At 37.0% G+C, this 72,089-nt stretch overlaps 3 protein-coding genes across 3 annotated transcripts; 1 reads left to right on the plus strand and 2 right to left on the minus strand.

Annotated features, from left to right (window-relative positions):
* Nucleotides 1-32,733: 32,733 nt before the first annotated feature.
* LOC114542722 lies at nucleotides 32,734-33,658 on the minus strand. Its single transcript, XM_028562197.1, has 3 exons — nucleotides 33,573-33,658; nucleotides 33,321-33,424; nucleotides 32,734-33,217 (listed from the first exon to the last, which is right to left on the minus strand). The coding sequence occupies exons 1-3, from the start codon at nucleotides 33,655-33,657 to the stop codon at nucleotides 32,888-32,890; spliced, it is 519 nt and encodes a 172-aa protein (XP_028417998.1). The 5' UTR covers nucleotide 33,658; the 3' UTR covers nucleotides 32,734-32,887.
* Nucleotides 33,659-34,331: 673 nt separating this feature from the next.
* Nucleotides 34,332-36,497, minus strand: LOC114542723. Its single transcript, XM_028562198.1, has 4 exons — nucleotides 36,393-36,497; nucleotides 35,295-35,416; nucleotides 34,719-35,171; nucleotides 34,332-34,556 (listed from the first exon to the last, which is right to left on the minus strand). Exons 1-4 carry the CDS (start codon nucleotides 36,454-36,456, stop codon nucleotides 34,332-34,334), a joined length of 864 nt encoding a protein of 287 aa, XP_028417999.1. The 5' UTR covers nucleotides 36,457-36,497.
* A 108-nt stretch (nucleotides 36,498-36,605) lies between these two features.
* On the plus strand, nucleotides 36,606-40,171 carry LOC114542721. Its single transcript, XM_028562196.1, has 4 exons — nucleotides 36,606-37,052; nucleotides 37,568-37,645; nucleotides 38,002-38,095; nucleotides 38,154-40,171. Exons 1-4 carry the CDS (start codon nucleotides 36,690-36,692, stop codon nucleotides 40,169-40,171), a joined length of 2,553 nt encoding a protein of 850 aa, XP_028417997.1. The 5' UTR covers nucleotides 36,606-36,689.
* The last annotated feature ends 31,918 nt before the right edge of the window (nucleotides 40,172-72,089 follow it).

Consider the following 72,089-nt stretch of genomic DNA (forward strand, 5'->3'; position numbering starts at 1 on the left):
TAGTCGAGTGGCGAGGAGGATGGTCTCCCAAGTGTTAAATCGATGGTTCGAATCCTACCATAACTGTTTTTCATTATGAACTTCTTGAAAGGAATAAAGTAAATTAAATAACCATGGCTGTTCAGTACAAGATCTTGCATTCTAGTGGCTAAGTCAATTGTCTCCCAAGTGTTAATCGATGATTCGAATCCTACCATAACCTTTTTTCATTATGAACTTCGTGAAAGGATAAAGAAAACTAAATAACCATGGTCATCCAGCACAAGACCTTGCGGTCTAGTGGTGAAGACGATGGTCTCCCAAGTGTAAATCGATGGGACGAATCCTACCATAACCGTTTTTCATTATGAACTTCGTTAAAAGGATAAAGTAAATTAAATAACCATAACCGTTCAGCACAAGATCTTGCTGTCTAGTGGCGAGGGCGATGGTCTCCCAAGTGGTAAATCGTAGGTTCGAATCCTACCATAACCGTTTTTCATTATGAACTTCGTGGAAAGGGTAAAGTAAACTAAATAACCATGGTCATCCAGCACAAGACCTTGCGGTCTAGAGGCGAAGACGATGGTCTCCCAAGTGTTAAATCGATGGTTCGAATCGTACCATAACCGTTTTCATTATGAACTTCGTAAAAGGATAAAGTAAACTAAATAACCATGGCCATCCAGCACAAGATATTGCAGTCTAGTGGCGAGGACAATGGTCTCAGAAGTGGTAAATCGATAGTTCGAATCCTACCATAACCATTTTTTATTATGAACTTCGTGAAAGGATAAAGTAGACTAAATAACCAGGGTCATCCAGCACAAGACCTTGCGGTCTAGTGGCGAAGACGATGGTCTCCCAAGTGTTAAATCGATGGTTCGAATCGTACCATAACCGTTTTCATTATGAACTTCGTAAAAGGATAAGTAAACTAAATAACCATGGCCATCCAGCACAAGATCTTGCGTCTAGTGGCGAGGACAATGGTCTCCATAAGTGGTAAATCGATGGTTCGAATCCTACCATAACCGTTTTTCATTATGAACTTCGTGCGAACGGTAAAATAGATCAAATAAACATAGCCGTTCACCCGAAGAACTTGTGGTCTTGTGGCAAAGACAATTTTCTCCCAAGTGTTAAATCGATGGTTCAAATACTACCATAACCGTTTTCATTATGAACTTCGTGAAAGGATAAAGTAAATTAAATAACCATAACTGTTCAGCAGAAGACCTTGTGGTCTAGTGGCGAAAACAATGGTCTCCAAAGTGTTAAATCGATGGTTCGAATCCTACGATAACAGTTTTTCATTATGAACTTCTTGAAAACGATAAAGTAGATAAAATAAACATAGCCGTTCCCCCGAAAAACTTGTGGTCTAGTGACTAAGAAATTTTCTCCCAAGTGTTAAATCGATGTTTCGGATCCTGCCAAAACCATTTTTTATTATGAACTTCGTGAAAGGCTAAAGAAAACTAAATAACCATGGTCATCCAGCACAAGACCTTGCGGTCTAGTGGTGAAGACGATGGTCTCCCAAGTGTTAAATCGATGGGACGAATCCTACCATAACCGTTTTTCATTATGAACTTCGTGAAAAGGATAAAGTAAATTAAATAACCATAACCGTGCAGCACAAGACCTTGTGGCCTAGTGGCGAAGACAATGGTCTCCCAAGTGTTAAATCGATGTTTCGAATCCTGCCAAAAGCTTTCTTTTTTTTATTATGAACTTCGTAAAAGGAGAAAGTAAACTAAATAACCATGGCCATCCAGCACAAGACCTTGTAGTCGAGTGGCGAGGAGGATGGTCTCCCAAGTGTAAATCGATGGTTCGAATCCTACCATAACTGTTTTTCATTATGAACTTCGTGAAAGGAATAAAGTAAATTAAATAACCATGGCTGTTCAGCACAAGATCTTGCATTCTAGTGGCTAAGTCAATTGTCTCCCAAGTGTTAAATCGATGATTCGAATCCTACCATAACCTTTTTTCATTATGAACTTCGTGAAAAGGATAAAGCAAATTAAATAACCATAACCGCTCAGCAAAAGATCTTGCACCTACTGGCGAAGACAATCGTCTCCCAAGTAGTAAATCGATGGTTAGAATCCTGCCATGACTTTTCATTATGAACTTCGTGAAAAGAATAAAGTAAATTAAATAACCATCGCCGTTCAGCACAAGACCTTGCAGTCTAATGGCTAATACAACTGTCTTTTAAGTGGTAAATCGATGTTTCGAATCCTGCCAAAACCATTTTTTATTATGAACTTCGTAAAAGGGTAAAGTAAACTAAATTACCATGGCCGTCAAGTACAAGACCTTGTGGTCTAGTGGCGAAGACGATGGTCTCCCAAGTGTTAAATAAATGGCTCGAATCCTACCATAACCGTTTTCATTATGAACTTCGTGAAAAGGATAAATAAATTAAATAACCATAACCGTTCATCAAAGACCTTGCAGCCTAATGGTTAAGACAACTGTCTCTTAAGTGGTAAATCGATGTTTCGAATCCTGCTAAAACTATTTTTATTATGAAACTTCGTGAAAGGATAAAGTAGACTAAATAACCAGGGTCATCCAGCACAAGACCTTGCGGTCTAGTGGCGAAGACGATGGTCTCCCAAGTGTTAAATCGATGGTTCGAATCGTACCATAACCGTTTTCATTATGAACTTCGTAAAAGGATAAAGTAAACTAAATAACCATGGCCATCCAGCACAAGATCTTGCGTCTAGTGGCGAGGACAATGGTCTCATAAGTGGTAAATCGATGGTTCGAATCCAACCATAACCGTTTTTCATTATGAACTTCGTGAGAACGGTAAAATAGATCAAATAAACATAGCCGTTCACCCGAAGAACTTGTGGTCTTGTGGCAAAGACAATTTTCTCCCAAGTGTTAAATCGATGTTTCGAATCCCGCCAAAACTATTTTTTATTATGAACTTCGTGAAAGGATAAAGTAGACTAAATAACCAGGGTCATCCAGCACAAGACCTTGCGGTCTAGTGGCGAAGACGATGGTCTCCCAAGTGTTAAATCGATGGTTCGAATCCTACCACTACCGTTTTTCATTATGAACTTCGTGAAAACGATAAAGTAAATTAAATAACCATAACCGTTCAGCACAAGATCTGGTGATCTAGTGGCGAAAACAATGGTCTCCCAAGTGTTTAATCGATGGTTCGAACCCTACCTTAACCTTTTCTCATTATGAACTTCGTGAAAACGATAAAGTAGATCAAATAAACATAGCCGTTCCCCCGAAGAACTTGTGGTCTAGTAACTAAGAAAATTTTCCCCCAAGTGTTAAATCGATGTTTCGGATCCTGCCAAAACTATTTTTTATTATGAACTTCGTGAAAGGATAAAGTAGACTAAATTACCAGGGTCATCCAGCACAAGACCTTGCGTTCTAGTGGCGAAGACATTGGTCTCCCAAGTGTTAAATCGATGGTTCGAATCCTACCATAACCGTTTTCATTATGAACTTCGTAAAAGGATAAAGTAAACTAAATAACCATGGCCATCCAGCACAAGATCTTGCGTCTAGTGGCGAGGACAATGGTCTCATAAGTGGTAAATCGATGGTTCGAATCCTACCATAACCGTTTTTCATTATGAACTTCGTAAGAACGGTAAAATAGATCAAATAAACATAGCCGTTCCCCCGAAGAACTTGTGGTCTTGTGGCAAAGACAATTTTCTCCCAAGTGTTAAATCGATGTTTCGAATCCCGCCAAAACTATTTTTTATTATGAACTTCGTGAAAGGATAAAGTAGACTAAATAACCAGGGTCATCCAGCACAAGACCTTGCGGTCTAGTGGCGAAGACGATGGTCTCCCAAGTGTTAAATCGATGGTTCGAATCCGACCATAACCGTTTTCATTATGAACTTCGTAAAAGGATAAAGTAAACTAAATAACCATGGCCATCCAGCACAAGATCTTGCGTCTAGTGGCGAGGACAATGGTCTCATAAGTGGTAAATCGATGGTTCGAATCCTACCATAACCGTTTTTCATTATGAACTTCGTGAGAACGGTAAAATAGATCAAATAAACATAGCCGTTCACCCAAAGAACTTGTGGTCTTGTGGCAAAGACAATTTTCTCCCAAGTGTTAAATCGATGTTTCGAATCCCGCCAAAACTATTTTTTATTATGAACTTCGTGAAAGGATAAAGTAGACTAAATAACCAGGGTCATCCAGCACAAGACCTTGCGGTCTAGTGGCGAAGACGATGGTCTCCCAAGTGTTAAATCGATGGTTCGAATCCTACCATAACCGTTTTTCATTATGAACTTCGTGAAAAGGATAAAGTAAGTTAAATAACCATAACCGTTCAGCACAAGATCTGGTGGTCTAGCGGCGAAAACAATGGTCTCCCAAGTGTTAAATCGATGGTTCGAACCCTACCTTAACCTTTTCTCATTATGAACTTCGTGAAAACGATAAAGTAGATCAAATAAACATAGCCGTTCCCCCGAAGAACTTGTGGTCTAGTGGCTAAGAAAATTTTCCCCCAAGTGTTAAATCGATGTTTCGGATCCTGCCAAAACCATTTTTTATTATGAACTTCGTGAAGAGATAAAGTAAACTAAATAACCATGGTCATCCAGCACAAGACCTTGCGGTCTAGAGGCGAAGACGATGGTCTCCCAAGTGTTAAATCGATGGTTCGAATCGTACCATAACCGTTTTCATTATGAACTTCGTAAAAGGATAAAGTAAACTAAATAACCATGGCCATCCAGCACAAGATCTTGCAGTCTAGTGGCGAGGACAATGGTCTCAGAAGTGGTAAATCGATAGTTCGAATCCTACCATAACCATTTTTTATTATGAACTTCGTAAAGGATAAAGTAGACTAAATAACCAGGGTCATCCAGCACAAGACCTTGCGGTCTAGTGGCGAAGACGATGGTCTCCCAAGTGTTAAATCGATGGTTCGAATCGTACCATAACCGTTTTCATTATGAACTTCGTAAAAGGATAAAGTAAACTAAATAACCATGGCCATCCAGCACAAGATCTTGCGTCTAGTGGCGAGGACAATGGTCTCATAAGTGGTAAATCGATGGTTCGAATCCTACCATAACCGTTTTTCATTATGAACTTCGTACGAACGGTAAAATAGATCAAATAAACATAGCCGTTCACCCCAAGAACTTGTGGTCTTGTGGCAAAGACAATTTTCTCCCAAGTGTTAAATCGATGGTTCAAATACTACCATAACCGTTTTCATTATGAACTTCGTGAAAAGGATAAAGTAAATAAATAACCATAACTGTTCAGCAGAAGACCTTGTGGTCTAGTGGCGAAAACAATGGTCTCCAAAGTGTTAAATCGATGGTTCGAATCCTACGATAACAGTTTTTCATTATGAACTTCTTGAAAACGATAAAGTAGATAAAATAAACATAGCCGTTCCCCCGAAAACTTGTGGTCTAGTGACTAAGAAATTTTCTCCCAAGTGTTAAATCGATGTTTCGGATCCTGCCAAAACCATTTTTATTATGAACTTCGTGAAAGGATAAAGAAAACTAAATAACCATGGTCATCCAGCACAAGACCTTGCGGTCTAGTGGAAGACGATGGTCTCCCAAGTGTTAAATCGATGGGACGAATCCTACCATAACCGTTTTTCATTATGAACTTCGTGAAAAGGATAAAGTAAATTAAATAACCATAACCGTGCAGCACAAGACCTTGTGGCCTAGTGGCGAAGACAATGGTCTCCCAAGTGTTAAATCGATGTTTCGAATCCTGCCAAAAGCTTTCTTTTTTTATTATGAACTTCGTAAAAGGAGAAAGTAAACTAAATAACCATAGCCATCCAGCACAAGACCTTGTAGTCGAGTGGCGAAGGAGGATGGTCTCCCAAGTGTTAAATCGATGGTTCGAATCCTACGATAACAGTTTTTCATTATGAACTTCTTGAAAAGATAAAGTAGATAAAATAAACAAAGCCGTTCCCCCGAAGAACTTGTGGTCTAGTGACTAAGAAAATTTTCTCCCAAGTGTTAAATCGATGTTTCGAATCCTGCCAAATACTTTCTTTTTTTATTATGAACTTCGTAAAAGGAGAAAGTAAACTAAATAACCATGGCCATCCAGCACAAGACCTTGTAGTCGAGTGGCGAGGAGGATGGTCTCCCAAGTGTTAAATCGATGGTTCGAATCCTACCATAACTGTTTTTCATTATGAACTTCTTGAAAGGAATAAAGTAAATTAAATAACCATGGCTGTTCAGTACAAGATCTTGCATTCTAGTGGCTAAGTCAATTGTCTCCCAAGTGTTAAATCGATGATTCGAATCCTACCATAACCTTTTTTCATTATGAACTTCGTGAAAGGATAAAGAAAACTAAATAACCATGGTCATCCAGCACAAGACCTTGCGGTCTAGTGGTGAAGACGATGGTCTCCCAAGTGTTAAATCGATGGGACGAATCCTACCATAACCGTTTTTCATTATGAACTTCGTTAAAAGGATAAAGTAAATTAAATAACCATAACCGTTCAGCACAAGATCTTGCTGTCTAGTGGCGAGGGCGATGGTCTCCCAAGTGGTAAATCGTAGGTTCGAATCCTACCATAACCGTTTTTCATTATGAACTTCGTGGAAAGGGTAAAGTAAACTAAATAACCATGGTCATCCAGCACAAGACCTTGCGGTCTAGAGGCGAAGACGATGGTCTCCCAAGTGTTAAATCGATGGTTCGAATCGTACCATAACCGTTTTCATTATGAACTTCGTAAAAGGATAAAGTAAACTAAATAACCATGGCCATCCAGCACAAGATCTTGCAGTCTAGTGGCGAGGACAATGGTCTCAGAAGTGGTAAATCGATAGTTCGAATCCTACCATAACCATTTTTTATTATGAACTTCGTGAAAGGATAAAGTAGACTAAATAACCAGGGTCATCCAGCACAAGACCTTGCGGTCTAGTGGCGAAGACGATGGTCTCCCAAGTGTTAAATCGATGGTTCGAATCGTACCATAACCGTTTTCATTATGAACTTCGTAAAAGGATAAAGTAAACTAAATAACCATGGCCATCCAGCACAAGATCTTGCGTCTAGTGGCGAGGACAATGGTCTCATAAGTGGTAAATCGATGGTTCGAATCCTACCATAACCGTTTTTCATTATGAACTTCGTGCGAACGGTAAAATAGATCAAATAAACATAGCCGTTCACCCGAAGAACTTGTGGTCTTGTGGCAAAGACAATTTTCTCCCAAGTGTTAAATCGATGGTTCAAATACTACCATAACCGTTTTCATTATGAACTTCGTGAAAAGGATAAAGTAAATTAAATAACCATAACTGTTCAGCAGAAGACCTTGTGGTCTAGTGGCGAAAACAATGGTCTCCAAAGTGTTAAATCGATGGTTCGAATCCTACGATAACAGTTTTTCATTATGAACTTCTTGAAAACGATAAAGTAGATAAAATAAACATAGCCGTTCCCCGAAAAACTTGTGGTCTAGTGACTAAGAAAATTTTCTCCCAAGTGTTAAATCGATGTTTCGGATCCTGCCAAAACCATTTTTTATTATGAACTTCGTGAAAGGATAAAGAAAACTAAATAACCATGGTCATCCAGCACAAGACCTTGCGGTCTAGTGGTGAAGACGATGGTCTCCCAAGTGTTAAATCGATGGGACGAATCCTACCATAACCGTTTTTCATTATGAACTTCGTGAAAAGGATAAAGTAAATTAAATAACCATAACCGTGCAGCACAAGACCTTGTGGCCTAGTGGCGAAGACAATGGTCTCCCAAGTGTTAAATCGATGTTTCGAATCCTGCCAAAAGCTTTCTTTTTTTTATTATGAACTTCGTAAAAGGAGAAAGTAAACTAAATAACCATGGCCATCCAGCACAAGACCTTGTAGTCGAGTGGCGAGGAGGATGGTCTCCCAAGTGGTAAATCGATGGTTCGAATCCTACCATAACTGTTTTTCATTATGAACTTCGTGAAAGGAATAAAGTAAATTAAATAACCATGGCTGTTCAGCACAAGATCTTGCATTCTAGTGGCTAAGTCAATTGTCTCCCAAGTGTTAAATCGATGATTCGAATCCTACCATAACCTTTTTTCATTATGAACTTCGTGAAAAGGATAAAGCAAATTAAATAACCATAACCGCTCAGCAAAAGATCTTGCAGCCTACTGGCGAAGACAATCGTCTCCCAAGTAGTAAATCGATGGTTAGAATCCTGCCATGACTTTTTCATTATGAACTTCGTGAAAAGAATAAAGTAAATTAAATAACCATCGCCGTTCAGCACAAGACCTTGCAGTCTAATGGCTAATACAACTGTCTTTTAAGTGGTAAATCGATGTTTCGAATCCTGCCAAAACCATTTTTTATTATGAACTTCGTAAAAGGGTAAAGTAAACTAAATTACCATGGCCGTCAAGTACAAGACCTTGTGGTCTAGTGGCGAAGACGATGGTCTCCCAAGTGTTAAATAAATGGCTCGAATCCTACCATAACCGTTTTCATTATGAACTTCGTGAAAAGGATAAATAAATTAAATAACCATAACCGTTCATCAAAAGACCTTGCAGCCTAATGGTTAAGACAACTGTCTCTTAAGTGGTAAATCGATGTTTCGAATCCTGCTAAAACTATTTTTATTATGAACTTCGTGAAAGGATAAAGTAGACTAAATAACCAGGGTCATCCAGCACAAGACCTTGCGGTCTAGTGGCGAAGACGATGGTCTCCCAAGTGTTAAATCGATGGTTCGAATCGTACCATAACCGTTTTCATTATGAACTTCGTAAAAGGATAAAGTAAACTAAATAACCATGGCCATCCAGCACAAGATCTTGCGTCTAGTGGCGAGGACAATGGTCTCATAAGTGGTAAATCGATGGTTCGAATCCTACCATAACCGTTTTTCATTATGAACTTCGTGAGAACGGTAAAATAGATCAAATAAACATAGCCGTTCACCCGAAGAACTTGTGGTCTTGTGGCAAAGACAATTTTCTCCCAAGTGTTAAATCGATGTTTCCGAATCCCGCCAAAACTATTTTTTATTATGAACTTCGTGAAAGGATAAAGTAGACTAAATAACCAGGGTCATCCAGCACAAGACCTTGCGGTCTAGTGGCGAAGACGATGGTCTCCCAAGTGTTAAATCGATGGTTCGAATCCTACCACTACCGTTTTTCATTATGAACTTCGTGAAAACGATAAAGTAAATTAAATAACCATAACCGTTCAGCACAAGATCTGGTGATCTAGTGGCGAAAACAATGGTCTCCCAAGTGTTTAATCGATGGTTCGAACCCTACCTTAACCTTTTCTCATTATGAACTTCGTGAAAACGATAAAGTAGATCAAATAAACATAGCCGTTCCCCCGAAGAACTTGTGGTCTAGTGGCTAAGAAAATTTTCCCCCAAGTGTTAAATCGATGTTTCGGATCCTGCCAAAACTATTTTTTATTATGAACTTCGTGAAAGGATAAAGTAGACTAAATAACCAGGGTCATCCAGCACAAGACCTTGCGTTCTAGTGGCGAAGACATTGGTCTCCCAAGTGTTAAATCGATGGTTCGAATCCTACCATAACCGTTTTCATTATGAACTTCGTAAAAGGATAAAGTAAACTAAATAACCATGGCCATCCAGCACAAGATCTTGCGTCTAGTGGCGAGGACAATGGTCTCATAAGTGGTAAATCGATGGTTCGAATCCTACCATAACCGTTTTTCATTATGAACTTCGTAAGAACGGTAAAATAGATCAAATAAACATAGCCGTTCCCCCGAAGAACTTGTGGTCTTGTGGCAAAGACAATTTTCTCCCAAGTGTTAAATCGATGTTTCGAATCCCGCCAAAACTATTTTTTATTATGAACTTCGTGAAAGGATAAAGTAGACTAAATAACCAGGGTCATCCAGCACAAGACCTTGCGGTCTAGTGGCGAAGACGATGGTCTCCCAAGTGTTAAATCGATGGTTCGAATCCGACCATAACCGTTTTCATTATGAACTTCGTAAAAGGATAAAGTAAACTAAATAACCATGGCCATCCAGCACAAGATCTTGCGTCTAGTGGCGAGGACAATGGTCTCATAAGTGGTAAATCGATGGTTCGAATCCTACCATAACCGTTTTTCATTATGAACTTCGTGAGAACGGTAAAATAGATCAAATAAACATAGCCGTTCACCCAAAGAACTTGTGGTCTTGTGGCAAAGACAATTTTCTCCCAAGTGTTAAATCGATGTTTCGAATCCCGCCAAAACTATTTTTTATTATGAACTTCGTGAAAGGATAAAGTAGACTAAATAACCAGGGTCATCCAGCACAAGACCTTGCGGTCTAGTGGCGAAGACGATGGTCTCCCAAGTGTTAAATCGATGGTTCGAATCCTACCATAACCGTTTTTCATTATGAACTTCGTGAAAAGGATAAAGTAAGTTAAATAACCATAACCGTTCAGCACAAGATCTGGTGGTCTAGCGGCGAAAACAATGGTCTCCCAAGTGTTAAATCGATGGTTCGAACCCTACATTAACCTTTTCTCATTATGAACTTCGTGAAAACGATAAAGTAGATCAAATAAACATAGCCGTTCCCCCGAAGAACTTGTGGTCTAGTGGCTAAGAAAATTTTCCCCCAAGTGTTAAATCGATGTTTCGGATCCTGCCAAAACCATTTTTTATTATGAACTTCGTGAAGAGATAAAGTAAACTAAATAACCATGGTCATCCAGCACAAGACCTTGCGGTCTAGAGGCGAAGACGATGGTCTCCCAAGTGTTAAATCGATGGTTCGAATCGTACCATAACCGTTTTCATTATGAACTTCGTAAAAGGATAAAGTAAACTAAATAACCATGGCCATCCAGCACAAGATCTTGCAGTCTAGTGGCGAGGACAATGGTCTCAGAAGTGGTAAATCGATAGTTCGAATCCTACCATAACCATTTTTTATTATGAACTTCGTGAAAGGATAAAGTAGACTAAATAACCAGGGTCATCCAGCACAAGACCTTGCGGTCTAGTGGCGAAGACGATGGTCTCCCAAGTGTTAAATCGATGGTTCGAATCGTACCATAACCGTTTTCATTATGAACTTCGTAAAAGGATAAAGTAAACTAAATAACCATGGCCATCCAGCACAAGATCTTGCGTCTAGTGGCGAGGACAATGGTCTCATAAGTGGTAAATCGATGGTTCGAATCCTACCATAACCGTTTTTCATTATGAACTTCGTAAGAACGGTAAAATAGATCAAATAAACATAGCCGTTCACCCGAAGAACTTGTGGTCTTGTGGCAAAGACAATTTTCTCCCAAGTGTTAAATCGATGGTTCAAATACTACCATAACCGTTTTCATTATGAACTTCGTGAAAAGGATAAAGTAAATTAAATAACCATAACTGTTCAGCAGAAGACCTTGTGGTCTAGTGGCGAAAACAATGGTCTCCAAAGTGTTAAATCGATGGTTCGAATCCTACGATAACAGTTTTTCATTATGAACTTCTTGAAAACGATAAAGTAGATAAAATAAACATAGCCGTTCCCCCGAAAAACTTGTGGTCTAGTGACTAAGAAAATTTTCTCCCAAGTGTTAAATCGATGTTTCGGATCCTGCCAAAACCATTTTTTATTATGAACTTCGTGAAAGGATAAAGAAAACTAAATAACCATGGTCATCCAGCACAAGACCTTGCGGTCTAGTGGTGAAGACGATGGTCTCCCAAGTGTTAAATCGATGGGACGAATCCTACCATAACCGTTTTTCATTATGAACTTCGTGAAAAGGATAAAGTAAATTAAATAACCATAACCGTGCAGCACAAGACCTTGTGGCCTAGTGGCGAAGACAATGGTCTCCCAAGTGTTAAATCGATGTTTCGAATCCTGCCAAAAGCTTTCTTTTTTTATTATGAACTTCGTAAAAGGAGAAAGTAAACTAAATAACCATAGCCATCCAGCACAAGACCTTGTAGTCGAGTGGCGAGGAGGATGGTCTCCCAAGTGTTAAATCGATGGTTCGAATCCTACGATAACAGTTTTTCATTATGAACTTCTTGAAAACGATAAAGTAGATAAAATAAACAAAGCCGTTCCCCCGAAGAACTTGTGGTCTAGTGACTAAGAAAATTTTCTCCCAAGTGTTAAATCGATGTTTCGAATCCTGCCAAATACTTTCTTTTTTTATTATGAACTTCGTAAAAGGAAAAAGTAAACTAAATAACCATGGCCATCCAGCACAAGACCTTGTAGTCGAGTGGCGAGGAGGATGGTCTCCCAAGTGGTAAATCGATGGTTCGAATCCTACCATAACTGTTTTTCATTATGAACTTCGTGAAAGGAATAAAGTAAATTAAATAACCATTGCTGTTCAGCACAAGATCTTGCATTCTAGTGGCTAAGTCAATTGTCTCCCAAGTGTTAAATCGATTATTCGAATCCTACCATAACCTTTTTTCATTATGAACTTCGTGAAAAGGATAAAGCAAATTAAATAACCATAACCGCTCAGCAAAAGATCTTGCAGCCTACTGGCGAAGACAATCGTCTCCCAAGTAGTAAATCGATTGTTAGAATCCTGCCATGACTTTTTCATTATGAACTTCCTGAAAAGAATAAAGTAAATTAAATAACCATCGCCCTTCAGCACAAGACCTTGCAGTCTAATGGCTAATACAACTGTCTTTTAAGTGGTAAATCGATGTTTCGAATCCTGCCAAAACCATTTTTTATTATGAACTTCGTAAAAGGGTAAAGTAAACTAAATTACCATGGCCGTCAAGTAAAAAACCTTGTAGTCTAGTGGCGAAGACGATGGTCTCCCAAGTGTTAAATAAATGGCTCGAATCCTACCATAACCGTTTTCATTATGAACTTCGTGAAAAGGATAAATAAATGAAATAACCATAACCGTTCAGCACAAGACCTTGCAGTCTAATGGTTAAGACAACTGTCTCTTAAGTGGTAAATCGATGTTTCGAATCCTGCTAAAACTATTTTTATTTTGAACTTCGTGAAAGGATAAAGTAGACTAAATAACCAGGGTCATCAAGCACAAGACCTTGCGGTCTAGTGGCGAAGACCATGGTCTCCCAAGTGTTAAATCGATGGTTCGAATCGTACCATAACCGTTTTCATTATGAACTTCGTAAAAGGATAAAGTGAACTAAATAACCATGGCCATCCAGCACAAGATCTTGCGTCTAGTGGCGAGGACAATGGTCTCATAAGTGGTAAATCGATGGTTCGAATCCTACCATAACCGTTTTTCATTATGAACTTCGTGAGAACGCTAAATTAGATCAAATAAGGTCTCATAAGTGGTAAATCGATGGTTCGAATCCTACCATAACCGTTTTTCATTATGAACTTCGTGAAAAGGATAAAGTAAATTAAATAACCATAACCGTTCAGCACAAGACCTTGTGGTCTAGTGGCGAAGACGATGGTCTCCCAAGTGTTAAATCGATGGTTCGAATCCTACTATAACCGTTTTTCATTATGAACTTTGTGAAAAGGATAAAGTAAATTAAATGACCATGGGCGTTCAGCTCCAGATCTTGTAGTCTATGTGATATATATATATTTATTGAATATTTAATTAGGCTGTAAGGTATAAATATGCATGCGTAATTAGCACCGTTGTTGGCTTGCTGGATGATGCTGTAACATAGAATAAAACAGAGAATAAAACATTTTATGAAGACTAGATCAATCTGTATCAATCCGTATCAGAGACAAGGCATATACACTACAATTGGGCTCACTGAGGAGTAAGTCAGGGCTGTGGTGAATGCTACGGAGCCGAAAACAGCCTCTGAAGTTCGGAGTTTTCTTGGTCTGGTAAATTTCTGTAGTCTGTTCATTCCAGATTTAGCTATAACGGCTGAACCCCTGCGGAAGTTAACCAGGACAACTACACCTTTTGTTTGTGGAAATGAACAAAATAAGGTGTTTCAAGAGCTTAAGAATACGATGTCTACCGCTGATTCATTGGCTTTTTTTGATAAGGATGCAGAAACGTCGATAATCTCAGATGCTAGTCCTGTTGGTCTTGGTGCAGTGCTTGTGCAAAAGCAACAAAATGTAATGAAGGTTGTGGCATATGCTAGTAGATGTCTTTCTGACATGGAAAGGCGGTATTCTCAGACGCAGAAAGAAGCATTAAGTATAGTATGGGCTTGTGAGCGTTTTCATGTGTATTTGTTCGGGATTCACTTTGAGGTTTTGACAGACCATAAACCATTAGAAGTGATTTATTCCAAAACCCATAGGCCCTCTGCACGAGTCGAAAGGTGGGTTCTGAGATTGCAGAATTATGATTTTACTGTTAAGTATCTTCCGGGTCCAGAAAACATCGCGGACACGTTGTCTCGGAAACAGTTGTTGAAGAAATCGATCGAATCCAGCGGTCGTGACTGTGAAGTTTCGCGTCAAAACGGATAGCTATCGCCTAAACAATGGTATGTGCAGTTGCAAGCAAACTGCGTGTTTGCACCGACTATAACCATCATGTGAATGATTGTACAGTATAATATAAAACAAATATTTTACGAAGGAAATAAGAAATTTATTGTAATGTGATTTTATAAATAGACTATTAAGGCAAGGTGTTCCCCCAAGGGGATACGCCTTGCCGACGATAATTAAAAATCTTATATTATGGGCTTTGCGTCCTATCTAAAAGACCGACAGGTAATGGATGGCACGCAATATGGGAAAGGTGGTCAATGGCCAGCAGCAAATCGAAAACTAACAAAGACCGAATACCCAAACCATAAACGGTCAGTTTAAGCGTGACATCGCGAAAGACAGATCTTCTTTAAAGTTGAAAGGTATTTACAGAAGTGTTCTACTTGTTTTTCTATATATTTATATATTGATATACATATAGATAGTAGCTACGAATACACAATGGTACCCCCCAAAAGTTTTGGTCCTGGGACACTCATTTGTTCGTCGTCTACAGTGCGACCTGAAAACATAAACGGGATATTCGCATGTGCCCAACCTTTAAACTCAAGGGCACAGCGAGAGTTTCTCTACACGGTATAGGGGGTAGAACAGTGAAGAAGATTCGCAAATTTGATTTAGGCGTAGTTTCTCGGTGTGCCCAGATATTGTTATTCTGGAGATAGGCACGAACGATTTGTCCTCCTTAAGGCCCGAAACAGTCGGGTCACGCATTGACGACTTGGTTGCTTTATTGCTGGATCAATATCACGTAAAATTGGTATGCGCATGCATGATTTCCCCGCGAAAGAACAACCCTCTTTTTGAAAAGCAGCGTTTAATGCTGAACAATTATCTACAGGTAGTTTTAGAGAAGGTCCCGAGAGTGTTTTTATGGACACACCATGGCTTTATACGACCTTCCGTGACGCCATTTCTACCTGACGGGGTCCATTTTAATCGAATCGGGCAATATAAATTATACCGAAGTTATCGGGGGGCCATTCTTCAAGCAATTAAAATGTTATAAAATTCTCTATCTATCTATATATATATATATATATATAATATATATATATAATATATATATATATATATATATATATATATATATATATATATATAATATTATATAAAAGCTGTATATATAACAAGCTGTCGTACATTACATTTATTTTTATAATATAACCTTGACATTTGACAAACTTTACTCGTGATTACTTCTTAAATACCGCTTTAGCGCCTTTATCTATTATATCTTTATCTTTTATCTATATGAGAGTTCTCACACTGTTTGTGAGTTTTGTTGGCCATATGATGAACGGTGCGGCGATCTTCTGATCTGCCATGTTCATCCTGCTGACGTTTGATTTTGTCTTTATCTCTCATCTATATGAGAGGTCTCACACTTTTTGTGAGTTTTTTGTTGGCCATAGGGTGAATGGTGCGGCGATCTTCGGATCTGCCATGTTCATCCTGCTGACGTTTGATTTTGTCTTTATCTCTCATCTGTATGAGAGTTCTCACACTTTTTGTGAGTTTTGTTGGCCACAGGGTGAACGGTGCGGCGATCTTCGGATCTGCCATGTTCATCCTGCTGACGTTTGATTTTCTAATCATTCTTTCACAAGTTCCAATTTTTCAATTACGACAAATAACGGACGAATCCTCACTATTGAATGTTCGCCATTACGGGGGATAGTTTTATTTCTCGCACAACGACAAAATTTGGGTGCGGTTGCTTTACTATCTAAAAACTCATTACGCCATAAGTATCTATTTCTGCTTTTAAAGTTTTATTTCTTAGAATGCCACCCGTACGTCGTTCTAAGCGTGTCGCCGCTCCATCAGCCGTTTTTGCGAGAGTCTGTTCAGAACCAATCAACAACATCTCGTCGAACTCGAAGTTCGTCCAATGCTGTATCTGTTGGTGCCGCCCCGTCAACGTCAACTGTGCCCGTGAGTCAAGTGACTTTGCCCTCTCTTTCGAGTGAGCTTATCTCAACGCTGGTGTCTTCGGTTACCGAGGCAGTCACGCAAAAGCTAGCTGGTTTTTTACCAACCTCTGCGTCTTCCACATCCACAATGGCGTCTGCCCCAACGGATTCTACCTCCGGTATCGAAATCTCAAACCAGGGTCCCAATGCAGATTCTCTGGTCAACGACGCGCTCACGTCCATACAAGAAAACCTTACAGGTCAGACCACTCCTTTTTCTCTTCAATGTTCAAGTGCCCCGGGTCCACGGGAATCGTTCCACTCTGCCGCTTTGCCTCTTGATTCGCGGATTCCGGATAAAATAAAGCTTAATATGGAATGAGGAGTTTGTCGATATAAGTACTTTGTCAGGTGGCCCAGACGCGGCCGCTAAATACGAGATTAGTGTACGTACCTCTGACAACGGTCAACCTGCTTCTCTTCTCCTTGAGCCGACTGCGAAATCCAAAAGGGTCAAAACTATTAGCGATTGGCTTCGTTCGTTTCATATTTTTGTTTCCATTTATACACAACGGTACCCCCATGAGTCCCCCGCGCTCATGAAATATTGTCAAATCATCCAGGATTTGGCCAATAGGGGTCATAATTGGTTTTACTACGATGAGAATTTTCGATTTTTGCGCCAAACACAGGCCACGCGCGTTCCCTGGGCGACTGTTCACTGGGAGTTATGGTTGAAATGTCAATATCCCACTACTTCTAAGCCGAACACGCAAGGCAGCAATCATACGCGCCACCCTTCAAAAGTGTCTGTTCCTCGGGGATATTGTTTTAAGTTTAATCGCGGAACGTTTTGTGCCGGTTGTGATTTCAAGCACATTTGTTTTAAATGCAACGGATCGCACCGTGCCGTGAATTGTAATTTTCATCTCCCACTGATCGATCGCCTAGGCCTATTTCAACAACGTCCGTTGCAACACCCGTAAAACTTCATAATTTACAAATATTGTTAGAAGGTTATAATCCAAGTATTGTTGATACACTAATTTCCGGATTTACTTCGGGTTTTCGCATTCATTTCTCTGGCACAGAACAGTCGTTTGAAGCAATAAATTTACGGTCTGCTCTTGACAAACCAGAAGCGGTTGACCAAAAATTAACGAAAGAGTTAGAGGCATCTCGCCTTGCTGGGCCATTTAATTATCCGCCCTTTCCAAATTTTCGTGTTTCGCCTTTGGGCCTGGTTCCTAAAAAACAACCGGGTGATTTTCGCATTCATCATTTATCGTTTCCAAAGGGAGCATCGGTTAATGATGGTATATCCGATTTCGAAACATCTGTGCGGTACGCTATCGTTGACGACGCTATTCAACTTATTAAAAAAGCGGGCCGGGGTTGTTTCCTGGCGAAAACAGATATAAAAAATGCTTTTCGAATCATTCCTATCAGCCCAGCGGATTATCACCTCTTTGGCATAAAATGGCGGAGTTTGTATTATTACGACCGGGCAATGCCAATGGGTTGCTCCAGTTCGTGTCGCACTTTTGAGATTTTTAGTACGGCTATCAATGGATCGCTAGGGAAAGGCTTAACATCGGCAAACTCCTTCATTTGCTCGACACTTCCTGTTTGTTGCACCGGATTATTCTGCTTGTAAAACAAACTTACAAGTATTCATTGCTCTTTGTGATTTCATTGGCGTGCCTATAGCACCGGGAAAAACCATGGGTCCCTCAACAACCTTAACGTTCGCTGGGATTGAATTAGATACAATACAATTCCAGGCCCGATTGCCGATGGATAAAATCGAGAAATGTGTTCAATCTATCGCACGCTTTTTAATTCGTAAAAAGGTTACACTCAAAGAACTTCAGTCCTTAATTGGATTACTTAATTTCGCATGTTCCGTCATTATGCCAGGTCGCGCATTCCTGCGACGCTTAATTGATCTAACGCATGGCATTTCACACCCTCATTTCTTTATTCGCTTAACGCAAAGTGTGAAACATGATTTCGTGTCTGGCAAACGGTTCTGTCGAATTTCAACGGCAAATCATTCTTTTTGCACAACCATTGGCGTAATAACTCCCATTTGAATTTATATACTGACGCTTCGGGTAGTATTGGTTTTGGGGCCCTGTTTGGTTGCGACTGGTGCTATGGCGCATGGCCAACTGACTGGCGGAGTTACAATATTGCCGTTCTAGAGCTATATCCGATTGTCCTCAGCCTGTGTTTATGGGGATCAAAAATGCGCAATCATTGTATTTTGTTTCTCACGGATAATGAAGCTTTGGTGTCTGTTATTAATAAGCAAACATCAAAGGATTCTTATATCATGACACTCGTTCGCCGGATGGTTTTAGTTTGTTTAGAATACAATATTTTATTCAAAGCAAAGCATATACCGGGTAAACAAAATGTCCTAGCTGATTGTTTGTCTCGTTACAGCTCCAAAAATTTTCACAATTGGCGCCGGCCGACATGCATCGAGCTCCAACGCCTATTCCCTTTCACCTGCTGCCGGAAAATTGGCGACTATAGTTTCTCAATTAGCTCAAAGTAGCTTGCAACCTTCTTCAGTGCCGACTTATAAACGGGCATGGGCACTTTTTACGCAATTTCATGTGGCAATTTTTAATGAGGGATCGTTCACTTTGCCTTTGTCGCCCTCAGTCGTTGCGTTATTCATAGCGTACTTATTTGACCTCAAGTACGCCTCTTCAACAGTTAACACTTATGTATCTGCACTTGGTTATACTCATCGCATGTCCGATCTACCGGATCCAACGAGAGTTTTCTACGTAACGCAAATCTTAAAGGGGTATGGTAAGAAAGGCTTCCGCTTAGATAGTAGGTTGCCTATAACTTTACCAATTCTCAATCGTCTTATTGAGGCTGCGCCTCATATTGCTGGGTCACCGTACCAAATATGTCAATTCCGGGCAATGTGCTCTTTAGCATTTTTCGCGTTCCTGAGAATTGGAGAAATAACTAAGAAGTCAAATAACCAACCCCTTCAATTGCGACAACTCTCCAAAATATCTCCCGATGATGGCCGGGTTGCAGGCATAAGGTTGACTTTCGAGGACTTCAAGCACAATTATAACAGTAGACCTTTTAGTTTGGAAATTTACAGGCAAACGGCATGCTGTCCTGTTCGCTTATTAGAGGAGTACATGATTTTGCGAGGTACCCAGCCCGGAGCTATTTTTCTATCACAACTGGGCATTCCAGTCTCGTGTGACGAGTTTGCCAATCTTCTTAAAAAGGCTTTCCGCTTCTGTGGACTCGATACTTCCAAATATAAGTCTCATTCATTTCGAATAGGCGCCGCTTCCCACGCAGCTGAACACGGGCACTCTGATGCCCAAATTCGAACTATGGGGCGTTGGAAATCGAACGCATTCCTCAAATATATACGTTTTTCTTCCCTATCAACATAGTTTGGATGAATTTTCGAGCGTAAAACGTGCGGGGAGTTTTCTGCTCGAATTGTGCGGTTATTTTATTTCTTCCTCAGCTTGCACATGGTCAGCAAGGGCGATCGTTTGCATTCCGGGGGGAAATAAAGTGCTTATAACAGGGTGATGGAGAAGCTTCTTCTGGGCGCGGTAATATTGTGACTCTGCTAAACTAATATCAGTTAAGTGTAGATTATCAGCAAGGGCGATAATCTATGCCTTTTAACGGGCTTTGTAAGTGCCTTTTTGCCCATGTTCGTTTATACGGTCGCGCAGACCGCTGATCCTGTATTAATGTATTACGAAACTTTCTGAAACTTTCTGCATGCATCCCTTTCCTTGGGGTGGGGTCAACTTGCTTTGCTTCGTTGTTTTGGCGGTAATTTGCCTCCACCCTTTTCTGAGCGTAACTATTTGGAATTTTAATGCAATGTATTAATAAATATCTTTTGTTTAACAGAAATAAAGCGGCTAGGAGAACCATTACTCCTAGCCAAAATTATCCCAAAACGGCGTAAAATTTAATGTGTCATTATTGATGCTCAGAAAACTGAGCTGCGGAAAGAGTATGCAAAATTCATGCCTGGCAATATATCTATGCGTAAATAAATCACATTACATAAAACAAAATATTTACGAAGGAAATAAGAAATTTATGTAATGTGATTTTATAAATAGACTATTAAGGCAAGGTGTACCCCCAAGGGGATACGCCTTGCCGACGATAATTAAAAATCTTATATTATGGGCTTTGCGTCCTATCTAAAAGACCGACAGGTAATGGATGGCACGCAATATGGGAAAGGTGGTCAATGGCCAGCAGCAAATCGAAAACTAACAAAGACCGAATACCCAAACCATAAACGGTCAGTTTAAGCGTGACATCGCGAAAGACAGATCTCCTTTAAAGTTGAACCCACCTCCTCCCCAAAGCCTCCGCTAACAATTATGTACATTGGACGATTTACCGTAGCTGATATATACAGAGAGAGGAACGTTATATCTCAATTAGTGATGGTCGTAGGCCGTATCTACAGGTGCTGGCGTAATTTGCCTCCACCCTTTTCTGAGCGTAACTATTTGGAATTTTAATGCAATGTATTAATAAATATCGTTTTGTTTAACAGAAATAAAGCGGCTACGAAACCATTACTCCTAGCCAAAATTATCCCAAAACGGCGTAAAATTTAATGTGTCATTATTGATGCTCAGAAAACTGAGCTGCGGAAAGGGTATGCAAAATTCATGCCTGGCAATATATCTATGCGTAAATAAATCACATTACATAAAGGCCTAGAGTTGAAGTGGAAGCACTGCATGTTTACGCTTTTCAGTCCCTGTATAATTTATAACCTAATTTCATGTAAATCAAGCCAAATCCATAATACATGCACACAGCAAAATCGTGAGTTTTTTTAAAAAAAAAATACAAACAAGTAAAATTGTTCTTGTCAGTATAGTAAGAATATTATTCTTGGCAAGAATCCAGGCAAGAATATTATTCTTACCTGGAATCTCATTTTAAGAAAAACAATTCTTGCAACAAGAATTTTCTAAAGAAAAAATACTCGTTTTAAGTAACACATTGCTTGAAATAAGCAAAATTATTATTGTATATTAAGGAACCTACTCACACAATTCTTACCTAGAATGTTACAAATAAGAAAAAAACTACTTAAAACAAGAATAATTTTACTTATAATAAGTACAAAATTTTTAGACAAAAGAAAACATTTCTAGTAATTAAGTTTATTAGCTGGCTTTGAAACATCACAGATACATTATTCTTATACATTATTTTAGTTCAAAATATTAAAACTACTTATTTAGTGGCCATACTAAATATATAAATGCCATACATTTACATCTGACAGAAATAGTTTTTTCAAAGTACTGCTAGGTTTGTGCAATACCTTGCTCAAATAAACAAGTCTTTCAAGGACTTAATTAAAAATTGCCAATTGGCAAGTTTAGGAAAGTATCCGATAGAGCTCAGATAATGAAATTAAGCCCTTGTATGAACCCAGAAGTAGTTGAATAAAAATATTCATGGAAGAAGACAAACACATCTATGCAAACTCACTGCATGTCTTCAATTATTACACATAAGCTAAAGTCATTCATTCCTGAGCAATGTTTCCCTTTGATTATTGACCAGCTGTTCTTAAATTTTGTATATCATGCCAAACATGAAAATATTTATAAGATCACCTGGAGTATTTTTTTCCTTGAAAATCAAGTGCTGAAACACTGTGGGTCCAATTAACCATTGGTATAGCAAATTTTCCACTGAATTTCTTGCTCACTACCTCAATCCATGTTCCTAATAAAACAAAAAAGCAAGCATACTTGAGAAATCAGAGTTAAGATAACAAATGTTAAAGAAACTAAGCAGTGCATAATATGTGTGAAATATATGATTGGGGATGCTATGCACAGTTTTGCATGCTCTGACAGATATAAAATTAGGCATAAAGGGTAGTCATCTGGTAAGCTGTCAATGATTTTTCCTTTTATCTATTACATGATAAATAAGTATATAATCAATTGGTCAATAAGTATATAATTACCGGTATATTATATTATACATTAAAAACTAAGCCATATGCTTAGGTGAATAATCTAACAGCATTGCACAATTCCTTATAATGCATTACTTACCACAGATATTACTTTCCAATGAGACCTCTTTCATTACAGGTTTAGACATAAACATCACCACTTGTTAATCCACCATCTAAGAATGCATATAAAAAAATTTAAAAGGCAATAAAACAGTTATTTCATCCTAATTCTTAATCAAAACTTATGTATATCCAGTAACCAAGATTCAGTATATCATGATCCTAAGATTGAGTACAAATGTTTCAGCTAAAATTTGACCATGGTTTTATAGCTAACGTCAATATCACGTACACTTTTTATGGCATAGTGCCTATAGTATAACCACGTTATAATATATTTATATAAACGTCGTTCATTTATCGGGAATGATGAGTATTAAAACTGTGAATATATCTGTTTATTGTTTATAAATACGTTTACTGTTTACGCGGCAAATTCAAAAATAGCTTTCGTCTGTTTGCGCGTATAATTTTAAATCCTTACCTCTTAGAAGACTGAGATTCCCAGCCACTTTTAAAACAATCTGCGCAATCTTCTGCAGGAAATTTTGCGACATAATGTCCAGTAAATCCTATCCACAGTAATCCACAATAATCCACAGTTCTTTCCGCCAGTTGGCAGTTAGCGAAGTTTAAAATATATATTTTCATAAGAAACGAACTACGTCCATTCAGAATGCTTAAATAGGCATTAAAACCTTCATTTCGTCTGCATATGAAACGAAACTTGCGAATCTTTGCTCGGTTATTAAATGTTACTTAGTAAGAATGTAAAAATATTCTTGGTTGTTTGAAATAAATTGGTTGTTTGAAATTAGTATTCTTGGCAAGTGAATTGGCAACAAGCGTTTTTGATTGCCGGTTTTAAGTTAACAATGTTTCTTGCCAAGAATCCACAAAGACGCCTTCCTTGTTTTAAGAATACCAAAATTCTTAGTTAGAATACAAGCTAGAACATTTACTTGTTTTAAGAAACGGTTATTCTTGCTTAAAAAAAGTTTACTTATTCAAGTAAAATTCATTCTTGATAAGAATAATTTATCCCCTTTTACTTATTTTGAGCAAAATTTTGCTTAAAATAAGAATTTCTCAAGAACATTATTCTAGGTAAGAATTCTCGATTTCGCTGTGCATGTGCATGATTATATAAATACTGTATAACTGTTTGCCTCAGTGAAATTGAAAATTATTGCCGTGTGTGATCACTGATCAGTGTGATTGGGCGCAACCAGTATATCAACAAAACAACGTTTGCATAATTATAAATTAGACGAAACGGTAATTTTCGTAGTTCGGTTACTCTTTGCAATTAGAGTCAAATTGACTCCTTCGAAGAGTAACATTACCTTTTGGTAGAGTAACAAGACTCTATTGTAGAGTCGTTTTGACCCCAGTCGAAACTACCCTTAGAGTTGAAACAACTATATATATATATATATATATATATATATATATATATATATATATATATATATATATATATATATATATATATATATATATATATATATATATATATATACGAAACTCCGGAAATCCTAGCCCCACTGTCAACGTCGGATCATAATATCATCAGCTGGAAGTCCAAGTCTCATATTACGGAGAAAGGAACTACGATTAAAATCAAAGTGAGAAAAATCCGACAGCAGCAGTTAGAGAATTTCGAATCTCTACTAGCAAGTTATAACTGGTCTTCGGTTCTTTACACCTCCGACATCAATGAAAAAGTCAATACCTTTCTTCAGGTCACTGAGAATATGATTTCTGAATATTTTCCGGAAAAACGGTTAAAGTTTATAGTAAGGATAAACCTTTTATGACAGCTAAAATAAAATCGTTGATTCTTAAAAGGAATATGGCTTTTAAAAATAAAAAGTTGAGCGTGTGAAAAGTCTCAGAAGACAAGTCTCGGCAGAAATTCGGAAAGCGAAAATTGATTTCTACGAGAAAAAGTAAGTCCAAACTTTAAAAACAACCCTAAATCTTGGTGGAAACAAATGAAGGGCTTGATCGGCAAGAAAACTGCTAAACCAATAATGTTGGATCCCAATACTGGGTTTCAGATGGATGATAAGCAGTCTGCTCATTATATAAACGATTATTTTGCAAACTTAACTAAGAATTATCCGAAAGTGAACGAAAATTGGTTGGAATTTCAATGTATAGAGAATCTACCTCTAATTACTGTCGACCAGGTACAACGAGAATTGCGTAAAATTAACCTTAATAAAGCTCCTGGTCCTTATGATCCCTCTCTGAAGATCTTGAAGATTTTTACAAAATATTTTGCTGTACCTTTGACCGAAATCTTTAATGAATCTTTTCAATCAAAAATTTTTCCTGAGATCTGGAAAAAATACAAGGTATCTGGAATCCCTAAATCTGTACCATGTACGCATGTTGAAGAGTTAAGACCAATTGCTTTAACTAGTGTCCTAGCAAAGGTTCAAGAATCTTTTGCTGTTCAGTGGATATATGAAGATACCGATGAAAAAATTTCTGATTCTCATATGGGGGTCTACCACGATCATCGACAATTAATGCGCTGGTTAATTTAATACACAAGTGGCATAAATCATTGGATGAACTGCACAGAGTGATAAGAATAGTCTTTTTGGATTTCCGAAAGGCATTTGACCTTATCGATCATAATAAACTCTTAGAAAACATGCGAGAAATTGGTGTAAGACCTGCTCTGATCAAATGGTATGCATCGTACCTGGACGAGAGATCTCATTTTACACAGTTTGGAAACGAAGTATCTGATTTTGCGAATGTTATGGGAGGCGTTCCGCAAGGCAGTAAGCTGGGACCTATTGCTTTTGTGGTTAAAATTAATATGTTACCTAGTGTTATAGCAGAAGCTGTTGTAGGAAATGGAAATATGATGTCGTTGTGGATGAAGATACGATTCTCTTCATGGACGATACAACGATTAGTGAGGCACTGGATGTTCACAATCATATCTCTGGCACGGAAATTGGTAATATACCCCAAAAAATTAATTCGGTAAAGAATTTTGCGGAAATTGAGAGAATGGAGTTAAACCCAAAAAAGTGCAAAGAGATGATTATCGACTTTCGAAAGGATAGAACAGCTATTCCTGCAACAGAAGTCGATGAATGCATCCTAGAAAGAGTAAGCTCGTATAAATTACTTGGATTGTGGTTAGACGATGATCTAAAATGGAGAACAAATACGGAATACATTGTCAAAAAGGCAGCTAAACGATTATATCTTTTAAAAATTTTAAAAGGATATAATGCTCCGCGAGATGACTTGAAAACTATTTATACTTCGGCAATTCGATCAATCGTAGAATATGGAGCTCAAATTTGGCATGGGAGTTTGACAGAGGAACAATCTAGGGATATAGAGAGAATTCAAAAGCGTGCAATGAAAATTATATGCCCGGAAAAGAATTATGAACAAGCATTAACTGAATGTGGTATTAAAACTTTGGAAAGTCGAAGAGAGTTAATGTGCATAAACTTGATAAAGGATATAAAGGACCCTTCACATAAACTCAATGATTTGCTACCACCAACTGTAGGTCAATTACGGGAGAGAGACACGAGACTTAATGTAAATAAAATTTACAATTTTAAATGCAGAACAGAGCGCTTTAGAAATAGTCCTCTAGTATATGCGATTCGTAAGTACAATCTCAAAATTGATGATTCTTAATTATTTTATTAGTTTCTTAATATTTAAAATATAGCTTTTGTAATTTACTTCTAGCTTTGTAATATAGATTAGAGTATGAATTATTGTAATTCTAAAATGTAATATTTCTTAAATTATTTTTATGAACCTGTAAATCACATTGTAATTTAGCTGTCTAAGCTACTTTATGTGTATTTTTTAATAATAATAAAAATAATAATAATAATAATAATATATATATACAGACTGTACTGAACAACTTTTGGTAAACAAACTTATGCGTATTTTGGTAAACAAACCCGCATTCGATAAACATTGCTAGAGACCAGACTGAAGTGCATCGACGCTGTTCTCGACAATCTGGGTGGTATGTTGCACCATCGAATTGACAATCGTTTGGGGTAACTTGCCTTCCTCTTTGACCTCGCAAACAAAGACGAAAAAATCATCGTCATCGTTTTTACCATTATAAACGTCAAGTTCATCTCCCTCGTTGTTGGCACGTGGATCTCGTTCAAAAAACTTCCTCTGCTTGAAGTACTTGACTATGCTTGTTGACAAAATGGTTTCGCAGAGAGAAATAGTTCGTGTACGTACGTGGACATTCATTAATGCCACATAGCGCATGGAAATCCCGATCACTCTTGTGAACCCGACCGAGATGATTGATCAACGAGCGAAGAGTTTGACATGTAAAGTTAATGCATAGGTTACAGTGATAGTGCATTCCGGACATTGTCGAAGCTATAGGAGTAATATTGGAGACGTATTTCAGTTCATGTACTACTCTAATTCAACTAACTGTGGGACTTGTTGACCTTAGATGTTCCCACATATATCTGCAGTAAGAACTTTGGGTGCAAAACACTGAGCTATATCATAATTCCTGGAGGACTGGTTCGTCATTTTTCGGTAACTTCGCCGCCATCTTTTTGAAGCAAAAAACATGGCGGACTTCACCTTTTGCGCAGTGCGCAGTGTTCCTCTGTGCTCATACCGTGTACTTGGTCGAGATGATTTGCTAACCTTGCTAAATTTATACTACCACAGCCAAATACAGGACAGTTCCTACGCGTGCGACGCATATTAAGATGATTGCTCAACAAATTCCTAATAATAATTGGCTCATTTTTTCGTGGGTCAGGTATTTTATTAGCCCCGTATTAGCCCCGCAAAAGTCCGGGCTTGTCAACGCAAACTCTTGCTTAAGGAAGACAAAGTCAAACGATCTAAACAAGAAAACAGTGTAGTGCCCGGACAATATGTTTAAAATATTTGTAAAATTGTTCTACTTTATTATATTGTTACAAGCGTTAATCCGTGTCTTAATTTATGCTCCAAGCATCGCGTTGTCCATAACACCAATATATATTTCCCTCTAAAATGCATACATTTTTGCATTCGCCATACCCCCTTTTTCCTCCCTTTGAGGAGCTTGGGCCTGAAATATCTCATTGAGCAGATGAGCATCTTTTCATGAACATTTTTGAGCATATGCTCATAGGCCCGTTGGGCCCTATGTGGCCTTATATGGCACTATTAGGCCCGATGGCCCGATTGCTGACTGCGCGTCCTAACCCGCAATTATGGAAAAATATTCCATTAAATATCTATGAGAGCAAGTAAAACAGGAAATCCAGGGAGAACAAGCCAACAGTGTACTAGCCAGTGTACTAGCTCGTTTTTACTCAAACAAGCCACCTATGCGAAACAAGAAATACGGTTACCATATGAACGTCAAAGAATTGCGCGAGTATAGGCGAACATTTGTGTTAAATAACTGTTGACATCACATATGTAAAGACTACATTAACATATGTGACCTTCCACGGGAAAACATACGTTTACGCTATTTCGTTCGTTCAAAATATCGTTCGTTATCCGTTCGTTTGCCGTTCAAACGCTTCAAGCGTTCGTTGAAACGATTTTCGAGATCGTTCATCGTTCGAAATTGCCGTTCGAACGCTTAGGAAAAATCGTTCGAAAATTGGTCCAAAAGCGTTCAACGGTTTGATTTACCGTTCGTTGAAACGTTTGCCGGAATTTCGTTCAATCGCATTGGATTTGGTTCAACATTCGATTAAACATTGCAATGTTACAACTTTAGAGAAGAAGCGCCAGAATGTGTTACACAGAAATACTCCCAGAAATGTATTCAGTTCCTTAGTAGAAGGCTTGTAAAGGAAATAGTAGGGTTATATCATTTTAGCCTAATCGAATGCTTTTTTGCGCTTCATGTTCTGGTTTATGCTTAGCGTGCTCTTATTTCATTAGCGACAAATTTCACGTTATAAGCTTTCTTTTAAAAATTTATCGTTTTTGTGCTTCGGTAATGCACTAAATGGTTAGAATTTGTGTTTTAATATACTTCTGTAGCTTCCATAAAGCCAAAGTTCACCGCGCGCACAAACAACGTCGCAAGCCATATATTACAGCATTACGAGCCATTATGCCTTGGCAAGGTGCTAATTAAGTTGCATAATTGTCGGAAGTCTGTAATGTATGTAAACAGACAAAACCAGATTTTAAAATCAGTAAATTGAGGGATTTTGCGTGTTACATATTATCGCACTTGTAAATTTATTTACAAAGTGCGATAAATTTAAGCTAATTTATTTACATCTGATAATCTGATAGCAGGGCCTCCGTCCGAAGCAGCTACTGATTAAAATGTATTCAAAATAAAGGACCGCATCCTAGGACGAGAATGCGGTTCAGCATTTCAGCTCGTTGTCTTTAATGCAGTCTGACATGCAAATTATATACAACAATTGAAATACCCTAGCTAATATTTGAAGACATAAATACAGTGACCTAACGCGCGTTCGGTAGGGTTAGGACGAGAACTAAAATAAGGTTCCCCAGTTATTGGGGGCCAGAATAGATAACGAAACATCATAGTATAGGAGCAAAACGTGATCAATGACAAACAGCGAATTAAGGGACCCGGCAGTACCAAGTATATCTCAAGACCCCATCCTCTGTTCGTTATGCCACTGCATGAATATCCAAGCAATTTAAATATGACGCGTGCATCTAGTCTAAAACTGGAGCAGTGCCCCGCTTGCAAAATTGTCTTATTTCCTTAAAAGGGTATATTTGTCTCACCAGATCTAAGCCATCTGGCTCGATTGTTGCTGGCATGTTGAAAGGTATCAATTGGGATAAATATAACTTATGGCATAAATATAACTCATGCATTGTAAATGTTTATTTAGACTCTTAATTCACAAAAAAATTACTTCATATATGTTGATATATATATGCACATTTCAGCACAATTCACTCCCCATGCATGTAGCTATATTTTGGTTGTGATTTGATTTCTCTCGACTAGCTCCTCGAATCGGAAACGTGGAACGCGGAAAAGTCTCAAATCGTACAAATCATAGAGACTGTATGAAAGTAATGAAGCTATATCAATGATGTTCATGTGTGTGACATTGTTTATTACAATAAAAAAACAAAAGTGTCGTACAATGAACATCATAATATTGCTCCGGGAAATTTAGCCTATAGGCTTTGATAATGCACAAAATATCATCTGGTCAACATAATTAGAGCTGTGGCCCGTGTGAAAAATATAACAAAACAGAAAATTATGATCTATATTATACCATTTAAGTTTTGTTGATATTAAACTACCATAAACCATCAAAGACGCCGTCTACAAATTCCGTGTTTTGTGAGATTGAGTTAGCGCTATGTTTAACCAAGTGCGTGCAGCCTTGCGCACAACTGGCCCAAGCCCAAGGGCAAGTTGCCAAGCTAACGTGCACAAACATTTAAGTTTGACCTTTCGGATATTTCGCTTATATATATTTCGCCATACTTCATCAGAAAACGAACATTAGAATTTATCTTGCTTGGACAACATATCAGCTGCTTGGGCAACAAGAAAATATTCACTAATTTTTAATTCGGGCTCCTTTAGGAAATTACATTCCGGATATTAAATTGCAATTATGCATGGTCATTGCACCTTGAAGCCTGCCAGCTAGAGCGGCAAAATGAACAAATTTGAAATGGCGCCTATCAACTGTTTATGCGTATATGAGCGCGCGGGTAAAGATCTTTACCAGTAATTTCGCGAAGACTAAACCAAATATTTGCTGGATATTAACATCTATATGGAGAAGTCAAGGCGTTTTTCCCCTGCATATAAAGGTATGAGACTATACGAAACATTAGCTATTATATAAGGCAAGTCATGACTGGGCCATACTTTATTAGGCGCGCTTGCAATTATTTCCCTCCCAGCATTGAATCAGGCTTATCGATGAAATCAATCAACAGAATTCGTATTACGGTTGGCTCGATTTAAAGTTTTTTTTCCTTGAGTGTGTTTGCCTGGCTAAACTGTAGCTCTCTATTTATCCATGCATATATCGAAATATGACACGCATTCGAAGTAAGTTTCATATAGATGATCATGCATTGTATATACAAGACGTTCTCAATTGCATTTTATGTATATATGCTAACGCGAGTAAAATGGAGTCGGATATAAATGCGCACTGCATAATCCTTTAGATTACTTGCCATGGCCGGTGGAATCGAGTTGGGCCACGATCATCCATCATTCCGAATAAACATGACATGAAAGGTTGCCAGACCTTTAAATGGCTTGGCTAGGTTAGAGTAGTTGTTAGCTTTGGTTTACAATTTAATAGGATGCATTTACTCACATTGAAACAACAATTGTTTGCAAACTTTTCTGACATTTGTCAAAAAATATGTGGGTAGATGCTACCTTGAAATATATACCTAATTTATGATATAAAAGTTTTCGCAAGACAAAATGGATTGATGCTTTGATGCATGCCTTAATCATCTGTCTGGGAAATCTTGATTAGTTAATTTTATTGTAAGCAGCGGCACAAATTGTGTCACAAGTAGATGTCTCGAAGATGTTAAGGATCGGGTGTTTCTTAAATGGTGAGTATTAAATCCCCTGTGCATGCATTTGGCATTGTCGTTTCTATATGGGCGCAGCATTGCTATAAGCTTTGCAGAAAAAATTATTTGCACTCTTTGTGATTTAAAACTCGGTTTCTATATGGCCGTGTGCTATTGCTATGCTTTAGTAAAAATAATGTGCACTTTTGTCTTGCTGCGGGGTTGAGTTTAAGTTGCTTTGCAGGGCGGATTTTCGGACCTTTAGGATTGCGGATTGCCGCGGTCGTTTGAAATGAAGATTTCGAAAATTATCCCACTAATTTATGCGTTCTATTTCTTTAGGTCACTATTGTTAGGCTCATGCAGTTAGCTTAGGCATTTTTACACAGTTAACTATGTAGATGGTCGAATATATGGGGGGAATGAATATAGTGACCACCAATAATTTAGTTAGATCACAAGTATTAATTAGCGACTTGTTATACTGGTTAAAAATCATAACACATGCATATGTGATCGTATGGTCACAAAATATGTAACTAATATGGCGGCAGAAATAGCGACGAAAGAAAATATAGCGATGGTGCATGCAATCGACAAAATAGATTATTGTCAAATTTTAAAATATTCTTAAGATAATGATGCCCTTAGTTGCTAGTGACTTGCTACTGACAGTACTGTGTATAGGCGACATTCCGCGACAAGCTTGACCGCGGCTAAAGCTAGGCTACTGGTGTTGCTGCACGGAACATATTGTGTGTACTAGGTAAATATCCAAGCCTATATTTTAAATATTTTATTACCGCAATGCATTGCTGAAATTGAAATGTGGATTTCATGTGTATAAATGGTGTGGATTTTTAATGTAGTATTTATACCAAATAAGTTTTGACAGCATGCAAGCACACGTTACTACGCTGGTTCGCATACAAACGAACTTTGCGTATGCGATATTCTGTATTAATGTTTGGTTATCATCGCACAGCAAAAATTGTCATTCTTGATTTAAGAAAAAAAATGCTTGCTTTGAGCAAAATTTTGCTCAAAGCAAGCGAATACATTCTTGTCCGTATAGTAAGAATATTATTCTTTCATAGAATATTATTCTTGTTTCAAGAATTATATTCTAGGCAAGAATATTTGTTCTTGATACAAGAATATATTCTTGACATAAGAACATTTTTTCTTGCGAGAATAATCCTAGAATGCAAGAACATTTTTACTTGTTACAAGAAATTTTTTTCCTAAATTAAGAACAATGAGAAAGCACGTATTCTCAAAATAAGAATGAAGGTTAAGAATATATTCTCAATTTAAGAAAGGGTTTTTTTGGGTGCAGGTGCGCGGTACATGCAGAAATGCTTAATATAAATATGAATACTGTTTTCATTCAAGAACATCGTAGTTCTCTTTAAAATTTATTAATATATTCTGCTAAAAGCACCAGACAAAACCAATTTCTACACTAATACAAAAGGCCAAAAAGTAAGTTACACAAAGTGCATGCAAGTGCAACCAATATGCGCAAAGCGCATTTTGTTTCAATTAAACCTGACATTCAGTTCTACACCGTACTGTTCAATTCATAGCTAGAAGAGCCAGAGGGCTTAAGCATTCCATAACAAACGGCAATGATGAGGCAATGATGGCAAACGTGATATGTTCGAATTAAATTGCATGATAATTTGTTTGAGGCCGCCGGAATGAAAATAAAAAGCGAAGAAATGATGCCCAAATTTTATGCAAAAAATCAACTCAGCCTGTCTTCAAATGCGAAGCTTAAGCCCTCTATTTCTTGACAATGTATATTAACCTATCACACATTGCATTAAAGTTTAAAAATCGTCAGATGAGTTCTGCTTGAACTTCAAGTAATCCTCTTTGGCAGACTCAAATGAGTTATACAGGTCTGCAGGGGTGTTCATATCGTGAAATAATAAGCTGTGGAGCATAGTTAGACCTAGCTCATGGGATTTTGGATAGTCCACATCAATAAGATAAAATAATCCGATTAATGCCAGGACTGCTTGCATTATATTCCTTAGTTCCACTGTGAAAATAAGGGTACCTTGGCAGACGAGGTAGGCTGATGTCTTATCCAGACATAACAAAGGAATACCTTTACCTTGTCGTCGGCTACAAACTGTCTCTGGATCCTCGTGATCCTAATAGAAAAACATTAAATGAAACATTTTCATCATAAGCAAAGGCCGTGTAGCATGCCAATAATGATTACTTCTCTTATTCCTCTATCAAAGTAACAATTACCTTAATCACATAAATAAGCTCAATGAGCTTCTTGGCAGACTTATTTAGCTTTCCATTGCCAAACAACAAGTGCAAATTCTTCATAAGCTGTACAACTTTGGAAACTGTAACAATAAACATTTTTATTCTTAGTCATTGTGCACAATAAGAAATGAACAATGCATACAGCACAGGCACAACACAACTGTTCATATATCTTACATACTGTATAAGCAATTGCAAAATGACAGATTTTGAAATATATACACTTACCCTTTCCAGGTTTTTTAGGGAGCTCCATCCTTTGCTTTGAGCAACCAAAATATAACATTACATCCAGCTCTTCTTCCAATCTCATGACACATTCATTCATAAATTTTTTGGGATCATTATTGGCAGCTTTTTCGTTAATCCGGCGCACCTCTTCAATAATCTAGCAAAGATATGTTTTAACATCATATGTTTTTCGTCTGATGTTACATCATATAGCAGTGTCTATGATCATTCTTATCACAGATCACAGACATTAGATATTGTGAATACAAAAATAGGATGCATTGCATGTACCATAATGTGCATAACAGCCAATAAGTTTTAAAATTCAGAGGGAATGGGTTTGTTTGAAATAGCATACTAATAGAGTAACCTAAATTAAATGTTCAAAGCCAGTGTATTCTGAAAAAATAAACAGCCTACCTCTACAGGGTTTTTAAAGCATGGATACAGCTCAAACAATCTTGAGCATCTTTCTGTTGCTGGCATTTTCTTGATACGGACTCGTCTCGATTTAAACTCTTGGTTTAAGTATGAATTAATTACATTGGGCGATGGCTTGCTTTTTTGCATCTCTTTTGACAAAGAATTGTATAATCTGCCCATAATCATATCATCCATGCCACTGACAAATGACTCTGAACCTGAAAATAAGAAACAATACATCAGCGAAGCCGATAAGGACATGCATTCATTACTGTAAGGACATGAATTCAAAGACAAATGGACAGACAGTACATACATACATAGATTGTTGTTCTACTTACTGTTGCTACTTCCAGCTTCAGCATTGCTCTGCTGTTCACCAGTGCTAATATCAGTCATGATTGGATCTACATCGTTGGATTGCTGGTCTTCTGGACATTCAGTGGTTTTAATATAACTGGTTATCTTGTTGCTGGCTTTTTTCTTATTGGGACCCCGCTTGTTCTCAACTGTCTTCTTGTTATACATTCTCTTCTTCAGGCGGTTAAATAAACGTTCCTGAAACAAGGAAAATCTGTTATAAATAAAAACTCAATATCTCCAGTCCACAAAGCCAATTCACGTTATTGAATAGACCTGTTGTGTCAAAGTTAACATACAACATATAGAATACTGGTAAATATGTAGTAGCTTATCACAATATTTATATATGACGCTTACATGGCCATTCACTGGATCAGATAGCAATGGATACGTCACAACAAGACTTTTTGCCATTTCCTTCAGCTCCATTGTAGTGGGCAATCGATTCCATGGGTCACACAAGGTCATGGATATCATGTTGCTGACTGTTCCCCGCACAATGTCATGGACCAAATGTTCTGGTATACTACCACTTTCCACAGCCAAGTCAACCCGTCTGTCACGGTATATAGTGAAGACTGGGGATTTCACTTGAAATGTTGCTGGTGGGGTTGCTGGAGTAGGCTTTGCTCTTTTTGTTGAAGGCCCGGCTTTTGTAAGGCCCTTATCATCTGTTGATGATGATGAGAAAGTATCATCTTCTGACAAGTCAATATGATTATCCACACAGACTGCCATATCAATTTTTCGCTTTTCGACCAAAGCCTTTGTTGTTGGATGAGATTTATCAGTTGGTGCTTTCTCAGTTTCCTATTACAAAGTATATTAAAATAATTATATAGTCTAGTCTAAAATAATATTCTCTGTTGACTCTCACTTGATACTGAATACATTAACATTTTAAAAGATTGTATTAACAATATTATTTTATACCTGAGATATTACTTTCCAGATGCGTGACCGCAGTAAAATCAATTTCATACCATCGCCAGGAATAATTTCCTTTAATGCATCATAACACAGTTCCTTGACATCTTCATTTGTGAGGCCACCCTCTGAAAATAATACACAGGTTAGAAAATATAATGTAAACTACACACGCATACAAATGTTCTTAAATTTAGCAACACATTTATAAATTTGCATGGGCAGCCAAATCTAATTTATACCATCCTGGGGCCGGTTGTTCGTAAGGCGTTTAACTTATGTCGAAATTTTAAAATACAGGGTGTCCCAAGACCATACAATAGCTGGAATTGAATGCCTAAGCACCACAAGTGGATAAATAAATGTTTGACATAAGCATTTTTATGTATGATACAAGGCAGTGAAATTTGTTTGTATACCCACAAATGACTTTTAATACCAATATGCTTTACAAATATGGATAACAATATTTCAATTTAGAACTTAAGCAACATGTTAATCTCCACAACCACTAACAATGGGTGATTTTAATAGTTTTGGGGGTTTTTTGAGTACATCTTGTGAATGACTGAACCTACATTTTATGCATATAAATGATATAATATGTATAACCATTGAAAGTTGAGCTATTTGTCCAATAAAGAGATAATTTTGCTTTCCATTTTCAGCTTATCATAAACGCCTTTCGAACAAGCGGCTTATTAAGTACAGGCCCCTGGGCTGAAATTATCCATTTGTCCTTAGTCTATTTTTAGATTCAAAATGTGACCCGTGCGAATATAACAGGGGACCCCCGAATATGACAAAATGAAGTGCTTTTAATTCTATAAAATATGACATAGCTTTGTCAAAGAATTGTTCCATTTCCATTTCTAATAGCTTAGTTTACACTCGATCGCAGAAAATATACTTTATCTGTCAATTCGTAATGATACGAAGCAAGTTAGGCGCACAAATCTGATTGCATTACGATGACGGAATCAGTATGAATATTCGTTTATATCGCGGCAAAATTTAAATTTGTATCGCGTTGCGAATTTAAACATATGTATGCGACGACAATTCTTAACTATTATAACATAAAATAAGAACATATATACTTACCCTTCAAATTATCTGCGACGTCTTTATCAATCTCGGCAATTTTCCCTAGTAAATCGTTCGACATTTCTGAATTTCTTGCGATAACAAACTTCGGAGCGCGTGGTAAGTTAAGTGAAGTGGGAGTAAGCCAGTAACATGAGAAATGCACCGCCGCACCGCCTGACCAGCGAACTCTAGACCCAACATGCTTTGCAGGGATGATTTTATAATTTGGAAAACTTCAATTTCAATTTTCAAAGTCTCTGTTATTTTACAACTTTGTTGCGAGGAATTTTCGGTTAAGAATATGCTTTTAAAATGAAAAGACACCGTCATACAAATGAAAGGCGTTGGGAGTGTAGATTGTGTAATTGTTTCCAAGCAATTTCACTACGAACGTTGCTTAATCACTATAATAAAGTTCATGGAAATGAGCCTAATTTTCAAGTAGTTTGTGGCATCGAGAATTGTCCAGCAACATTTACGAAATATAATTCGTTATACAAGCACATCACCAGATCTCATAAGGAAGTCTACGATGGAAATATTGAGGATAACGCTGACGCTGAATTTAACAATGAGGATAATATCGATGATATTGATCACCACTTCACAGTTGAATCAGATGAGAGCAGTAGTGCTGAAGAATTGGAATTGGAAATGAATATAGATGAGAACCAGGTACCTATATCGTTACTGTAGCAAAGAAGATTGTTGTCTTTACGAACAAACTTAATTACAATATTCTATCATAACAAAGTGCTTTGACTTTGCAAACCATATTGAAGTGCTCTAGTTTATGAAACTCTTGCCATCCCTGCATGAAATGTTAACAGTTCTCGTACAAGTTGTTGATGGCATGTTGAATATAGGCAGTGGTATAGATAGAATGATGGCAGTTTTTACTGTGCTGTCCAGTGAATTATCTAAATACATGGTATCTCTTCACAAAACATAACACATGTTCTAGCCAATTAAAGATGATGCAATGGTTTGAACTAGATATACTCTCTGTGAAGACTATTATAAGCTTTCAATATAGCACCTGGCAATTGTGCTAAAGAAATATCTTGCATCAGGCTTATTTTTGCATTTGGTTTCCACAAGTGTTCATTGTACAGTACTGTCTAGTAATATTATGTGCACAAACCAAGTAGTATGATTAATTAAGTGTAAAATATTTTATGTGATTTTAGAATGTTGACAATATTGACATTACAAAGAGTGCTGCCTCATTTCTCTTAAAGGTGAAAGAAAGGAATAAAATACCTCAGGTGTGTATAAATACTTATTGATGAAACTTTGGTGCAGTATAGTATACCCAACCTATGTCCCTGTTTGAATAAACTAATTGGTAAATTGCTTCTAATTGCTAAACATCTAGAGTCAGTTGAACAAAAAGTGGATAGTGCTATCCACCTGATAATGTTTTTCAATCTCTCTGAAATTGCCTGTTATTTGCTATAATTCAAATATGAAGTAAAATTCAAATTGAATCTTAACTCTGTATTCCTTATTTTGTAAAGTACATAGCATGATATATAATCTCTCCTTGAAGAGTCAAATTGTGTGGTTTTAGAAAAACTGTGTACGCCTCATATAATATGATACTACAATTAATATGTTTTAGGTTGCAATGGAATCTATAATGGACAGTACACGCACACTGGTAAAGCAAGTGGTAGATTCTGTGAAAGCGGAAGTTTTAAATGTGTTAGATTCCAGTAAAAAAGCCAGGTGAGAAATGTGTTTGAGTCAGCTACAGATCCTTTTTCTGGATAGAAACCGAAGCACTACAGTCAAAGTACATCAAGCAAAACTTCAGTTATGTGGAACCAAAGGAGGTAACTTTAGGGAAGAAATTTGTTTGGAAAATAAACAGTGGTAAGAGACTTATTTCTGAGAAAAGTGAGAAATTTGTGTACATTCCAATACTTGAAAGCATAAAACAGATCCTCTCAAATAAGCGCATCTCTACTATTCTTCTGAAGAAACCTAAGTGCTGTCAAGATGGAGTATTATATGATGTACATGATGGCCTTTTGTATCAAAGTGATCACTATTTTGATGAACACGAGAACACATTGTGCATTGTATTGTATCATGATGAGCTAGAGGTGTGTAATCCATTAGGCAGTAATGCTGGGGTACACAAGCTAGACATGTACTATTTTACAATTGCCAATTTATGCCCAAAGTTCAGATCCAAGTGCTGTGCTGTCCACTTATTTGCAATTGCCAATGCTGATTTGGTAAAGAAATATGGTATTAACACAGTAATGCAGCCAGTTATTGATGATTTGAACATTCTGTATCAAGGATGCAAAATGGAGATCAATGGTGTGGAAAAAGTTATCCATGGGAAGGTATTATTGTGTGCGGGTGACACACTTGGTCAGCATTATTTGGGCGGATTCAAAGAAGGTGTTGGTGTAGCTTTCCAAAAATGTCGGCATTGTCAGTGCTCATTTGAACAGATGCAGACTGACTTCTTGGAAGAAGAGTTCAATCTAAGAACAAAGGAAAACTACAGTGAACAGTTTGATGCCATTGAACAGGCACCAACTCCAATAGTCCAAAAAGATCTAAGAACGACTTATGGACTAACACAGAGAAGTTCCCTTTGCCAGCTACCCACATTTGATGTCACACAGCAGCTCCCCCAGGATATCATGCACACTCTGCTTGAAGGAGTTGTGCAGTATGAGGTTCGACTAGTTCTTCTTCATTACCTACAATCGGGTCAAACCAGTCTATCTGAAATCAATGGAGCAATATTATCCCATGAATATGGATACTCAGAGATCAGCGACAAACCAACTCCCCTGAAGGATACTGTGTTTCATGGTGAAGAAAGATACAAGCTTAAGTACAATGCTGCAAAAGCTGGCCTATTTTTACGACTCTTGCCATTTTTCATTGGTCCTTTTGTTGACAGCAATGGTCCGCATTACCAGTTCCTCATACAATTGATTCAGATTGTTCAATTGATTTTCTCACCAGTAATTAAATTGGAGAACATTGACTACTTGGCAGAACTTATCCAACAACATCTGACCACATTTAAAGATTTGTTTCCAAACTGTAACATAATCCCGAAACAACACTATTTGCTCCATATCCCGTCTACAATTAGAATGCTTGGACCAATGGTTAGATCTTCCTGTTTCAGTTTTGAATCTGCTCATAATTATTTTAAAGAGTTGGCAAGAAAGCAGAATTTCAAGAATTTGCCATTGTCACTAGCTAAGCGCCATCAGTTCAATTTGTGCAGCAACTATGGTGATTCAAACGAGAACCCAAGCTCACATCCACTGTTTTCAACAGAAAGGGAATATGGTGTGCTAAAGAAAGCAGGTGCAGAAGTATGTTTGTCCTTGCGAGAAAGATTTGATGAACATGGCCTTCTACCCTCCATTGAAATTGTGAATGTTTACAAAGTAAGTTGGATAAAGCTTTTTGGAACAAAGTTTGCCAAGTCTGGTATTATTGCTATTGATGTTGCTGGAGACCCTGCATTGCCAGTTTTTGGAGTCATTGTGTGCATATGGTCAATTCTAGACTTTACATACTTTGATGTACAATTACTTGAGACATTATCTTTCGATGAAAAACATCAAGCTTATCGTGTTTCTGAGAGTACAGAAGATGTTACTGGAATTTATCCTTATGACAGTCTAGTGGACTTTAATGTCTTTCATTGCAAGAAAGATAAAGAGAATAATAAGTATGTTGCAGTGAAATATGACCTTCGTGACATCATTGAGGAGCATATTGAAGGACGAAATCCTCTTCACTAGTGACTGGTAAGAGTTTTTAGAAAAATTTTGATTGTACATAGTATCTTGCATGAAAGAGGCAGTCAAGACTATGTTGCTCATACAGTAATTACAATTTATGTTGCCAAATGTCACATTGTTTCAAGATTGTATATTCTATTTTGTACATATATGTTGCCATAGCTATGTTTGATCACTAACAAAACATAGTGTGCTTTTGAAGATGGAACATGAATAAACTAAAAATCCCATTATCAGTAAAATAAGTCTTCAAAATGCCTGAACGCTATACTAATAAAATTTGAGCATTTTTAAATGCTAAGTGTCTGACTTTTAAAAAACTGTATGGAGCCACCTTAAATGAAAACTAAATAGCAGGTAGAACTAATTTACTAGATTTAAGAATGAGAATAAATTTGTTAGAACATTATTCTTGTTTCAAAAAAGTTATATTCAATACGCTCTTATTTTAAGAATTTTATATACTCCCCAAATTTACTTGATTCTTGTTTCAAGAATGTTACATTTCTTGTGAGAATATTATTCTTGTCGTATTCTTATTTCAAGAATTTTGTGTTCTCCACAAATTTACTTGATTCTTGTTTCAAGAATGTTACATTTCTAGCAAGAATATTATTCTTGTCTCAAATCTACTTGTCTTGTTTTAAGAGAAATAATTCTTAGCAGAAATATTTTTACTTATTTCAAGAATTTCAAATTGATACTAAGAATAGCATTTCTCAAAATAAGTAATATTTTACTTAAAACAAGAATTTTGCAAGAATATTTTTCTTGCAAGAATATCCAATTTTGCTGTGCGGTAAACAACTTGATCCTTGCGCTAATTAATTTAATCGTTTGCGCGTCAAAGAGTATAAACAAAAGTGTACAATGGAATCTCTTGTGTTTAGTTTAACATAAAGTATGTATCCAGTAGCTGAAACTCAACCAAACTGAGACGGCAATTTTTATTTACTGTCGGTTTACAGCCGTGTTAATAAAACGGATGCATGCTGTATCGCCTGTATGTCTTTGTTTATATGTCTTTAACCACTCATACATAGAGTTTGTTCGTGGAAAAATTTACAAAACCTGTAACGATGTTGCAAATGAACACGCGCTGAATATTTTGATGGGTATAGTTGCAGATGATGCATTAATTTGACATAACGATGATAATATATACTAATAACTGAAGGCTTTCTAACGATTAACCCGAATTTTGATGCAAAACGCCAATGTATATATGTATATAAAGTATAAAATAATGGGATTTAGGTAGTATAGCTAATAATTTTAGTTAAACATTCAAATGAAGGTATAGCTATTTATGTACACACATACTTGGAACAACACATGTTACTTGTTTGAAAATATTTCCTATTCTTTTAATTAGATAAATTAGTCAATAATATCTTGCGTCAATTATACGCGCAACAGGCGTTCAGACAAATTCGTTAAAACCGTTCATAAACATAAATCGTTCAAACGGCTTCAGATTGAACGTTTATTTATCCGTTCGTATTCTCGACTTTAAACGTTCACATTTTTAGCTGAATTCGTCAAAACGTTTTCTGGGTTCGTTGAAACGTTATTACAGATCGTTCACTACCCGTTCGTTATCCGTTCGTTTTGCCGTTTCAACGAAATATCGTTAACGTACGTTTTCCCGTGGAAGGTCACATATCGTATGGGCGTTATATTCGTATACATATAATAAAAAGATGTGTACGTATACGACGTATAGATTTGCAGTGTTGCAGAGGAATGTTCTAAGGGAACATTTATTCCCCAATGTTTAATCGAATATTTGTCCATATTCGGGTGTTAAGATGCCCATGCAGTCAGCAATCGGGCCATCGTGCCTAATAGGGTCATATAAGGCCATATAAGTCCCAAACGGGCCTATGAGCACATGCTCATAAATGCTCATGAGCAGATGCTCATCCGCTCAATGAGATATTTCAGGCCCAAACTCCTCAAAGGGAGGAAAAAGGGGGGTATTGCGAATGCGAAAATGTGTGCATTTTTAGAGCGAATCGAAATATATATTGGTGTTATGGACAACGCGATGCTTGAAGCATAAATTAAGACACGTATTAACGCTTGTAACAATGTAATTAAGTAGAACAATTTTACAAATATTTTAAACATATTGTCCGGGCACTACACTGTTTTCTTGTTTAGATCGTTTGACTTTTTCTTCCGTAAGCAAGAGTTTGCATTGAAAAGCCCGGACTTGTCCGGGTTAGGACGCCTAGTCATGCAGCAATCGGGCCATCGGGCCTAATAGTGCCATATAAGGCCATATAGGGCCCAAACGGGCCTAATAAAATACCTGACTTACGAAAAAAATGAGCCAATTATTATTAGGAATTTGTTGAGCAATCATCTAAATATGCGTCGCACTCGTAGGAGCTGTCCTGTGTTTAGCTGTGGTAGTACAAATTTAGCAAGGTTAGCAAATCATCTCGACCAAGTACACGATATGGGCACAGAGGAACGCAAGAGATGGTTAAAGTGGAGTAAGAAAGGAATATGTGTACCTCGACAGAGTAAAGAACCAAAGGAATTCGATATGGAGGAGTGTCTGGAAAATTTATTAGAGCGCGATGGAGAGAAATTTATTATCAAGAAGAGATGGAGAGAAACTTTAATGTTTACCTAAGCACTGCAAACGAACAACCTCTATCTAGGGGGAAACGAAGAAAGTACATAAGGGATTGCTAACATTTTAGTTTGTGTGAATGTACTGGACTAGGAAAAAGTACCGTTGAGCAGATTAGCACATCCTCATAACTACACATGAGCAGACATCTGCTCAAAACTGCGTTGCTGCTCGATAACAAGGCATTTACACACTTCTAGTGCTAAGGGGATGAGCTGCCAATTTTGCAGAAGATATTTCAGCCGCAGTTACAATCAGCGCAGACCCGAACGGGAGTATTGCCTACTACGAGAACAAGAAAGAAACATGTCTCAAACAGACTCGGACAGTCAAGAAAGTGATTTCCAAGATGATGTCTCGACCACTTCCACTCAGCAATCTGGAAGTTCGACGACAACGGACTCAGAATGTGAAGAAGAATTGGATCCCTGGATGCCGTTAATAGAAGAAGCATAACATAGAAGTAACACAGTATTCGAGGAAATGAAAGAAAGCCTTATAAACAGTGGTTTTGATGAGCACTATGCTAAAAAGAAAGCTTACTTCAATGCCATGCTAGACTCCAGGAAGAATTAGAAAATATCTATTTAAAGCGCCATTTGTGGATGAGACAACTGAAGAAAGATCCGGTACATAAGAAAATATGTTTATTACAAATGATGATTTTGACCAAGAAGAAGCAATAGAAGGTGCCGTTGATAAGCGAAAGTTTCTTATTAAGAAGTTTTTAAACGATGTGAACATGTGAAGGAAAACAAAGGCAGAGATGATGATGACGACGACGATGATATGTTCTAAGTATCCTGAACCAGCTTTGGTCATACCAAAATGACCCACTCGTGTCAGGTTTTATTGTCTCCTTTACCAAGCCGTCTACCCTTAAGTACACGGTTAAAACGGAGCTGTTGGAAGAACGCGATTGTATTATCAAGAATCAAATAGGTTAAAAGGTCTTAATTTCGAGTGGTATTATACACACTTCAAATTCAAGCCAGGAACAGTGGATGGAAAAATGAGTCAAATATACGTTCTCAATGGCAAGGGCATTTCACCGGCATCGCAAAAGCGTAGGTTCGATTCTTGCCATGATCTGTTCAAAAACAACACACGAGTCAGAACGCGAGTGAACACGAATGAACACCAGTGGACACGAGTCAGAATACGACTCAAGAAATATGAACGCTTGTGAACACCAGTTAAAAAATCATCAACACGAATGAACACGAGTGAACACGGGTCAAAAAATCATGAACACGAACCAAAGATCACGAACACGAGTGAACACGAATAAAAAAATTATGAACACGAATGAACACGAGTCAAAAAATCATGAACACGAACCAAAGATCACGAACACGAGTGAACAGGAATCAAAAAATTATGAACACGAACGAAAGCTCACGAACAGAAGTGGAAATCGCATGAAAACGTGGAAATCGCAAGAAACATGCCAGCCCCATCAACTCTAGGCTGGTTTCCACGAGGGGCGTGTTTAATTATTAAGACAGTAATAAGAATACAGTATAGGTTTCACACACAGGTAACTAGGACGCATTTCAGTGTGCAACAACAATTGATTTAAACTAACGAGCGACTCAGCTGATTTTGCTTCGTTTGTGAGCCGATTCCAAAGCATAGCGCGGCTATATTTGAAACTTTTTTAAGGTATTCTCGATTCGGCCTTGGATCCTATTTCTCTTCTCACGAAAGACTCCCGAAGAGCGGGCGCAGTATGGTTATTAAGTATCTTGTACATTAATACTGACTTAGCACCAGACCGTCTAGTTTCAAGAGGTTCATAATTTGCACTGTTAAAACCCTCGCTGCACGAAACTGAACTCTTTGCAACTAAATTGAAATCTCTGAGCAGATTGCCACAAGTATCCCACAGGGGCGAGCAGTAATCGAAGTAGGGCTGCACAAGACTTTTTCCGGGGAACAGGGAACAGTGGAATGGGAGAACCGGGAGACAGGGGAATTCCCCTCAGGATCTCACCAAATCCTTTTTTAGCAAATGTTTTATTTTAAATTGAGTGAAATATTCGCGAAACATTACCTTAATATATGACACGTTGTTTATGTAAATTGTAATGGAGAATTCTAGATTCACATGCACACGCCTTTAATTTTGGACAGTTTATTCCAATAGGTTATTTCAAGGTTTAATTTTTCCTATAATACTTTATACAATTACTCGATGAGGCTAGCATAATACGTAACAATTATTGAATGGAGTTGAACACAATATGAAAATATTATCAGCCGGTGAGCTAGTGTACTTCAAGTGACAAGGTATTATTATCTACTAACTAATTTGGTCATGGTAAGGGTCATGCAAGAATGTCAATCATCAGTAATCAAGATGACAATCCAAAACTAATATTTAACTGCATGCGTAACTGTTTTAAGGCATCTGACTAGAAAAAAGCAGAAACAGGAGCACTTACATAACAAAAATGACCCGCTTTTCTAGATGTCCAAAAGAAAAACTAATTTATCGGGAAACGACGAAAAGAAGAAAAAAGCGCGAGAGAACTAAACTGTGGATCTCACGGAGGACGATGAAATCTTTTTTCCAACAATAAAAAGAGGAAACAGCGAAGAAAATTATCACATTTTCCAGTGATCCCGAATCAGTCAACTCATGAGAACAGTGAAAATGATAATACGTCTTACTCATTTGACATTGATTTGCCTAATCTTGTCCATTACAGGGGTGATAAAAGGCTTCCAATTTACAGTCATTCCAGCCCTGACATTAAAAAAATATTCCAGATCTGTTTAAAAAAGGATATTCCTGCAGACCGAAAGGCAGAAATCAAGCCAACAAGCATTTCTACAACCTCAACCTTCGTTGTCGGCCAAAAACTTGCAAAAGTAAAGCATCCGTTTGATATCGAAACTTATGAAACACTTGGGTACTATGAGAAAAATAGCAAACTAGGTTTTATGAAGTTAAGGTTACGGACAGAGGTCTCGGTGAACAAAGACGACAATGGCATTATCGTTGGTGGTACCTGCGACGTCCGCGATGCTCGAAATTGGGTTCGGCAGATCGTAGGCAAGGAGCTCTTGTACGCTGTAGTTAGAAAAAGAGCAACGCATAAGAATACGATGAAAATGTATCAGACGGAATTTACAAGATATGTCATATTTATTATGCTAATAGCAGATATAATGAATCTTATAGTCGTCTAAAGAATTTGAGTCATATACTTTGAAATGTTCCACGATTATCATGCATTACTATTTTAACACCGGGAATGCCGTCCTCGTAGTCGCAACAGCGCATGGAAATACAACACGTCCGCACGCCAAATCCTTTATTTCAAGAGAGCACTCTCTCAACAAAGAAGTGAAAGAAACGGTTCATACAGATGTTCGTGCCCCAAGGGTTATTGAAGACGAAAAATCGAAGTATCTGAATTAACTTGATTCTCCATTACAGTCAACCACTATTCGGGATACCAAGCAGCTGTATAATTACCGTTATTTGTATGGGGAAACAAAAACCAGATCTAGTATCGATCAAATTCAGGAAGTTATCCTTAAACTCCTTGAGCAAAGACCCACTGCTGACGAAATGGACCCAGATTTGCTTGACAAGAATCAAGCATTCATCAGCAAATCCCAGGTTTACTACGCCTTTGGCTTGTGACACTACATTAAACATTGCAAATCATCTCGTGACACAAACGACCTACAAGCAGATGTCAGTAATTGGAAGAGAGAGTTTAAGGAATCCCTGGTTTCCAGGACCATTTCTGATCCATCGAAATCAATCAGCGCAGGATTTCGCATATTTTTGGCAAGCAGTGAAAAGAGGGAATCCGGCTCTTGCCAACATCCTTGCTTTTGGTACAGATGAAGACGAAGCACTTTCTAGCGGGATTCTTAAGGAAACGAGTGGAAAGACCATTTACCTTTTGGGCAAAGAGCATGCCCAAGCAAATGTAGATAAAAAATTGCAGTCGTTAAATTTTCCTTCAATCCAAAAAAAAATTATCCTGAGTGATATTTTCGGTGGTGCCACGTGCAAAGAAGAAGATACGGAAGCGAAAGTACTCATATTTACAACCGTAAGCTATTGCAACTGAAATCAAAATGGCTTCAAATAGAAAAGGAACACACCAGCAATCGTCCCGCGAGTCAGTTCGTGGATTATTTTGAAACTCATAAAGAGAAGCAAATGAGGGACAAAATGATTAAAAACGTTCGAAAGCAAGCTTCCATTGACGGAGTGTGCGGCCAAAATCCAATTGAGTGGCAAAACGTCTTGTCAAAAGATGAAATATCCGCCCACGTGCATTCAGAGGGTCGTAGTCATCGAGACGCGACACTTTCAGAGTGCCTAGATGCCTTGAAAGCATGCAGTATCCGTTTATTTAGCAATGTTGTCAAAGCCATATATGATGACGGTCCTTACGTCCTAGCACCAGCTTACCACATGTTTCGTAAAACATATGCCGATTGGAAAGGCATGTCATCAGACGAACGAAAGATGCACATCGCAGCATTCATGGCTTACATTCCTACCGACGATGTACTCTTGCGCTCCGGAGTTCGAAGTGCAGAAAACAAGGAATCCATTCCAACTATTTCCCTGTTAGATGACGAATCACCTGGTTTATCTACGTCAGCACCTAAACAAGATTATCTTCAAGTGTCACAACAAATCTCGAATTCCTCCACCAAATTTCTACCATCGGTCCAAGCCAGAGGTTAAAGGCCACGACGTTCTAGACAAACCACGACGCACGCTTTCGTATCGCTTCAAGAAGCTTCGGTTCTAAATGATGTTTTGCCTCCTCACCTTTTAGCAGATGCTTTTAATAAAGCCTTAATTTTTGGGTACAGTTAATAAGAAACGCGATACGACTTTAATTGTGACAAGTATACTCAGTTCAACACTTGGTTTATTATGGAATAAGGTCATAGCCTCGACGGCAGACAAACTGAAAGACGGCGAAATTCGTAAGATTGTCGTACGCGAGTTATAATGATATCAAGTCTAAAATCGATGGCCTTTCTAGATCAACTTCACTCGCCAGTTATAATTTTCTAGAAGAAGGAATAGAGTTACTCAGTGTTTCTCTCGATAAATCAAATCTTTAGCAGAAAGAGAGCGAAACTCAGGACGAACCAGGTGAACTTTCGAGCGTTATTCTGTCTGGTATCTTAAACCAAGCAATAGAGCTTCCTCCAGCAGGAAAAAGCTTAAAATCAACTCGGACAGAGAGTTAGAAACTGCGAGAAAAAGATTCGAGGAAGCGCGCAAGGCAGCAACCACTGCTTTCTGGAATGAGGCATTTAGTATCGAAGATCGAATTTTTTGCAGCGAAGCTACGAATAGTTTCAAAAATAGTGGAACATCTCGATTATCCTGAGACCGCAATCACCGAATGTTTATCGTTTTGGAAGAAGCTGCATAGCTTACAAGCCATTCAACTGATTCAAGAGATATTCTCAGTGTCTTTGAACGATGGAGTCAAATCGTTGTTGAATAAAACTCAACGGGTGGAGAACGTCTGTCGGTTATGTTAATCAACTATGTGTTGTTTCAATATGTTTGCAAATTCAGTAATAAATGTTCATTTGAAGTGTCCGCCTGCATGCCAACGATTGAACTTCCCACTCGCAGTTTTCATCCAATAATAAGCTGGCACGAAATTTCAGCAAGAAATTCTATAAAAGAGGAATTGCCTCATCCTCCAAACGAACAGACCCTTCATGAAAAAAAAGAGCTTCTCCATATGCTGTGAACAGTCAGGGGGTGTTCTTACTTTCCCTCGTACTCCGCCTTATGAGAAAATTATGATTATCCAGGAGGAAGGAAAAATTAAACGGATTGAATTACCTGAATTTACAGGCAATATTTTAATGGCCCTTTCTGTTGATATCAATAACAATGTTTACGTGCTAAAAACATACTGGTGAAGGATTCCTGTTGACGATATTGAACGAGAATTACAATGTAAAAGCAGAAGACAAATTAGATTTGCTCGAGGACAAAATATCTTCTGTAGTTAGAATCGCAATATGCAAAGACGATGATATCATCATCATCCAACACAGAGGCCTGATGTGTATGTTTGTAACAAGATGTGTCAATTGAAATACAAATTTGACAACGACTCAAGTGAGGCATTTTCATTGAGTATTTCCCAGCAGAATGAAATCATGATACCAACAAACGATCATACGGCAGTTCAAATATACACCAAGGAAGGAAATCTGAAGACAACAATAAAAGTCCCAGACCATCATAAAGTTGTCAGAGTGGCATTTCACTAGGTTATTTGTAAAATATTGTTCTAACCGTGGTAGGGGAAAAAATTCCTATTTCTTTCTGCGCTACCCTGAAGCAGGCGGGAAGCTGGAAACTCTTACCTTCTTTTGTAAAGTTGTCGATGTGCAGTATCCATATCTGGTATCCCATAATGGCCCTATTGTTGTTGTAAGAGAAGGAAACTTCACTTACCTATGATGAGACTCAATTGTTATAAACAACCATTTTCTGCCTAAAACACAGTAAATATACTACCGCTACTTTCCTGAAACAGTAACAGGAACCTTTCAATAAACTAAAGTAAAGCAAACAATAGATGTTGCTAGATTTATAAAATTTGTGAGCTGTTTCATTCACGTGGTCTTGTTTCCGTTGTAAGGAACACAAGCGTAACTTATATTTAAATATTGATCCAAAAAACGTTCTTTGATCTTGAAATTAAATTAAAGATAATCATGTTTTTGTCTATCGTTTTATGCCAAATTTTTCCAGGCTTATTTTTTCGGTGAAGCCAAAAAACGACTTAATAATTATGACGAAGTTTCTATCCCATGTGCATGATGATACGATTTTAATTCAACGCCAATGTTTCTTCATATGAATTGATTTTTGTATCAAATAACCGAAGACATGCGGATCTCGTTCAAGTAAACTTTCCTATTCATAATGGAATATTGAGGGTACGTGACATTTTACAAACCTTTGTGACGATTTGCTGACAAGTGCAATTTTCGTAATTCGGGTGTGTGTGTACATTGACATATTCCAACTTCGCAGGCCAGGCTATTCTACCTACGCTCCACGACCCACGCTGCGGCGAAAACCCTGGTTAAGGCTGGTCATGTGACAGCGCAAAAATTTTTAATTAGCGGTTAGTTCATATGCAAGGGAGGGGCGGAAAAGGGCTATCTTTAAAGGCTAGTTTCCACTCAGGAAAATTCTCCTTTGGATCGGAGGGGACGGAAAAGTTTCTTTTGTATAAACGCCGCCTGAGAACTCAGCGACAAAAGAAATTTTACTGTCCATTCCGATCCAAAGGAGATTTTTCCTGAGTGGAAACTAGCCTTAAAACCAGTTACGGGGAATCGAGGAAGGGAACGGGGGACGATAAAACAAGGAATAGAAAAGCCAGAATCTTTAAAACAAGGAAAGGGAAAAGCCGGAATCTTTAAATCAAGGAATGAGAAAAGCCGGAATCTTAAAAACAAAGAATGGGAAGAGCCGGGATTTTAAAACAAGGAACGAGGAAAGCCGGCTTTAAAACAAGGATAGAGAAAAGCCGGAATCTTACGGCTGGAAGTTTGTAACTAAATTAGTTACTCAATTTCCGCGCGAAATACAAAATATGGCAATTTGCATGGCTATATTTCCGTATTTTACCAATTAAAGTTGTCAAAGATCTTTTCCGTCAGTTCACTCAATTGCTTTCAAAGAAGATGCTCGAAAATTTTGTCAACGGTTATCAGTATGGTAACCGGTGCTCTAATTGGTTTTGGAAAGGCGATCGCCCTTTTTGTGCACTGAAATCCATTCATCCCGTTTCCAGTCCAACGGTCACACTCCATGTCGGATTACTTTATTGTATAATGCATTAAGCTTGCCTCCTCCGCAGGCATCTCTTATGTATTTATATTAGGCATTTATAATTGGCTTTGGTTAGCTTTGTCGGGAGCGAGAAAAAAATTGCTGATCTCTCCCACTTTTTCCTCGCCTTCCCCGACACAGCTAACCCAAGCGAAATATAAATGTCTAATATTAATACATAAGATATGCTTGCGGAGGAGGCTAGCATTAAGCATAGTCATAGTAGAGACTTCTTCTGCTATCTTTCGTTAAGCAATAGGAGGTATAATATCGGGTCCTGTAGCCTTGTTGGGATTTAGCTCTTGGTTTGAATAGCAACAACATTCCATCATAATCAAATTAATTTTAATGTAATAAATATATCTAGTTATGTTAGTTATTAAGTTAATAAAAGGATACTGTACGAGTGACTGCTAATCAGTTAAGCGTCAGGAGAAGTACGAGATAGAACGAACGGTTGATTTACAAATAGTTGTGTTAGACCAAGTCCTACGGGGATCCACCCTTCAGGTACTGAACTTTATCTGTTTGCATGTATGTTTGTAGTGTGATTAGTGTTTATGTTAATGTTTAAGTTTAGTTTGATTCATCGTATGAACTAAGAAAATGATTGGAATGCATGTATCTTTATACCTTTTACTTATATATAGTTAAACTTAATCTTTTCTATAGAATATATTTTCAATAAATATTAAAGAAATTCCCGTTCGACTTGCGTTTAAAGTAGCAGTGCCAAACAGCTCACGTAATGAACCCAAAACGTCACAACATGTAATCTCTCTAAGGCTGAATAAATTATCGTACCATTTATCTTGAATTTTACTACGCTACTAGTTGTGTGTAGGGTATTGAGCGTTGCATTTCAATACATGAAATCGGTGCTGTTATCAGAAAAATCCATAACTCTTCTACTCGTTCACATATATCAAAAGAAGATGGCAGCAGTAATTGAAAATGTAAACATGTCTTAATATGTACCTCTCCAATAGCGACATCTCTCTGATATGAACATATCAAGTCAAGTCCGGAATTGCAAAGTTAACCCATCCCCTGCTAATGATGTGATTTATTGCAAGTGCGTGAAGAGATAAACAATTGTGATATCAACAGCCCGTGTAACTCAGGTATATTTACTAGTCAAGGCCCTGTAAAGGAGTTTGTGTGCATTTCATGCAAAACAGGTTATCTCAATTGTTTTCGGGTAAAATGACCATGGCGGTCATAACCGCCATAGCTCTAAATCCTGAATTATCAAAGCTACAGTCTTTCTGAATTGCTTATATGGTTCAGAATGGTTGCTTTTAGGGGTGGTCACTGGAGGGTGAAATTATCATCAGTTTTATATTTTACAAGCAAATTATGTTTACCATTCCAGGTCAACTGCTAATTAGGCATAAAATTACTGATTCACCCGGAAAAGTCTAATTTTTTCTATTTTCTAAAAATGTTCGCCATATGATGAAAAAAATGCTTTTAATATATTTATTATAAATTTCCAAAGAAATAACGATGTTTTGTTGCGATACGACATATTTCATTTCACTTAACCCCCACTAAAACACAATTTCAGCCATATTTTGCAAATTTAATCGCTGTTTTTCGTCGTCCGTCGCAAGCGCCTTCTAAACATGGTACTCTAACACGACTCTAGACTAAAGAATTCTTTTCGCCATTGATTTCATCAATTATGTCGCCATTGCAATGGCATAATCCTCAACAACTCCACCAAGTCCACCTTCGTCAATCAAGCCATTTTCAATATTGTAGTAAATCACATCTGTAAGTCAAAAGCAATTGCTTGTCAATACAAAACAACTTTATACTGAAATATGTAAAGTAGAATGGATATTAGAATAAAAACAAATTAAAAAAAAATGTTCGTGATATTTGTAGCAATACAATCGACTTGCAAACTTCAACAAATGTTTTAATTCCCATCGACAACTCTGGTGACGGGTTGCAAATTTTAAGGTTGGGAAGGTTTGACTTGGCTTTCTTTGATAATTTTCCACTTGGTGAGTTTTTCTCTCCAAATGTTGCACTTTCTCTTCATGTCATAGATGTTTCAAAATATAAAGTGATTTTTTTATAGAGATGAATGAAAGAGTGCAATGGAATGATGGTTTTCAGTCGAGGCCTAAAGAGAAGTCTTTCAGCACTTTTTGTAAATAGTATAGCTAGTAATTTTCAATAAGTGACCGTAAGTAAGAACGGGTTCAAACGGCTCACTCCTTTCACTTACTTGCGAATGCCACTACAGAGAGAAAGATACATAAATATATGCGAGTGAATAATACTGATTATTACTGAAAATGAAAAAAATGAGGAATGATCTAGCAACGGCTTCAGCCAGTGCTTCTTCTCTCAGCAATAAAAAACTCCATAATTCGAAACTCGCTAAAGTGCAAAATTAATGTTTCGAAGTTTTCTGAGCGTCATTTAGTGATACCAGCAAAGTGGTGTTCAAGGTTTTGAAGTATACGATACTTCATCAAATTTAGATTAAAATTTAAATTACAATTAATGTATCCTACCTTTCATTTGTGCTATCGGAAACTGCAGTAGAACGAGATTGAAGCTATAAACACAAATTGAAAATACCATTTACGGATTTTTGTTAAGCGTTGCAAAGTATTCTACAAACATCGTGCTTATAAAATGTCTTAATATTTTGAACCATGTTTCATGGTATTTGTTTTCAAGAAATAATAGATGGACAAAAGAAACAAAAATGAAGCTCACATCAAATCTCATAGTTGGAGAAAGAATAAAATTAGACCTCTAGATGTCACCCAACCAGGTTGATCTTTTTTGTTATTTTCGGAATAATAAAAATTTTATCATGTTCGCTCTCTGTTGTCATTTCCTACCATATGTTGAGACCTCTGTGCCGCTAGGCAAGCTACAGCGAAAGAGCACTGGCTTCTACTGTGATATCTTATCTGTGAAGTCTTATCAGTGCCCGTTTCGTTGAAGAAACGATGAACCAAGATTCAACTTCGCGTCAAAAAATTTGAAACATCAGCCCGACTTTCTTCATATATCAACTGAAGGCATTTCCGTGAAGTACTTTAGATAAAAAAGTCATTTATATCCGGATTGGGTTCCTCCTCCAGGGCAAGAGTCGTGCATTGACCACGTGATAACGAAACATTCTGAGCTCATCAGTGAAGGATGAACAATTGTAAAGGTTTTATTGCAACTCATAAGAATTACCAAAGGATATATTTTGTAAAATCTATTATATTACGAGCGTCTTTCCTTAAGTCTAGCGACCTACATTGTTCCGGTACCGCATGAGAAACTCTAGCTCGAATCCTCTTGATCTGACGTATTCTTTGTAACCAATTACAGCCTAGGTATCTGTAGTTTTCTTCTGATTTTGGTGAATAACTGACGCAATCTTAAAAAGAAAAACATTCGTATACCGTCAATATCACATCCGGACATTTAAATTACCCTAAGTTACTGACCAAATTTATTTAACATGCATTGCAATATGACGAACCAACTTCGACAGGTTTTTATCGGAAATAACTCTAGGGCCATAATTTGTATTGTTTAGAATATCCCTGAGTTCATCTTTAACGTTCAAACACACGATATTACTGTCGTTATCAATGGAAATGTCAAATACGTTCCTAAGAGCTTTCACTAGAAGAATATTAAAACTTGGTCGCTCTTGCAAATATATTTTGTTGTTTAAGCATGAATACGCTGGGCAGACAGTGTATGCCAATTTAAACAATGATACTGAAAGAATTTTCCTTACCTGACTAATTGAGGCCTCGTTTTTGTTTCTCTTAAGCTCAACTTTTAAAACCTCAGGCTCCGTGCCCTTCTGCAGTGAATCATCTCACACAAACACTTTTCCTGCCGAACAATATGCGCATGACATGTTCGAAGTTGCCTGCTTGTTGACTGTAACCGTGATCAACACATTGCCAAGCAACCAACTTCTTGACACTCCATTGCGCAGGAGTCGTTCAACAACTGCAGTTCTAAAAAACAACAAAATAGTCATCTTCCCTGAAACACAGTGCAGAAAAATACGAAACCAACATACAGACCTTTTTGGTTGGGTCAAATAAGAAGAAAATGTATATTTGACCATCATATCACCCACGATTTCCATCATCTCTGAACTAAGTGTGTTGCTTGAGTCTTCCTTTGATTTCTCAAGGGAGTTTGGGAGTGAATGGAATTTGGTGGGGGGATTAGTGACTAAGGGTATGGGTTTGCAGCATCTGAAGATATATCTGCGTTGTTAAGACTCTAAAGGAATACAAGGACAAATGATTGAAAACGAGCTTGCATATAAGCAAAATTATGTAACATGAAATGGACAAGTTTATGTAACAACACTGCCTAAGCTGTATAAAGTTTAAACACCACTTCTTAATATCTATTGAAAATTTAGCAAGCAATCTCCGTGGCCATAGAATGACATGTGGACTTACTTTTGTAATCAATGGCACGAATTGTTTTCTTAACAACAGTGGACAGTTGACAAACCAGGATGAAATGACATTATCAGCAAGAGTTACCGTGTATTGAGAGTATCTAAGGTGAAACATATCAGTTCGTTTATATTTTATTCAATTTCACAAAGCCAATAATAAAAAGTTTGAGATGTTATCGCGTTAAACAAACCTCGATGATGCTGTGTGAGGCAAACATATTCCAATGACTTGTTTCAAATGGATCGCTGTGAAGTTTTTGTACTAATCACGAAGCTTTGACAATGCTATTTAAACGTTTAAAAGAATGTTAGCAACTTTTCGTCGAATACGATTGAGTGTTTATACAACCTAGCTCTCCTTAGGGGGTACATTGATATTTCATAAAAGATTTCTTAATTTACGTAACTTCAAGAAACATACCAGAGAGAAATTCTAACAGTGGTATGACAACTTGAGGCGTTGGCGAAAGTTTAGTAAACTTTTCCAGATATGTTGGGAGCAGCCTAAGGACAGAAAATTTAGAAATTATTACCCAAATAATCTTGTGAAGGAGTATCTCGCATAACAAGAGACGTTACATTTAGGCTGGAGTTTATTGAAAAACATTTCTGTAAATTCACTGAGCACATTATCAAGGCACGATTTCAAATATCTCAAAGTAATAAACTTCTAAAACGCTGCAATTACTTAAATCAACTTCATTCTTTACAAAGTGCTAATGGACATAAAAAACGTCTCAAATTCCAGACAATCTTAAGTAGCCATACCTTGCCATAACTGAAGACATTTCTAACATACATATGGTGAGACAAGATACGCTTAACGTCGTGGAATGAGCAACCAAACCAATCTCCAAAGTACGCATCAGACAAAACTAGACGAAATATACAACAACGTTTAAGCGAGAACAGACAACCGCTGAAAATAAAGTGAAGCAGGTTCTTACCTGTTCATCTTGCCCAATAAAAATGTGGTACGTACACAGCTCTGTTAATACCTGCACATGTTACAATAAAAGATCCAATTAAATCATTAGTATAGTATGATATAATTATGGTATAAATTGGTTATGCTATGGTATGGTGTGATATAATTATGGTATGATATGGTTATCGTATGGTATGATTTGGTCATGGTATGGTATGGTGTGATATAATTTTGGGATTATATGGTTATCGTATGGTATGATATGGTTATCGTATGGTATGATTTGGTTATGGTTAGTTATGGTATGATATGATTATATGATATGATTATATGATATGATTATATGATATGATGTGGTATGGTTATGGTTATGGTATGGTATGGTTTTGGTATAGTTATGGTAAGATATTATGATAGATGCAAAAAACTGAATGATAAGAACCGTACTGGAAAAATTCTAGCGTACAAATGAGGTCGGCGCATATCATGAGGAACACGAAATAATCCAGGAAGAAAATCATAATTTCAAACCTGAATGCAAAGTAAAATTTTTAGTTCATGATTTTAGTGTGAAAAGTGCACAACTTTACATCCCTTACCATTTTAGATAACACTGTACATATTGAACGTAAGTAGTGCTTTCGAGAATGTATCAAGTTTTTATCTTGCAGTGCCTCCGGAAAGTTTCTCAGAACAACATCCAACACCTCCCATTCCAATTTCTAGAAAATGAAGAAAGTTGAACTTCAATCGAAACTTAATGCCAGATGATATATTATGATAGAAAAGTTTACCTGTTGTAAGCACACAGGAATAACATTCATCGCCTCGCTGTAAGGCAGTGAAACAATCCCGGTTGTCTTATCTTCTGCAGAACTAAAACAAAAATGAGAATGTATTACACTAACAAGAAAAGGAATTTTGGAAGCAGAATACCTGACATGCCTTGCACTATCATCATTAACCAACGTTTTCCTTTCAGAACAATTAACATACGAAGTGAATTTGACTTTTCCACTTTTGTCTTGCACAAGGCCTTGACGTTGTCAGCTCGCAGACTGAGAAAACATTGAAGAATCTTTACAAAAAAACAATGTAAGACATCATAGAAAAATCGCAAGAAATAACATTGAATTTGGCTTACCACAAGTCGTATCTCCGATGCAATAGACGTCCGATAGCCATTGTCATAATGAGTTTTTATGTGGTACACTAATATATTGAATATTCGTTCTGCAATTACATAATAGGAAAGGGAGAATAAAAAAAAATTATATAACATCAGTGTAAAATGAATGATGGAACTGTACAGAAAAATATGGTGTAGGCATAACACGTGGCCCTGCGAAGTAGTTGGCACTAAGAACCATGCTGTCATGCCTGCCATCACCAGATATCATCAGATAATCTTGGTTTTTTAATGTTGAAAATAATCCGTTTTGATACTTTTTCCTATGAAGATATATCACAGGGAATATTTTTTTCCTACAATTATTATATACAAGTACTATAATATCTAATTCCCGTCTGGTCCCTATTAGGCTATTACTCCTGACAATATTGTCGCACAGAAGAAAAACATTAAATATCTCAGCAAGTATTTGGGCTAAAGACCCCGGAATACCAGTAAACGATAGCGGTTAAAACGATTCTTTGAATAGTATATTCCAACCAGCATATAGTTATAACCTGCATTTGTATTATACGTGAAAATAAGAATTAAAATAATAGCTTGCTTTGTTATCTGAAATTACTCACCCATTGCAAATATATTTTGGAAATTCCATATTTTTTCGCTTTTTTGGTCTCTGTTGTCTTCAAAATGTCTAGAATTTGACATGTTATCATTCTGTTTTAATTCTGAGTAATTCTTGGTGTAGTATGTGCAAAAAATCAAAGAAAGAGCATTTTATAAGTTCTAAGCGATAATCATTGCTAATCACGTGCTTAAGGCAAGCTCGAATCGGACCTAGGTCAGATTTTCGGCTTTTGGCCCGAAATTTTTATTATTGTGAAATATTATTGCCGGTGATGCGATAATTCATATCATCAGGTATGTTTATATAAAAAATGGGCAAAAATCTTCTAAAGGCTTGATTTTGACGCTAAAGATATCAAAATAATCCTGAATATGTGAGCTAAACCACTGCAACCGGTTTTCGTTTGCATTTGGGCAATATCCAAAGAATTAGGCCGCTTTGATGTGTAATATTGAATATATACAACACGTGAATATCGTAGCTGTGAATAGCTATGTATGCATGGCGGTAAAACGCCGTATTTCCACTGGAATTTGCAATATTTAGCCTTGAAATTTACTACATTTGCGAATTTGTCAGTTTGCTATATTTACTATTATTCCATGCCATGCCCAATTCTACAATATTCTGAAAGGTTCAGTAGTTAAATGTACCACAGAATTCAAGTGCTACAACAGTTTGAAAGATTTACTTGCCTTTTAAATTCCGACTTTCCTGTTCGATGGGGTTCTAAAGCTGGTAGGGGAATAAAGCCTTTTAATAATGATTGAACTGTAATTTCTTGTGAACTTCATGAGAGAAATAATCGAACAAATACACTCATACTGTGATACATTGGCTTGGAATATGCTCCAAAACGTGTGAAATCGAACATTTGTTGTGCAATCACCTTGCAAATATCAAAGAAACGGTATCAAATTTTGAATATAGATTAACCAATCTGATTGGTTTTTATTGAACCAATCGTGGAGTACAAAAATTGACCAATGACAAATTGACCTGTGTACAGAAATAACCAATCAAGTTGTCTTAATTTTGCTGAATTATGCAAGAGCCTACAGGCTATAAAACAGAGCCGTCTGCGACCGTTTTTCTCAGGTAAGTGAGTTCTTTCTTTAGGTAGGATCAAGGTATGTATAATTAATTTTTTAAATAGAAGTAGACCCCGTGGCCCCGCTGTTAGCTAAGAATCTCTCTCCCCGTATCTGGAAACACGGCTCACTGCTTGTCTAACTGTGTTTTGCTTTTCGTTTTCTAGGGAGCTACTAATAATTTTTTTTTGTGTTTTTCAGACAAAGACGATCGTAGTTTAGTTTCAGTATCCAACCCTAAGAAGCCACCCCATATCCATGCCGTCAGTTAAACCCCAGCCAGCAATTGCCTTCATGCTAATTGTGATGCTTAATTTTCTAGGAACAACTCACCATATTTTTTGTCGTTTCAGCTACAGAGTTAGTGGGTTGTGGGTTGTTGGATGTTGTGTCGTCGGTTGTGTGTTTTGTGTTGTGTTGTGTTGTGTTGTGTTGTACTGTCTTGTCCTCTACGTTTCGTATTGTCTGCCAGTCGGTTTGGGAGAAGCCCTGTAGCTCTCTCTTTTTCCTGGCCACACAAAGAACACATTTTGCGGATACTCCTTTTTAGGAGTTCATGGGTTCGAATCCCATGAATGTGTCAATTTCGCGCTGATATCTAATGTGGTCCGTCTCAAATACAAAAGCACAACATCCAACGGACAATCTGCATCCTTTCATCACACCAACTACAAGTGTTGTCCTCATACAACAGAATGGAACTTCCAACGGAGCAAAGAGTAACCAATACCCAAGATGAAGTTCTTGTACCTTCTCAAACAGGTCAGAATGCGGCACTTGTTAATGAAGTATTCTCGAAGTTTAAGGGATCCTCTCAGTTAGACGTCCGATCAGAGGATATTTCAAAGTGGTAAGCTCATTTAAACTTGTGATTACTCTGCGAATACTTCACCCATTTTAATAAATATGAGACCACTAAACTCATTGCTGTCCGGTCGTAAACGGCGCACACAGATAATTTCGGTTTTATCTGGAAGTGTTTTATCAATTCAACTAGAAATTGTATTATCTTAAAGAAAAAACATTTACCTATTTGTATAACTTTAGTTCATTTCAAAAGCTTTCCTATAAGCCAAGATATTTATTGCAGAACTTGTACTTTTTAAATTGAATGTTAGAGAAGCAAAAATACGCAAAGCCTTCCAAAAATCTCGCCTAAAAACCTCCAAATATTTGTAGCTTACATTGGGATCAATATTTTCATATATTTTACTCGAAATACAGTTGCTTTGGCGATTTGTAGTGATATTTCCAACAAATGTGTTTACAAACGGAAACCCGAAAATGTGCATATAATTATCACCATATCAGCGAAAATTTGACAATTATGACCTCTAGGGACAATTTTACCCAGAAATCGATTTCTGGGCTTATTTTACCCCCACGGGGTAGGCAACATTACGTTTTTGACACCTCTAACCTCACGCGACAACCACTTGTGCATGCGGCTGAGCAACGCCTCGCTATACACAATAACAAATAAAAAAATCTATATTTTTCGAGTTTTTCTGCCCATCCTGACTTAAATCCTATCAGAAAAGATAACTAATGCCTTTACAGTTTATATGTAACGGTTAAAAGACGACAGGATAAAAAATAACGAAGAAAATAACGAAATTCCAAAGGCGAGTTATATTTCCATTTTGTAATCCTGTGTAATTTGATATGATTTTTAGAGCTGCACTGCAGTGTCAGGTTAACAGCAATATTGATTAATTTCTTGATTAGAAATTTTCGAGCTATATTTTGGTGGTATTTTTGTGCTTTTTAAATTAAACGGATTAATTTCAACATTAAAAAACCAAGATGATTTCATGATATCTGGTGATGGAAGCATGACAGCATGGGTCATAGCGCTAAGTATTATGCGTACACAATATTTCACTGGTGTTATAAAAAATAGATTTTTTTTCTCCCTTTCCTATTATGTAATTGCATTTAATATATATGTAACTGTCAGGGGTGGGGGTATTATGTGAATATGAAAGAAAACAACCTGCATTTTGTTCTGTATATTCTTGTGTTATAGAAGTCAAAAATACATGCTGTTACTATACTGTATAGGCCCTTGTGATTCATATACAATTATAGTTTCAATTGTGTGATAGTTATGTTTTGTAATCTCAATTGTAGATTCTATGGCATATAGAGTCGAATTGGTACGGCAAAATATCTTTGAGAATTGAAGTTTATGGCGGTTCTTCAGGTATGTTCTGGCAATTCACTGAAATACTATTTGTTCGCTAAGGAATGTTGTCCCATGGTAGCGGTACGCATGAACCTGGGATATCACAATGCTGATAGCCTCACAACCCTGGACAATAATATAATAATTTACTTGTTCCTTGTGTTTCAATTTTAGATCAAATAAAGTATGGCAACCCAGGAGTTGCTAACAATTATTACCTTTCTCTTATCACTGACTACACCTCCATCCATCGCTGTGCCATACATGGATTTGATGGACTGACATACCAAGCAAGGTAAATATTGCAGGCTACATGGTATATGTTCAGTTTATTATTATGTCATATTAGGACTGTTGGACATTATTTTTTTATTCAGTAATTCCCCTATATGGGAATGTGATAAAATTCGATGTTAACCCCCAAGTAAAGATTTCACAAAATCAATGGAAATAACGCTGTACCTCGACTGGTTTCAATTCTGGAGGAGCCGTGTATGGCAAAATTATATGCATTATCATTTCATTTTTGTTGATGATTGTTCGATGGTGTTTTGGTGCCAGAAGATAATTGATACTAATTATTGGCCCACGTACTGAAGACACATAACATCCCAGATAATAGCAACAAGTGTTGGGAATGCGGATAAGTCGACAGGACATGGTCGCTTAAATGAGGCAGCTTCCTGGTCTGCACGGAAAAATAACCAGGACCAAATGCATTCGGCAAGAAAGATGTTTGTCGGAGCGATTTCACTCAAAGTCGTCGTGATTATAATTAGTGGGTGAAGACCTATTCTGTGTCCTGTAGTTCCGACGGGCAAAAATTCGATCATTACAAAATAAATGGACTAGTCAGGGTTAGCTGGATTAATAAGCAAGGCTTCTACAGATTACCCTGTCACGTTATATGCATCACATCATTTCCATGCGGTCATATATAACTTTTAATGTGTGATTAAGATTAATTGTTTAACAAATTATTCATTTCATTAGAGACTCGCTGGTGGAAAATGTCCTATCACCAACTGTAACCGCGCTTTACATCCGCATTCATCCAAAGACATGGTATGCAACATATCTTTGAGAATTGAAGTTTATAGCTGTTTTTCAGGTATGTTCTAGCAATTCACTGAAATACTATATGTTCACTAAGGAATGAGAAATGACTGAGAGATCCATCTGACTGAAATATATAGCGAAAATTTTTCAATAAGTGGCTTATGTAAGAGCGAGTTTTTGATTTAGAAATAAATTCTTTACACCCTACCAGCGGGTTTGTCAGGTTTTTTACTAACTTAGGTGCATTGGAATACAAGTAAAAATAAGGCGTGTTTTAGAAGTTATACCTGGACGAGGAATCCAGCATATCATTATGAGGAACAAAGCTATTATAGCGGTATATACTCAGGGCTATCACAATCAAGTTTAGTGTTATCGCTTTATTTCAATGTTTGCTGCACGGTCGGATTCTCACAATTAAAGGAAAATCAAGCGAAAATTTTCACACGTACAAAAGTATAGGTATGGAACTGGGCCCGGTTGTTCGAAAGATGGATAACTTATCCAACGGATAAGTCCTATCCAACGGATAAATCTGGATAGTTATCCATTGGATAAAAACGCGTTGCAGGAAGCGTGGATAGTGAAGTGGATAGCTATCCAATATATAAGTTAAAATTTACCAGAAGAAAACAGGATTATTCTGAAATTTCGTACCACAACGTCAGCTGTTGCTAAGCATTTACAACATTGAATTCATAATCATTACGAATTCTCGAGTATAGTTACTGAATGGAAAAGACTTGAACAAGTGATTTGCTCGAACTTTGCACTTCACATCATAGTGATTTTATTAATTAAACACATTGCAATTTTATTCCTTCACAGCAAAAAATCATTTTCTTATTTCAAGAAAAAAAAAACTCATTTTAAGAAAATTTTCCTAAAATGAGTTCAAATTTTCTTGGGAGAATAATAAGAAAATTTTCTTACTTTTTTTTCTTAAGAAATTTTTTCTTAAGAAAATTTTCTTGGAATAAGAAAAGTTGCACACAAATAATTTCTCAGTTTAAGAAAATTTTCTTGAAATTAGTCCAAAATTTCTTATAGAATGTTCATAATGAGAAAAATCTTCTTAAGAAATTTGTCTTAATATAAGAAATATAAATTTCCAAGAAAATATTTTCTTATAATAAGAAAAGTTAATTCTCAAGAAACCCTAGAAACTCTGACATGATATTTTGTTATAAGTAAGAATGTAATGTAAATTTACTAAAATATTCATGAGTCATAATATAGAATACACAGCAGACATTAATACATGAGAGTTATAGGCCCTACATGATTATATAGAAATACAGAGAAATGCATGATTATATATAATTTTGCACCCCGGCTTTGAAGGTTTTGTATTTGTCCAGTGTTTATTTGACATGTTATTATTGCAAAAGGATTTTAGTAGTCCTTAAAATCAGACGAGACATCATCAGATAAATTTGAGAGTAAATAATTTAAAAATTGGTGTGAAGTAAATCCTAAGTTCAGACTTAACTTAAAATAAAACTTTACAATCATGTTAGGAATTGAGTACATCAAACAAAAAATACTGGTAAATAATAATTTAGCTACTCTGGGGAATTTTAAGCTATTCTTTAGCTATTCCCTGCTATACGGGCATCTTTAAGAAAACTATTTAAAACCATAATTTATCAAATACACCCAGCCTTCAACCCATTTTACACTGCTTTTCTACCTCCCTATGATGGTTTAAATTCCAATCAATTAACCATGAAAATACATGTAATTAATTCAAACAATATATAGATAGAGGCCTTATCCAATGAAATCAAATGGTGTTAAATCCAAAAATTGTCCCTAACAAAATATGGATGGATAAATGTATCTGAAGGCAAAGTAGAGAGCTTTGTGATCATTTTAATGATATAGGCTACAGACTCTGATGCACAATTTATACCCTTTGGAACAGTCTCAACCCTACTGTGGAGAAGCACTGTTACATTAACCCCTCTGGATTTAGTAATTAGTATCAATCTGAAAATACAACTCAACTCCTATCCTTCATTTCAAACAAAGACATTAGAAACACTGCCATATGCTGCTCCTTAGTTATATATATCACAACATTGGACTATTCTATTTTGCTCCTCTGAGGTATTCTAGGCCATAATTGCTGAGGAATTCTAAGGTATTGTTTAGCTATCCCTGCTATTAGTGCTATAGCCAACTATTCAACTATATAAACAGATAATAACATGGAAAATCATAGCGCAAATCATTGAACGATGAAAATACAATTCTTGATCTATAATAGGGTGGAATAAAGGCTAACGAAAGCTAACAAATAAAGGCTTATACGTTGTATATAATAACACACTCGATCAGCATGTTGGCATATGACATCATGAAACATCAACTCACCTTATGAAATACCACAAATTTGCGCCGATATAGTATATATTTTCTCACATCCTAAACGTCCATATCTTTATCGGTAATATATAAAGTTAATAACAAGATACAAATGCCATATTCGCCGTAAAAAAACAATATTTCTTTAATATGCGTTAATAGCGTTATAGGTTGTTTCGTTAAGTATTCAAATTTCCCTCGTGGTCTACGCTCGAAAGGCATAATGGGATAATGGAATAATCAGGCTCTGCGTCAGGCTGGACCATATAATTATAAGTACTAGTTTACCCACAGGGTACTAAATGCTGCCTTGGTACAGCATTATTCAGAAATTTTCAATATTTAAATACAAGCCTCTAAGCATAAGGATTAAGGTAAGGCTAAGCCAGAACGAGACATATGTCTCTTTGTCTTCGAACCTTAAAGGGAAAGTTTTATTTCTGCTTGTGCTGATCTCACTGGTGTGAACCAGGCTTTATATTTTCAACTGATAAGAAATCATGAACAAAATGAACCCTTTAATAATATCAAAACAGAGCAAAATTATATTAAAACTAAATGTTACAGTTTTGCAGTCTATAAGTCTCTGCCATCATATAGTCCCTTCAACTGTTCTTTGCGTTCTTTTGTTGAAATTCAGATGTAAACATCTCTTGGCGTTATAACAGTTTCATTAATATCAAAACAAAACAGAACAGAACTATATTAGGACGAAATGTTATAATGTTTGCAGTCAATCGGTCTACTGACTGCCATTATATGGTCACTCATGTTTACTTGGCAGCGTTATTTTCTTGAGACTGAGACAACGTTTCTCTTGGTGTTATAAAAAACATTTGCATTAACTGTTAGCAAAACCTCTATTAACATATCATCGTCAATTGAAATCCAACTCTGGGGTAATACTGTCTTCCTTGAAGATCTCAAAAAGTTGTTGCAACTTGTCATCAAACAAAAGAAGGGTTGTGCTAGACTTTCCCTTCTCGTCCTTGAACAAGACACTTGCAAGGAACCTTTGTTTGCATTTGCTCTTCATCTGTGCTAACCCACACTCACTACATTTTACTATATTTTTACCGGCTATAGGCGCCAACTTCACTTGGCACCTGTTACATGACAGGAATCTCTTGATCGAGTCCACACCCTCTGCTGGGCATTCCACCGATTTCAAATTTCTTGCAACATTAAACCTGGTCTTCTCGATCTACTGTGGCAGCTGCCTCTTTGATTACAGTTCTTCTGTTTAGAGTTACATATTTGTCTCCGTTATATTCCTTGACAACGGCCCTCGACAGGGTGTAGTGAGATCCGAAAGTGATCTTTGATATGTCACTTTCCCACACGTACACAGAAGCCTAGATGGTAATTAATATTAATAAATGTGCTCTCTGACATGCGAGGTAAGGTTGGAATACAAATGCTAAAATGGAATATAAATTCAGAGTATATTTTTGCCCAAAATTATCACTAAAAGAGCAATTCCTAACACAAGATAAGAATAAGAACGTAGTATTAAACATTGGTAACGTACACAGAAGCCTAGATGCTCAATCTTTAGCTAGGATTGAGAGGGATTATTTTTTTTATAAACGCAAATCTCACCTCATATAATCGTATTTCAGCTCGAGCGAAACGTGTTATTAAATGCGAGGTAAGGTTGGAATACAAATGCTAAAATGGAATATAAAATCAGAGTATATTTTTGCCCAAAATTATCACTAAAAGGGCACTTCCTAACACAAGATAAGAATAAGAACGTAGTATTAAACATTGGTAACGTACACAGAAGCCTAGATGCTCAATCTTTAGCTAGGATTGAGGGATTTTTTTTATATCCGGCGTTGGCCATTTGCCCAGGGCCCCAGGCCATGCTTTATTTTATAGGACAACACAAAATACACAATTCTCAAAATATCTAGAAACACACAAATCAGGTACTTCGTATATCAAAAGCACACAAATTAACACAAGTAAAACAATATTGTAAGCATATAAACGCAAAACTCACCTCATATATATAATCGTATTTCAGTTCGAACGAAAACGTGTTACTACAAGCACATGGAAGACCAAAGTCCAAAGGTGAAAGATGATCACATTGCATTATGGTTATTAGTCAAGAATAGCCTGCAAGCCCGAAAGCAGTGCATTGTGGTAGCCGAACCATCGAGATTTCAGCTCCCAAAACAATAATAATAATACTAACGTTAAGATTAGGTCTGCTGCCTTGCTCGCTCGCTTCAGGCTCGCTCGCTGCGGCAGCAATTAACTTGGAATGCTTTGAATTATCTCACGCTGGATTTCCGTAAATGAAAACAGCATTTTGCAAACATTATATTATGACTTTGTTCTATTCTAACGGTTCTTGACCGAATATGTCACGCCATGCTTGTAAAGTGCAAGTACGAAAAGCTTCATTGTTGACTCATACTGATGTAGTTAGCTAGCGCTAAATTAATAAAATCATCTAATGATCGGAACGAAAAACAATAAAATATGAACCATATAACTTTTTGAAATCAACAAACTTCAACAATAAGGAACATTTGAAACACAATTAATTTTGAAGTTTACTCTTAGCTGAAATTCTTCACATTTAATGCGAAGAGCATTTTCTTAGTTTCAGAATATATATTTCTTATAACAAGAAATTGATATCTCAATATTTTCTTAAGAAAACAGTTTCTCATTTTAAGAAAAATATTTTCTGGTGATAAGAAAGTGATATCTCTGATATTTTCTCGAGAAATAATTTTCTTATTTCAAGAAAATGTTTTCTCAAATTAAGAAGAAAAAAATCTTAAGAAAATATTTTCTCAAAATAAGAACATTATTTCTTGAAACAAGTAAATATTTTCTTAAATTAAGAAAATTCAATTTCTTAAGAAATTCATTTTTTGCTGTGTTGACCTTGCAACGCTTTGCCTTTCGGTCCCATAGCAAATTTAGAAACACTATTTTAATGTTCGTGAATGAAATTACTTAGATATTAGCAAGTTTCCTTGGAATAGGTTGAATCTTTCTTTGCATATTCGCGTTTATAAACTGATTAGAAGCGTATAATAAATTTACCACCTGTTATAAATGCGAGGATGTCCAAAAAATCGCCGGTCGAACGGAATGTGTAGGCAACGTGAGACGCTGCTGCGACAAATTGCACTTCGAAAACATTTTTAATATATAGTGAATACAATCATGATGTGTATTAGTTTGTTGAAACACAGTAAGAGGAATATTGCATTTTTGTCCTATTTTATATAAATGTTTACAGTGTTACCTTGTATCTTTGAATTTATCCACTGGATAGTGGATTTAAACCACCTCCGGACCTTGGATAAATTTATCCGGTAGATAGCGATTTTTATCCTCTGGTTAAAGTTATACAGGCTTCGTGCAACCCAAATCACACGCTGGATAAAACTTATCCGTTGGATAGTGAGTTATCCGTTGGATAGCGACTTATCCACCTTTCGAACAACCGAACCCTTTTCTTTTATTTATCGGAATAACTAGTGATGTGATCTTACATGAAGCATTTTCAGTCATGCTGCTAAACTGTCGTGCTGGCTTCGCCACTGAGTATTTTATTTGCTCGCAGAGCCTCGTCTGCCGAACGTGACCGTCGGCCAGTCTTCACCATTTACGGTGACAGTTATTTTCTGCCTTTTAACTTGCCGACATGCAATGTTTCATTGCACGGTGAGTTCTCAACTTTACTGAAGGCGCTACTATACAATATGCAATTTTCCTTACAACTTGCAATGCAATTATAATTCCGAAAGATGTTAATTTGTAAAGAGTGTTCGAAAATACTAAGGAAACGTTAGCAGATCGTAATAGATGTTCGTATTTGACAACTTTAGATGCCTCAGGAGTAGAATGGTTTTGCAATTTGCAAGGAAAGTTGCGTAGTGTAACAGCGCCTTGAGATTGTTTCGGAAAGCTGGTTAAATTTCGATGTAACTTGCAAACATGTAATGTTTCATTGCAATTGCGAGTTGAAAAATAAGGGTCATTGGACGGAAGAACGGGACAAGTATCGTAGTTTTCAACATACCTTTTATAAGGGCGGAGACATTGATCTTCCATCCACGGTAAGTTTTATCATTTTTTCTGCTTTTTCTATCATTTCTTTATCCTACAAAAGACAAAAAAAACTTGTTAAATCGTGGATCAATCTAACACTTTTAAAAGCTTTTTCTCCTAACTGAACTAATTTTATTTATACCGTATAGTTCTGTCAGTTCTAAATTGTCCTTCATGGAGGTCCAGTAGGGGTCTCCCGTATTGATGCAGTGTTACTACAGGAGGAAACCTGAACTAAACTGACTTTATTTTATGCTGGATAGCTGTATCAGTTCTAAACTTCAACCAAACTAATTCTAACAATCGAAAAAGCTGGACTTCAGACGAAAAAGGTCAGCCGATTTTGAAAAATCTTAGATGCGGGTGTTATAAGGCGGTTAGTAATTTCATCATCACCTTCATCCAAGGATGTTCCAGAGCTTTTGAAAACCGTGATGCATTTTCTGTGGACTAACAGTAAGCAGTTTTGTTATAAGATCCTTAGCTTCACTGCTAACATTCTTCCAGAGGTTGTTCGGAAATTTATAGGACCCTTCTTTGACTTGTTTCTCCAATGGGTTATTGCCTGCTTTGAAATAAAGAAGATCCGGAAAGTCTAAAACACGTTAACTTTTCATTGACGTACTCCAATTTTGAAATGAGGTTAAGCTACCTCCAGCTTCATTACAAATCGTGTTCACTACGTGAATTTGAGTAAACTGAAGTATATGGCATACCAAACATATAGTATAACTCCCAGGCTCCAGCAGTCACACGATTTCTTGTAGGATCGTTCTTCAGGCTACGGGATTAACATTTTTTAGCGAGGTAACTTGGTACCACAGAGTGTTTCCATATAGGAATTCTGATCTAAAAAATTAATTGTTATCATTGAGATCTGTAACAATGAGAAATAACTGAACCTAAAACGTTTGCAGAATGCGCTCTGCTTCGTAAAACGAAATCACGGAACAAAATCGAATTGAGATTATAGTGACTTCCAGGATTTGCTGGCAATGGTCACTCGAATGGTTTCTTCAAAGACAATTTAAAGGGCAATTTAAACACAAGTTCAATACACAACCGACACAAACCTTTATAAGCGTTTCATCATACGAGGAACACAATAAAACATTTTCTGGCTAAAGAAGAAAAAGTTAAATATGGTCGTTAAAGTTTAGGATATAAAGACAGTAGTGAAAAATAAATTAGGGCGTGCTTACCTTCCAATCCCTGTTAGTGATGCCATTTTCATGTAAATGCTAAAAATACGAAACAGTATGAATAAAGTTAGTTTAGTTCAGGCTCCTGCAGTAACGCTGGATCAATAACAGATGATCCTTAGCTTGGTGTCATTAAAAGCTCCAATCTCTTCGTGATATTTTCCATAAACTTTATTCATCGCCTGTGAATGAAATATTCCAATTTGTTTAATTCATTCTTCGAAGGCTACACATGGCTACATTCCCGCTAAACGACATCCTCACCTGAAGGCACATTGCTTTCATAGTTGGTTTAGTTGTCAATAAGAATCAGTGATACAGATCGTTAGACAACTCGAGCCTGAAAACAAAATAGAAAAGTCGATCGAATCTTGAATGGTTTCATCCATGATTCTATACTTCTCTACTACATTCTGCAGGGACAAATAACATTGCGTGAACTGTGCAGCAATATAGAGAATAGAGGGAAGCCAGACAGAAAAGCACATGGAAAGTAGTTTGAATATTTGCAAACCCTGATAGATAAATGTCGTGGGACTCACACATTTGTTATCGGCGTCTCCTCGTCGTTTTGTTCCAACAAGACTCTCAAATAATAGTCACCTGATAGCAGAGATACGTTACTGAGTTTGATTCCTATCGAGGAATAAGGGGGGGACGCTTTATGAAGAATGTTAAAAAGCTAGAGCAGTTAGGCTTATCACTAACCTGTTTCAGTTCATCAGCTAAACATTCATACAGGACTTCAAACTAAAGGTGATTCCAAAAGACAACGTAGTTTCCACTCAGATCTTTTTCCATTGCAAATGCGTGCAAATCAGATTCGAGTGCCCCAGAAGTTTCCTCTCGCGTCTGTCACATTGAAAACATAAGAAAATTGTTTCATACTCTTTTACGAGAACAGTTTAGAGAAAGAGGTCAGGACTATTGAATTTGTCTTATTATACTCATAGCGACAGGAATCCTCCATTACATTTCCATATCCTATATTTTCAACGGAACTAACCTTAACTTCGAGACTCACCTTGTAATTCCAAATCAGGTTGTACGCTGTCAGATCTGACTGAATCTGTAAAAAAGATCCGCTTAAATATCATTGCTTTTTCATCTTTCAAACGACTAAAACATTTTCCCATTTTCTTAATACGAACACTTACTTGTAATAAAAAAACTGGATTTAAATTCTCACATCTTTCCTGATTTGAATCCTATTTTTGTCCTCCAATGCGAGAGATATCCTTCAAGTTGATTCCTCAACGTTCCCCTCGTTTTTCCAGAGCTCTAAGACACAAGTATAGCACGTGAAATAACAGGCTTATACGTACATGCAAGCATGCATTATGAAATTTTGGAACACGATTGTTGATTTAAAACGTACTTCTGCAAGCTTTACATTGTCACGAATTGATAAACGATCTTTTCAGTCTCTGGTGGCTGAAGGAAAGATAAAAACTTTCCAACAAAATTGTTTCTTTACAAAAAGGTTTTACACTTCTGAATGAATTACCATTTAATTATTTCCTCAGTGGGGCAGTTGGCACAGTTTAAGGATGAATGATGGAGTTTAGTTACCAAAGCAGTTGATACCACTTAGTCATGAATACGATTGGTTAGTCAGAATCACCTCAATGGGTTTATGTAAATAATGGCCCTCGCAAAAAAGTTTTCAAAGATTTCTTACTTCGTCAGGGCTTTCAAGGTAATAGAGCAAACCAGCAGGCTGTGAAAATCGTATTCAAATTTATTACATAATTGTTTATGAACCAAAAATTATGAACAGGAAATCTCGCATTTAAACTTTCTTGTATATTTTAGACATTAAAAACTATAACTACTTTAATACGAACATTATTCTCGCAAGTAATGCCATTGCTGTTGGATGATGCTATGCCAACAATAATGATTATAAATTACTTATGGAGTATGCTTGTTAGTCTCAATTGAACTATTTCAGATGGCTAGTATATAGAGGATTATAAAATCACAAGTTTTAAGATGAATCTGAGAATGTTGCTAAAATACAACTCAGGTCCTGCGGATGGAATAGAGGCTATACCTCTGCAACAATTTGTTAATTTATCACACTAATTCGCACCTGTTCAATAGCGAACGTTATCAGTGCTTTGCGTAAACATGGCCATGCGTAAGCGTTTTGGTAGAGCGCCCTCGGCAAGCGCCAGAACTTGTATTTTTGCCGCGGTTTCTTCATCAGCTTCCTAAAGTGAAGTTCTAACTAAATATTAACAGATGAT

Source organism: Dendronephthya gigantea, unplaced genomic scaffold (assembly GCF_004324835.1).
Source record: "Dendronephthya gigantea isolate DGI-Jeju-01 unplaced genomic scaffold, DenGig_1.0 000383F, whole genome shotgun sequence".
Classification (NCBI taxonomy): Eukaryota; Metazoa; Cnidaria; class Anthozoa; order Malacalcyonacea; family Nephtheidae; genus Dendronephthya; species Dendronephthya gigantea.

Coding starts and splice junctions, on each gene's coding strand:
- LOC114542722 (XM_028562197.1), bottom strand. CDS start 33,657: ATGAGATTGGAAGAAGAGCTGGATGTAATGTTATATTTTGGTTGCTCA. Junction 33,425..33,572: donor CCCTAAAAAACCTGGAAAGG/GTAAGTGTATAT, acceptor TTATTGTTACAG/TTTCCAAAGTTGTACAGCTT. Junction 33,218..33,320: donor AGCTTATTTATGTGATTAAG/GTAATTGTTACT, acceptor TTTTTCTATTAG/GATCACGAGGATCCAGAGAC.
- LOC114542723 (XM_028562198.1), bottom strand. CDS start 36,456: ATGTCGAACGATTTACTAGGGAAAATTGCCGAGATTGATAAAGACGTC. Junction 35,417..36,392: donor CGTCGCAGATAATTTGAAGG/GTAAGTATATAT, acceptor TATTATTTTCAG/AGGGTGGCCTCACAAATGAA. Junction 35,172..35,294: donor TCTGGAAAGTAATATCTCAG/GTATAAAATAAT, acceptor ACTTTGTAATAG/GAAACTGAGAAAGCACCAAC.
- LOC114542721 (XM_028562196.1), top strand. CDS start 36,690: ATGAAAAGACACCGTCATACAAATGAAAGGCGTTGGGAGTGTAGATTG. Junction 37,053..37,567: donor TGAATATAGATGAGAACCAG/GTACCTATATCG, acceptor ATGTGATTTTAG/AATGTTGACAATATTGACAT. Junction 37,646..38,001: donor AAAGGAATAAAATACCTCAG/GTGTGTATAAAT, acceptor AATATGTTTTAG/GTTGCAATGGAATCTATAAT.